The sequence below is a fragment of the Ptychodera flava genome, chromosome 7 (genome assembly GCF_041260155.1).
Source record: "Ptychodera flava strain L36383 chromosome 7, AS_Pfla_20210202, whole genome shotgun sequence".
In the NCBI taxonomy this organism is placed as follows: domain Eukaryota; kingdom Metazoa; phylum Hemichordata; class Enteropneusta; family Ptychoderidae; genus Ptychodera; species Ptychodera flava.
In genome coordinates, this window is record NC_091934.1 from 24,225,381 (window position 1) to 24,297,469 (window position 72,089).

The 72,089-nt window shown below is 38.1% G+C and overlaps 1 protein-coding gene across 1 annotated transcript; it reads right to left on the reverse strand.

Annotated features, from left to right (window-relative positions):
- Positions 1-5,890: 5,890 nt before the first annotated feature.
- LOC139137084 (neurexin-3b-beta-like) lies at positions 5,891-25,582 on the reverse strand. Its single transcript, XM_070705049.1, has 3 exons — positions 24,986-25,582; positions 15,050-15,176; positions 5,891-7,741 (listed from the first exon to the last, which is right to left on the reverse strand). The coding sequence occupies exons 1-3, from the start codon at positions 25,265-25,267 to the stop codon at positions 6,765-6,767; spliced, it is 1,386 nt and encodes a 461-aa protein (XP_070561150.1). The 5' UTR covers positions 25,268-25,582; the 3' UTR covers positions 5,891-6,764.
- Between the last annotated feature and the right edge of the window lie 46,507 nt (positions 25,583-72,089).

The window sequence follows — 72,089 nt, forward strand, 5'->3', positions numbered from 1 at the left end:
TGCGTTGCCTTTTTTATTTAAAGTTAATCTTTGCTACCATAACCAGATTTATAGAATTCATATATTACTAATACATATTGATATAAACTTTAACTACATTATTGTCATGCATATGATTTATGCTTATGATTAATGATATACATGCCTATAATTTAAAATGAGAATGCTTAAGCTTATTCCTGTCACCGAAGGGTTGCGGTAACTTATTCATTAACCTATTCACCAATATGGTTCACCTGAAACCTATTGTGATTAATGGTGGTGGTGAACCAGTTTACTAACCTCTAGGGATGGATTTTCAGACTCGGAATGTCATAATTGTCAAACGGGCTATGTACAAGAAATAAATGTATCGGTCTCGTTCCAACATTAACGCGTGAAAGCGTACGTATAGACATATTAATTTATACTGACACCTAATGGCATGATGACAATTTTACCATTGCGATTTTGCTTTTAGAAAATCGAAAATTAATTTTTCTCATACAGATACACACCAATTGGCAGCCATTTTGAACAGTCACCGAAATGCGAAAATTTTCTTGTCTGATACAAAAGTTGTTGCAAGACAATTTTTAAGTCTTTTGTTTTGCTATAAGAGAAGAGTATTAAAATTTCCAACATCAAAGTATGAGCAAAAGATGAAAACTGCCATGTTTGTACCTCATTCATATCATCGAATGTTTCTGAGGCCGGGACAGCAGACGACACCTCCAGCCTCGCCCACGCGCATATCATTCGTTGGCCAATATCCAGTGTTAGCTAGCAAGGTTATGTTTAGCGTGATTATATGTCTGTACGCACGCTTTTATGCCTTAAAAGGACATAAGCTGTAGCTTGTGGCAAGTTTTTCAGTATTTTGCTTCTGTATATCAACTACCGTGGCTGAACCTAATCCGTTTGTCATGATTTTGAGTATTCTTTTTATCAATACAGCTTGTTTCGTGTGTAGTGATCATTGTTTATTGTTGACAAATGAATTTCTAGTCCGGACTTGAATACAATTTTCAACAATAACAATGTAGATTATACTCATATAGGTCGTGCTCATATGCTAAATATTTAGCATTAAATTACAGTTTGGGGATTCAATGCAGAAAGTGTAGGAAAACCACAGAACAAAAGTTCTGAAAAAATAGCCGAAAGATACAGCTTATGTAGCTTTAAAGTCGGAAGGAACCGATACATTTATTTTTTGCGGATAGACGCTACCAAGTGCCTGCTGTTTTAGGCGTGTATTACCCTAATGTTATGGAATTACAGGTTATTGAGTATCAATAAGGCTTTTCAAAGAGTTGCTTTGAATTTAGTATTTTTGCACTGTCCCTCACCAGGCCTTGGCTCGCTTAAAACATATTCTACAAAACAAATCACAAAAAAGATACACCAAGGTAAACGTAATATCTCACAGTATTGTTTAGCTAAGGTCGAAAAACAGCATTTTGCCTCGAGGTAATGTCCCCGTCTTGTACTGGAATAATTACGTATAAATTCGTTTGCTTTCGATGGAGGCGATAGTATCAAATCCTGTGAAATTTTCAATTTCCGATGGCAGGTGATTGAAACAAGCCAGGGATACGACAAGATGAATTCAAAGTGCTATTTTCAATGGAACCGGAAAAGACTTAAGAAGATTATACATGAACTGCAGCTTGATCAGTGTTTCATCTAAACGGGTATGGAAAGATTCCCCAGCTGTCGACATGTTGGCACGTGCCCCTTAGTAAGTTGTCAAAGAGTAACCAGGCCGCCCCTTCCCCAGTGAAATGGTGCCAGTCCATCTTTGAGATACACGTAGAACTCATGAACTGGTAAACCCCCCTAAATTTTCTGGTAAAGGGGGAAAATCCCCCAGTTGATGCCATCCTAGATGAGACACTGCTTTGTTTTGCCATGGTACAGTCGTCCGGAACACGGATAGTTTTCCCCGGTTCTGGTGATAAATCGCTGTCCTGTTGCTCCCGTGGACGACGAGGGCGCTATGCGATTTCAAGATGCAGGATATTATGTGCGCTACAGCAACCCGCCCAAGGCGACTTTTGCTGCAGCCTACATAAATTTAGCTTGTTCTCGGATCCTTAGATATGTGATTTGAAAAGTGTAGATCAAGATATTGGTAGCGACAACGAATTAATTTCATTACTCCAAACCTCTAGCCTGAGGAGTTAAAGTCATCAAAATTTTCAGAAAAATGTATATCTTTGCGTAATGATTATGAAATCTGTTGTGTGTTTTTGTGTATTTTTTTTTTCCGGATAAGTCCTATCACTCTCAAGTACTTGAATATAAAAGAAACTAGAAATAGTCAACGGAGATGTAAATATTAAATATATTATCATAATCACAGCAAGCGACTTGGGAAACAAATATTCTGCCTTCTCTTTTATGTCTAGCATTACACCGTGACCATGTTTGAATGAATCACGCATATGACCCCCCCCCTTCCGAGCTCCCCGCACTGCTTCTTGGGTAATGCTTAGTTGGCGCTCCGTCCTGTGTAGTTGTGATTTCGCCTGTAAGATGAACGCGAAACCAGAAAGGGATAAGACTTATCTTTTATCTCTCAACGTCAATGCCTCTCATCGGTGTCACTTGTAACATGACTAAAACTTGAATCTCCAGCCGTAGGTAATGAATCCTCCCCTGATAATGAAGATTAAAGATGGCGCTACGGTAATCATCCCGGCACGAACCAAGCAAATTTATCCCGAGGCACAAAATTATCGACCTTGCCTTAAATAGGAGGAAAGGAAGAGAAGGCAATGGGGCATCGTTCGCTCGCACGGGTCCGTTACTTGCCACTAACTACCTGGTATCGGGAAGCACGCAGCTGCCCTGACGAGAGACCTTGGCAAGCGAAGATGTCAACAGGTATATTTCTTTTGCTGACTATGTCGCTCGCTGTAACAAAAGTTAGCATTACGATAGCTCCCGCCTCGAAAATAGAAGACTTAAACTTCAGATGAAACAATCCTCAAAGGGACTTTAAGCCATTCTATTTCAAAATCAAGAATAAACATAAGAGGTCACAGTGCAAACAAATCTGATATTAGAAAAACAAATAACCCATTATTTCCCGACAGGCAAAATTAAAAAATGACCGGCACCACTGTTGTGTTACTAATTCTATGGGGATAAATAAAATTTCGCTTTTCACAAATGTAGCCCGTTAAAACTTCACTAAGTTCACAAGCTTCAAGTGAGTCACCCCTAGCCCCATCCCCCAAAGTGGTAGACCAAAAAGGTATTGTACAAGTTGCGGAGTCCGAAAACCTGTCCCTGGGGCGCATTGTACCTTGAAATCGACCGTATCCAACGACAACGTAATCGGCTCGGCTTGCAAAAGACAGTGACTACTAAGCTAAATAACGTGTGAACATATTAGGCTGTAACTCGCATACGTGGCTTTGCGAGAGCTGAATCAAATGTCAAAGTGTCTTGGTGTAAGTCTATTTTTTAGCAGTGTCATGCAATATGCATGACAGGCATTGAAGCTACGTGAAGTGTACTGTCATTACGACAGTGATTCAGGTCACAGTAAAAACATTTTAATGTAGTTAATGATTAAAGAGACTCTGAAATGGGACTGTTATGCGATTTGTAAATGTTGCTTATTTCCTAGAATAGAATTGACACAATGCCTTCATGAACAGGCACCCGAGTGTTGTGACTTTCAGCAAACCGATAAAAATATTAAGTGTAGAACTGAAAGACCCTTCGAGTGAATGAATGAATGATGAATGATTTTATTACCACTACTTTCAAAACATTAACGATTGTTACACTTTATAGAGGCCTAGATTTTTTCTCACGACTGTCAGACCACCAATAATTAAAGGTATACAGTCACCTGTAATCTAAATATGCCCATATATGGTCAAAGGGTCGTTCCGTGGTATTCCAAATGCCCATGTGAGGGCGCTGTTTTTAAAAAGCGGCCACCCGCTTAAAATCTGTAATTGTGAGATTTTCATTCCATGGTAACTGTGGCAAGATCGGGACAGGTGACAGTATAACTTTAAGACTCATCACAAGTTCATCATTTCCAGACTCATCACCACATACGCTAGAGTTGTAAACGGTGGTCTTTTCTCCCAGTCAGCAAAACTATTCCAAATTTATACACCTGTAGCTTCACTTTCTCAGCAATTATTTCAAACGGAAACATAACATACTGGATCACAGCGAGACAGTTTTACAAGCAGTAAAAAAAGTCATTTATTATACAAGCATATCAGTGTCATGACTATAGTTACATTTTCTCGTGTCATTGAGTGTTTAAGGTAGAATGCGCCTCTGGGACAGATATAAATGGATGTTCTTTTGGCCTACCATTTGTCGGGAGGGGGGCTCATTTTGAAGCTAATGAAGTCAGTAAAGTTTTTAACTACTTAGTTTTGTGAAAATCAGGAATTTATTTTCCCCATACAGACCATACAGAGGGATGGCGATGGCGGCCATTTTTCATTTCAAATTAAATATCGGGAAGTATGGGGCCGTTTTTTTTTCTTGTAACAAACTTTGCACGGCAACCCCCGATTTTTATTCTTGATGGCTGAAAGATTCCTTGAGGAAAGTTTGAATAAAAACCCAATAATTCACATAAATTCACATTAATGAGTTGTCTGTATTATAGTATAATACACGTGATTCACATGAATCCACATGAATACAGGCTTGCTGAGTACAAAAAGTGGATTCTTGACTGTATTCATCTGTATATGCACTCTTCAGCTAAAATACAGGTAATAATCCATGTTAATACAGTAAGTATTCTAGGGTTTTTATGCAGTGTAAAGTTTGAGAAAAAGTTTACGCTCCTTTCACTTTCGAGGCGCATACTACCTTAATACGTTGGATTCCAACATACTTCAGGGAAGAGGAAAAATGTGTGGGTTTCTGTAACAAAATGATGAAAATGGCATAGTCCCCTTAATTAAATAATTGGTTTCTTGAATAATGATATTGGAGCCAATGGAATAGTATAATATATCGTACGATGCCAGGCAAGTACAGACGTACACAGAGTGCGAGAAAACTTGGTTTACAACTTGATCGTGGTAGAAATTCTACAAAAGCTAGCAGCTGCACAACTGAACAGGAAAGAGGAGCAAAATATAGTCCTGAGGCGCGCGTCAATTATGGTTTTTGCAATGTTGAAGGTCTCTGTCGTACTCGTGATGTCTGCGCAGCCAGCAAGTAAAGTACAGATCACCTAACAATAGCGAATACGTTTGATATTTCAAAATTATCCGACAATTTGCAGAAGTTGCTGGGAGACATTAGGCAGATAATATGGAACTTGAAGAATGGCGTGATTCACTATTTGATCGCATCACTGAGCATACAGTCGGCTACAGTCTGTGTTACCATTGAAAACTGCACTTCCCTGCAGGTACAGGATCGCTCTTTCACGTTGACCGTCTATGAAGACTGTACCATGGTTCAGTAAAAATGAAGAGAAGCTCTAGATCAAAGAGAGACTAAGCTGAACAATCAAATGCTGGTTCAGGGACAGCCCAGCAGTCTCTGGGGAAGGCGAGAGCCGACATGCATTTTTTGTCCGCGCTCCAAAATGTAACTGAATAAATTATTCTTTTTCGGATGTTGCACAACATATTATATTTGCACTTTCTTCCAAAAATACGAACGGCTACAATGTTTGCTACAGATTCGATTCCCATTTTGGCCATCCTTCCCTATATCTGACGGCCAGTCCCTGAAACAAACTCGACAATTGAAACTGCTCCATGTTACGACGATACAAATTGTTGCAGGAGAAAGATTATAACGAAAAATGACAAAATACATCAACAAATATATACAAGACGATAACAAGTGTAAATTCTCAGATAAGGAAGGTGTCGTTTGTGAAATTGGAGACGATTTGTTATTTATTTATTTATTTATTTATTTATTTATTTATTTATTCGTTTTCTGGTATTACCTTCTTCGCGGTATTGAACTTCGAAACATTGTTATTTTGCACTAAATGAAAACACCCCATCGGTGTATTTGGCAAACTTTCCCAGACTGCGGAAACTGCTTTCAAAGAAAGTTCAAAGTCGGGAATTTTGAATTATATGAAGGTTCGTGGAGTTACTGTTAGTATATATAAATTGTCATAACCTCAGACGTAAGGGGTGGACAATTTGATATCCGGGGCAGCGTTATACTAGTATGACCTTGCTCCATTTTGAATTATTATTTTTAAATCTTGGCCAATTCTGGCAACTTTATATTAATAGGAATCATTTTTCTCCTCTTTCTCCTCGTTTGAATTTTTTCTGCATGAAATAACGAAAGCGAATTTAATTAAAGAGAACAATTATATGGTGCATAAATTCTCATGTAAATGAAGGCATACAGCAAAGACTTCAGTCATACGTTTCGAAACTGCCTAAAATTTAAAATTCGCCTGTGTTTAAATTGCCTTTTACAAAACATCGACCGGAGGACCTCATGTGTCGCAATTGATAGTTTTCGCTAGCCTTCGCGCGGCCAATCCCGCACTGTAAATCCCCTGCGCTACAAGGCGGGCTGAACTAGTTCGCACGATCGATGGGGAAATCACAGGTATTTGACACTTCCTGCAAATCGCTTTGCGTGTAATGCAAACAGGTAAAAAAATCACGTCCTTGCAAAAATGACGTGACAAATGCCTGTGGTGGAGGCAATCACTGCATAAAATGAGAAAGTGAATATTAAATCCAAGGAAAGATAACGACACAGGAATACTTTCAGTTCTGGACTTTTTCGATTATTTAAACAAATAGTTCTCTGTTGGCTTTTCCCTCCACACCATTCTCAGTGATCTTTTTATCGTTTATTGCGGTCATAGTGATCGGCGGACTCCCCGTGTGCTTTCCCTGGCTGGTGTAGTTGCGACTTTCATCAACAGCGTACGAGCCTTCGCTTCTGCGTCTGCATTTGTGGGCGACATACACAGCCAAGATTGTGATGAAGAGAATAAGTACAACCGCGCCTACGACAATCGCTGTCTGCCATTTTGCCAGCGGCGAGTTTGCGCCCTCACCGGGCGCGTCTGTGCTTAGTTGTTCATCAGCCGTTGGTTTCGGAGGCTTATTACTAGCACCGGTTTTTACTGGATTCGTCGTAAAGGTGGTAGATTTAACTTCTTGGCTGACAAAAGTTCCCGTCGTTTTCTCACTTTCTGGGGTTTGTGGCATTGTCGGTTCGGGCGGGGTTATTTCAGAATCTTCCGTCTGAGGTGTCTGGGAGGAGAATGTCGCCCTGGCGATCGACGTGCTATCTTTAAGGTGTGTTGTTGGAAACGGAGATGAGTGTGTGTCCTCTGCAGTTGTTTGTGTTGCCTTAGTGAGGGGAAGAATTGCAGTACTGCCATCTTGCAGGGGTGACGTCGGCTTCGAAGGCGTTGGCAGGGGTGTTGCTCTTTCGCTGGTTGCAATCTCTGGTTCTGCCGTTGTTTTTTCACTGACAGTCAGTTTTTTCGTTGGAGTCGATGACCGGACCGGGGCAACCGTCGTCTCATCCTGTTCACCGGAGCCGAACTCGTATCCCGATCCCGAACCAGACACGCAGTCTTCGTCGTCAGAGTCTGCGCATCCACCTGACGCCGAGCCCTCAGCGGTGGCGTAGTCGGTCATCTGATCGGTAGCTGTGGGAGTTCCAGCACCTGGTAGAGTTCTCAAAGTGTATGGGCCACCGAGCGGGTTGGTACCAACAGTAGAAGCTCTGAGAGATGTAGCAATATCTCCAGCTGTAGATGAAATAAAAATAGAATAATTGCTATCGTATACACACAGTCGCCAGATAGAATTTTATATGGATGCCCGGATGCCCATATGGCAAGAAATATAAAAAATATTATATATTGCACACATATATGAACATACATATATACATACATAGATACATACATAGATACATACGTACAAAGATACATACATACATACATACATACATACATACATACATACATACACACACATATATAAAATAAATATAAAATACACATGATAAAGGACATAAATGAATACACTTACATAAACTGATAAACATATATTCTCTTACACATATATGCAAATACTTGCACATAATTATCATATTTATATTTACAAGTTTGTGTGCACACGTGTTCAGGTGTACATATTGCTTAAGTCAGTAGAGGAAATAATAAACATGAAAACAGAATTACATCAAGAACTAATGAGGACAACTTTGTATTTAACTGCTGTCAACTTTTGCGTCAATTTTTTTACAACCCCTCAAAAAAAACCTAACCAGTTCCCCACCCCGACAAGAAGACACATTGAAGTTTCGCATTGCATATTCGCGATATATATATATATATATATATATATATATATATATATATATATATTTAACTATAATCTGTTACTTAAGTTTCATGCATCCCGCAATATTCAGACAGTCTGAAAGTATTCATAGCTTTACACGAAAATTTCCATCCTAACCCACCATCACAAATGGTTTGACCCAACTTATGTGCGAGCACCTGAAGCAAATTTTAGAGAATAAAATCTACCTATCCGACGATCGCGTGAATGCGTGAAACTCGAGTAATAGGTACCAAACTTATATGTTCTCATTTTTATTGTAAAGTTGCTTTGAAATCCTGCATCGACCACTCTACCTCGGAGAAGATGCAAGGAAGTACACGAGCACATACGAACACACACACACATATACATACGTGTGTGTATATATATATATATATATATATATATATATATATATATATATATATATATATATATATATATATATATATATGGCATAATTGTATGTTATTTCATGACATCTTCCAGCATTACCCGCTTTGTTGACATGATATATATTCGATTAAATTTTTCTCGGTTTATATGTTATTACCATGGCAACTTTCAACATTACCCGCGCTGTTGACCTGACTTATATTCGATCAAATTTTGTCGTTTGTTTTTGCTCACATTCTATCCGCGGTGGAAGGTCGGTTCCTCGGGAACATGTATTTTATCTCAACCCTCAATTATTACAAATTGCAAATATGATTTCGCTCTACCTTCAAGTGAAATTTCTGTAAGAGTCGAATCATTTTTTTTTTTTGCACAACTATGAGGAACATGTTATGTCCATAAATGGAAAATAACACGGGAAGATAGCTCATTACACGCCATCCGTTCGTGTTTTTCACTTTTTTATACTAGTAGCACTCATCTTCTTACTAATACATCATCTGCAACACCTAGCTATTAATTCTTCTCCCGTCAGGCAAAATAACTGTCGACCATGACATTTAACGTACACATGCAGCTGTGTCGATAAAATGATCATTTGATATTTCAAGACAAATCTATTAGAAAGTATATTAAATTTTTCGTAAAGACTAAATATAACAGAAAATTTAGCATTTAGGCACTTGATAATTTGAGGGTGCGTTTATATAGTGTCTTAATCTCGCAATTTCCGGACTTCGTCGATGCGCGGAAAGTTCGCCTCTGGCAATTTGGAACACGAATCAGGCGATGAGCTGGTAGGAGTCCTTTACTCTCAATCGCTGAGCTGGTCCCCTGCCCCATTTCTGCCGCCGGCTGCGCTACTCACGAAAGCAGGGACCCCATTTTCGTGAGCAGCGCAGCCGGCTGTAGAAATGGGGCATGAGACCAGACAAAGGTCTTGAAGGCGAAAATAATGTCTCTCAGCACTGGTTATTTTAATACTTAGGCTGCAACGACAAATACTTGGCCTCGGAGAGCTGGAAGAATTCGGGCTAGGGGAGGTTTCGAAGGAGGATAGTAGACGGTTTCCGCTGGGTAAGGTTTGTTGATAATTCAATAAAACACTGTCATGTCATTCAGTGGCTCTAATGTTAATAATAATCTAACAAATTTCAGAATGATTGTTTAGCATTTTATTACTTTTATTTTGAAAAATCTAACATAGGATAAATGCCATTGAATTTTCATAGAAAAATCGAGAAGGATACCTTGTAACGAGATGCAATTATTGTTGATATCCTCCGTGCTGTGTATAAGCCAGCTTCTTGTCTCATTACTCTATAGCATGCATCGAAACGCCACATTCATTTTCAATATCAGCACAAGCTGAATATTGTAATTTGTAACAACTTAATTACAGTCCAGGCTAGTGCTGTGACTGTATGTAATGATACCAATTCAACTCTTGACAAGCCAAATACTTGTTTCGGGAAATAAAACAAGAAACTACATGGTGACACACAAAAATATGGATATTGAATATTGACCCTTTGAGTGCTGTAATTTTTCCCGCTAAAATTTTAGTGCAACATTTTACCAATTTTTATGAATTTGTCTGTAATTTTTTTGATAATTTTGGACCAAACAGACATCACATTTCATTGGTTACAATTTCTTATCAAAATTTTGGCAAAATTCTGAAAAAAATTTGACTGGGGTACATTTTATGAAGGTGACAAAAATTGACTTTGGCGCTCAAAGGGTTAACAAAAATTGCAGTTGGTGCCCCTTCACCATATGCTGAAATGCCCTTACGTATTCATCTTGTTGAAAACACACCCCGTATAACATATTTTCATTGATGTTTGTGAGTAGAATATTCGTAGAGAACATGTAATTTTTATAGGAGACCAATCAAGATGGATTGTAGCCATGTTCAACTTGATATTTTTTCCACACATTTTTATCCTGTGTATCAACACCATTTTCTTGTACTGAATTTTTTTTAATGTGAAAACTTTCAGCTTGTTAACACAGCTTGAGTATGAATATGCAGCATTGTCATATTGTAATATCGACATTACAATTCATGGCTGGACTGAAATACAACTGCCAGAATAGTGTACATACCACATATGCAGACTGTGTTGATACGCTGGATACTAAATGTTTTGACAATGTAGGGTGTAAAAACGAGAGATTGGAGTTGATACAAAGAGAAAAAAAACACACTAAAAACCAAGGATGTCAAACTTCTAGTTTAATATCGTTGGCTCAATAAATCTTTGGCCATATGATATTGGGGTATTGAATTTTCTGATCATGATACAGTAGGGGGATTTGAAATGTTTTGAGAGTATTGAGGGGAGGGGTGTCGAGTGAATGAAGATTTAAATTGTGATTCTCACATCACTTTAGTATTGGTGAGTGTACCTCTAGTCAGATGTATAATGTGGGATACAGACGTAGAATAACACTCGCTGAAAGGACATGAAAGATTGTGATTGGCTAAATTAGCTGGTCTTATAACTTTTCTTTAATGTTTGGGTAGCCAAAATTTGTAGTTAACAAGTTACAAGAACACGTGACCTGTTTCATAAAATTTCGTTCACGCTCTCGCTGACTGATTCTGTTGGCTGAATGTTGTAGAACAACAGGACAGCCACGTGTTTTAATGTCACGTGTGCGGGCGTTAGTCCCCACAACAGGTGTGAAATCAGCGAGGGCATCGGAGTAAATTTGCCTTTAATCGGAGTGAATTGCTTTTGATGAGTGGTCAGCTAGCTGTGTTTGGCAGACAGCATCAGGAAATTTTCTAACATTTTGATCTGATACCTGTCAATGGTGAATCCATGGTCATTAAACCTCCTTTGTTACTTTTCAAATACTCAATAATGTGTGTATGCGATGGTTATATTCATGCTGAGACCTTAGCCGATAGCTGAAGGCACAGCGTCATTACCAGTATCCCGCTTCGCTTCCACTTCGCTAAATTAGCTGCTCTTGTCAATGAGATCTTAAACGACAGCTGGAGGCACAACATCATGATCAGTATTCCGCTCCGCTTCCTGAGCAAAGTCCAAACAAAAGGCCAATAAGGTCGCCAGGGGCTGTCCGAACAGACTTTCTGCCTTGTATTTGACCTTTTATCAAATACAGTGGAGAGAGAATCGTAGCTCTGAGTGGCAAGGCTGTGTGTTACCGCCCATAGGCTAGAGGTGGGAGGCCTATAGCCGGTAACAGACAGCCCTGCCAGTCAGAGCTAAAGAGAACCCTTTCCTTTCATGAAGACCACGTTGGAAACTTTTCGTAAGCATTGTGTGCGTCAGTGTGAAAAATAAGACTACGAGTTTCGACCCTGCATGTCGGAAATACATTATCGTGCCATGTCAATTTAGTCGCGCGCTCCGCCCCCGCGGAAATGAGACGGACCAAGTTAGGTCTTCATTAAGTACGAAACTTCCTATAATGAGTATTGTTAGAAGTCTTCCTGGGATACCAGGAATTGACCAGCAAATATTGGACGCTGATTGGTCATTTTCTGCATTTTTTTCATCTGTATATATATATATATATATATATATATATATATATATATATATATATATATATATATATATATATATATATATATATATATATATATATATATATATATATATATATATTGACAGGATAGGTCAAGCAGCACCAACTTTAGGACACGGTGTTCTTCATTACAAACTAAATTTTATTGTTCGACGTTTCGTGGGCTTAATCCCACTTCCTCAGGGTAAAAAAAAAACTGAAATAAACGGATAACAGACTGTATGTCTATGTATGTATGTATGTATGTATGTATGTATGTATGTATGTATGTATGTATGTATGTATGTATGTATGTATGTATGTATGTATGTATGTATGTATGTATGTATGTATGTATGTATGTATGTATCTATGTATCTATGTATGTATGTATGTATGTATCTATGTATGTATGTATGTATGTATGTATGTATGTATGTATGTATGTATGTATGTATGTATGTATGTATGTATGTATGTATGTATGTATATATGTACGTATGTATGTATGTATGTATGTATGTATGTATGTATGTATGTATGTATGTGTGTGTGTGTGTGTATTCTTGATAAAGGGACGCCTTGTTGGAGCTTTGATTCAAAACTGTGACCTTTCATTTGTAGCTTCATACCGGAAATTGAGCTCCTCTGTGACATCGTTAAAACTTTCCAAAACCTAGTGTATAATTCTACAATTGAAAGTCTTTCTACCCTAATTTGATCATATTTTCCATTTTCTTTGCTCTGTTTTTACAACTCAGCACGTATTTGCCTTGGCAACTAAACTAATCACGTCAAAATGTTCAGTAAGCCGAGCTTAATTGTTCTGTAAGGGTCTTCAAGTAGCGGTTAAGAATGCAATGCACAATAGAACAAAAGAACTGATGATGTACGAGTCATAACGTGGATGTACAAAAATCGAGTATTTTTGTACATCTGTGGTCATAACGGACAGTTACGCAAATACAGCGTGTTCAAATGGAATGGTTCATTAGATTTCTTCCGCGTTGTGGATGAAAGATATTATGAACGCGCGCAGTCCGATTACATGTTTGTGAAGACATCCTTGGTAGATCCACAGGTAGAAAGTCAACATTCGCTTGTGCAGTTGTGGCCTTTGCTTTGCTGACGCACAGGTGACAGTGAGAAGTCTGTGGAGCTCAAACGTTCCGCTGGGCGCACTCGCAGTCTAGCTTTTCGGCCCTGTTTTACACGGAAAAGAATGCAATTCGTACTTATTCTAAGGAACTTGCCATACTTGCTAAGTTGGTATTTAAAGCAAGGAAGGCGCGGAGGACTTCTTTTCCACAGGCATAAGCATTTTAATGCTGTATATTTTAATAATTTTGATTACTATAACATAAGTCAACTGGCTATTTTCATAATAAGGTAATAGAAAATAAGGGAAATCAGAACGCGCCTCGGGGAGAGACATTTGGACTCTCAAACTTTAACAATTCTTCTCTCCATAGAGTTAACACAGGGATGGCGGCCATTTTGAATCTTAAATATAGGTAAATCTTGAGTTATTTGTTCCTCTAGTACTAAAATTTGCACGGTGACCTCCGATTTTTATTCATGATTTTGAAAGAGAATGGTTGAAAGATTCCTCGTGGAAAGTTTGAGCAAATGTTTACAGAAGTCTTTCTCTTTCGAGGCGCATACTACGTATACATTAAGGGTACCCGTGATCAGCTGGAAAGCAACAGGGCCTAAAACGAAGGACAAGGAAGGTAAAAACGGACTCGCTGTTGTAATCAATCCAGCAAAAAGGGTTTTAAATGGTCAGCACTGTAACTTTTGATGATTATTTAACTATTTTTGTTTTGTACGTCAATTGCAAGTTCTTGGTCTAATTCCCTAAAGCACGCAGAAACAGCCAGTATTCAACTTGTCAAAACAGTGTCTATGCGTGTTAAATGCACTGTTATTGTTTACAGGTGAATGCTGGTACGGACCAGAATTCACTTGCAAAACAATAACATGATTACGGTCTAAACACGTACTGGCGCAGCTGACTGAATACTTTGCATCTCAACATGCTTTGGAGAGTAGAACAAGGAAAGTCTAGTTAGTTAACTTTAACCCTTTGAGTGCTGCAATTTTTTTCACAAAAATTTCAGTGTAACTTCTTACCAAGATTTTTGAATTTTTCTGTAATTTTTTGATAATTTTGGACCAAATGGATATAACATTTCAATGGCTGCAATGTTTGACCAAAATTTTTGGAAAAATCTGATAAAACTTGTCTAGATCTGAAAAAAGTTGCTGGGTATGTCACTTACTATAAAGGCAACAAAAGTTGACTTTGGCACTCGAAGGGTTAATAAAAATATAGATACTGGCCCTTTGAGGCAGTACGTAAATTGAAAGTGTCAAAATTTTTGCTCATGCTTAGCTCAAAGAAACTTAACATTCATCTTTAGGAGTCATTGGATCAACTTCCGATGCCTTCTTGTGCAGTTTTCAATTTTTTGACAAGGTCGTTTATGCTCAAATTCTGTAACGGATACGAATCCAATGTCATAAAAGAATCTTCAATTGAATTGCTAATTTACAGATTGTATAGGTGACCTTGTTAGCAAAAGAGCAACCGTGAAGTGCGAGTCACGTGTTGAAGTTCAACTGATAGAGTCTCATTATTAATTCCGAGATATCACTAAGCCGAGGAATAAGATAACATGATGCGCTGACCACATTGGAAGAGTTCTCTCTCTCTCTCTCTCTCTCTCTCTCTCTCTCTCTCTCTCTCTCTCTCGTGTTTCTATATGTTGACTCACCGGCTCCTTGCGAGGTCCCAACATCCTTCCGTATTCTCATCACGATTGGCCTGTCATGATATTTGTCCTTATTTTTGGCCTGAGCATCGTCCATTCCAACGCCAAAATTACTGCCTCTAGCAATAACCTAGAAGAAAATAAAATGCGATAAAAATAAATTAAACAGAAAAATACTATAGGAATCTTTTTATTTATCTTTTTGTTAAAGGGTAGTTGGCTCGACTATTTTTTGGGTTTTTCGGTCACATGACTAGATCAAGCCACTCGTCAATTCTCGTTTTCGTCGAAAAAAGGACATCATGAGCTACTTGTGTCGAGAGCCGGCAAACAATTATGAGGCGAACGACCGGATATCCGCGATAAAGTTAACGAATTCGTGGATCCCTGCTGCACGTGACAGTCATCTTTCGTTTAACTTTTCAAACGGGAAAATATTCCCATAAATGCAAAAAGGGCGGCTATCACAGAATTTCTTACATGGAGACACGGTCTTTCCACAAACCGTGATGGAGAGACTACGCTTGCACATTGCAGATCACAGACATCAGGCTGCGTCGCTGTGAATAACGCTATTGTGTCTCTTTCAAAATATCAATTTCAAAATTTCAAAATATCTTTTTGTCTATATATATATCTATTTATATATATATATATATATATATATATATATATATATATATATATAATACCACGATACGACTTTGCGTTCAAAGTCCACATTAGAATATTATTTGTCATCTATAACAACGATGGCGGTTTTTACACACATACAGAGTATTTTGCCAAACAGAATATTTTCTATTCTACAATGCTGTAGGTAGTAGAACAAGAAACCACATTTCATACACAGAACAATACGGATTAAAAAATTGGCCACAGGGTACAACTAATGTCCCTTCTTTATACAATTATGTTAATTATGTTCAGTTTAAGTATGAATATATTATGTAATAACACCTACTAGAACTGTGTTGTGTTTGTACTCTAGATCTTCAACCTCGGTCATTGAGTAAAATATTGCTTTTGCTTCAAGTCGATGAAGCTTGCGTTTATATCGAAAGGCTTGGTTTTTTTTGCAATACAAGGCGTATGTCTGTCACCTATAGGCGGCTTTATATCTTAGGCTGCAAGAAGCTGCAGTTTATACAGAGAATAATACGGACGACTGAAAAATCGGCCAAAGAGCACAGCTAATGTCCCTTTTATACAATTATGTAATTGTGTTCAGGTTTCAAAGCCTTTATTACGGAGATCGCTGTTTTCCATATTTACAATATGTTTTCCTGTAAGAGAAAATATTTGAAAACAGATATGTTCTATATTTCCTTCCCCAGAAGAGAAACACACAAACAAAGGAAAAATCTGTCCGGTCTAAAATGAGGTCGATTTTATTTTTGAGGGAAGATTGCAAAATTGGAGCAAGTCAAAAGGGGAGGCTTTGAACGCGTTTTGGGTTTGTTAGGGGAGGCATTTAAAAAATCAGAGAATTTTTTTCGGATTCACCTCCTCCAGAGGCGTCTGTGAATGCAGCGTTAGCTTGTGTGACACCAAATGTATATACCGGTATGCGAAAATGATGAAAACGTGTATGATTTACCTACAAACTAGTCTCAGTTCCATATATTATGCTGTAGCATTCGGCGTACTTTCTAGTGTTTTCATCTGTCCAAAATAGACAATTTATTCCTCTTCTCCGAATGTCGTACTAAAGTCAGTTGTGAAACGTTTCAACAGCGTGTATATCCGTTATGTCCCAATATTATTTTAGTCAACGGTTCCACACAATGTGTTGTCAATCATATTGAAGTGTCCCATGTGAAGTGCGAGTAAAACAGCTTGTATATCAAAATTATATCATACCAGTATATTGATGGCGCAAATACAGCAATCTGATTAGTCGAGACTCGAAAAGAACCATGGTATATTGGCGATATACCACGGCAGGCATACGCGCGAGCTCTCGGCTTGGGCGAAAATCCGTTTTTTGACGTTCCGTGCCAGAATTTCAATATAGTGTTATGATATAATAGCAATAAATCACACCCAGCAACGGTATACCACTCGATTTTGACCAGTTCACTTCATATATGCACTCGCTCGTGCATGTCTGTCGTGAACTGGTCAAAATCTCGTGGTACTGCGTCGCTAGGTGTGCTTTATTGCTTAAATATCCTAAGCCAATGTTGTCAACTGAAGTTTGGTTACGCTAGAATGCATAGTCAACAAAAAGATGTACACATAATGTGTTCTGTTCAGGCTAATATTTTTTTTTTAGTATTTCAACGATAAAATGCATAAATTTTATGAGCGAAAGTAACGAATAATCATATGAAAAGGTGACAGCTTTTATTTCTCCTTGACTATCGGTAGGCAGCATAGTAATCGCAATCGGTAGACAGCAAACATAGTAAACGTCACCGTTCATTGCTAACAGATGTTGCATGTGCTAATATAATTGGCCCCAACTGAGTATACCCTCCTGGATTTGAAAGTTTCAAACTACGGATGAACTGGTGTATCTTACATTAACGATCGAAACTGAGTATTTCCGCCAACATTTGCAAAAATGCCCCACTGCGAATAATCCACAGCTTGTAATTGGCTTCAAGTCAGTATATCCGCTTGCATTTGACAGGGTTTCCCAAGATATCAGTAAGTCAAGGCTGCAGCATCTAAGGGAGCGTTCAGTTATTATGGCCGGAGTCGGGCTGGCAAATTATTCCTGTGTATCAGTCAAAATAAGTGACCCCCTATTCATTGCACCAAAAATCGATGACCCTTTCAAGATGAAAAAAATTTCATGACCCCCTCCCCCGCCATTTGCAAGAGTAAAGCTTCACACGCTAACACCTCGATAGGGGGGGGGGGCGATAGAATTGAAAAAAAGTTCTAAGATTTATTTTTTTAAAAGGCCCCTTTAACAATCTCACAATGCGTTAACGTTCAAATCTCTATACTTGTGCATAGACGTTGGATAATTGACATCATTGTATTTGATACAATAGGGTGGTTACAAGTGCATACGTGTTGACTTTTGAATTTCACCGAAATGTTGATTTACTATACATGGTAGTGTATGAGGAAACTGAATAATTTTTTCCAATACAAAACTAGCCAAATCTGTGTATTTATAGGCGTTTGATAATTCTTTTTAATGTACTTGTTGTGGATGTTTGTGCAAGAAATTTGATTTTGGAATTTCATCGAAATATTGATTCACTACACGTGGTAGTCTACGAGAAAACTACAAATACGTTTTTACAATGCTAACCTAACTAAATCTGCATTTTATAGGCGTTTGATAATTGATACAAATGTACTTGATTTAAATACGGTGTTTGAAAGTTCAAATATGGACAACAATTATGAATTTGAATTTCACGAAAAAGTATGTTTTCACTTTTCATGGTACTATTAGTCTACAGGTAACTGTTAAATATTTTCCCTAAACCTTGCTACATCTCTAATATGTAAGTAACAGAAATTGTTCATTGTCCCCAATGAGTTCGATTTACAAGAAAACAAGCCTCAGAGTTGCCAAGGCAAGATGTTCATATGACAGATAATTATACATTCATTCAGATTCACAGTTAAATGACTTCAGAGAATGAAATCATGCAGCGAATCATTTTTATCTCCCAGAATATTTCTGAACACTGAAACTGCATTTTGACGGGATGGATACTTATGAAAATTAAGTGACCCCCTCTGAGCTGTTTGAAAAATACATGACCCCTCCGCTTTGCAGTTTTCAAATTTAAGGTGACCCCCTGGATTTTGCCGGCCCATCCCCTGCCGTAATAACTGAACGCTCCCTAATTGGCCGAATCTCCAAGATAAAATATATTCATGCTGTTACCTCCACAAATGTAATAATCTCCACAAATGTAATATCAACCACAATTGTAATAAAATGCACCCATAAATGTAATATCGCCCATAAATGTAACAAAAATCAACCATAAATGTAATAAAAACACCAACCACAAATGTAATAAATGGTAACCATAAATGTAATAAAAAAATTCCCATAAATGTGATACTTTTCAACCATAAATGTAATAAATCTATTTTGTCGTCGCAATTGAGGAATTAGCCCTTAAATATTGATCTATGTAATAAGGAAGGCAACTCCACACATTATTCATTTCTTAATTGTTTGCGTTTAGTGTGTTGCATATTTGAAAGTGTATTTTGCGTTTCCCTGTTTTGTGTACAGAACTGATTGCCATGGCTAGACACAGCTGTAATCTGAACGTCAGTGCAGTCTCTACTCCAGAGTGGGGAAGACTGTATAACACTACGATCCTTTAACGCCGGTTTTTCGAAAATTGCCGTACTTTCTTAATCAATCGCCTCAAATTCGTCTTCAGTGGATAAATTGTGTGGAATAATCGATAGATTGTCTTTATTCCTATGTTGTCCCACTTGAAGTTTGTTCCTTCACTAGGGATGCCAGGATGTCTAATTTTGTTCTACTGTGTTCAAGGTAGTGTTTGTATTGTTTTTTACTAGATTGAAATATATGTTCTCGTCAACATGTTTTGTGTCGTAAGTTTCTGCTATAAGGTTTTATATTTCTAGATCTCTGTTATTTGTTCTGAGTCATCTGTAACTTTGTGTGGTATCACCGGTTGACGAGTTATTTTGACGCTTCCTTATTATGTAATTATCAGTGTCTAGAACTGCTGTTCCATTTCCATTATCTAACGGTTTGATCAGTACCTCGCCGTTTTCTGATAGCGTTCTCAAAGTATTCTATTCTGTGTTTCGGAAAGGAAACCTAGTTTCAGGAAAGTATGCAATAACATTACACTAGTCTTAATAAAGTTATTATTTACTCAGGGCATTGATAAACAAATGATCACATATGCAAGTTCAAGTTTATTACATTTATGGTTGAGTTTTATTACATTTATGGTTAATTTGTTTATTACATTTGTGGTTGCGGGTTGTTACATTAATGGTTGACTATTTTATTACATTTGTGGTTGATTTTATTACAATTGTGGTTGATATTACATTTGTAGAGATTATTACATTTGTGGAGGTTATACATGCATTTGCAAGAATTTGACAAAATACGAATACAGTAACTTATTGGTGCAATTAATCCTGGGAAAATCCGATAGTGGTCGACGACCGTTGATGGCCTTCCAGTCTTCCTGTAGAACGTCATCGCCCGATCGGTACCCACTTCATCTGGTGTGAAACACAACGGAATCGACCGAGCCGGCACGGATGAGTGGCAACTAGACCATTCACGTGACCTCTGGCAGCCGAACTCTCGCTAAAATACTCTTGTTGCAAATTTTGAATTTTATTTTTCCCAGATGACCATTTGACCCGTGAACCGATTTAAGTGCAGTGCAGTGCAAAAAAAGGGGAGCATTCGTTTCCTTAGCCATGATACACCACATGCATGTACGTAATCCTAGTAGGTAAAATGGCCTAGCCAGACCGGACATTTGACATCCGTTGACCTTTACGCACAGATTGCTAGAAGTATCACGTACAGTTGAAATCAATTAATGCTAATGCCATACTGTATAGAACGACCACTGAGGGAGCGTGATCAAACGTAGAAACTAAAATATACGTCACTCTGAAATCATGCGTGAAACTTTGCTGACTCGACTTTCCTATGTCAGTGCTGACACAATAGCATATAAAACACCGCGTATATGAAAAACAACACCACGTGATATTCTCTATTGTCCATATTTAAGAGTGCTATATTCGCTTTTATCTAATATTGCACAATCAAGCGTCCTTTCCATATGAAACTCAAATGGCTGTAACATTTGATGTATTCTCAAGTATCTGTACGCCTTTTGTAAATTGCAATTTTGTCTTTGTTCTTGGCGCAAAGTTGTGTTGCAATGCCAAATGACACTGCCCTGTCTATTGTTGATGACTGTATTTAGTTCCTACTAGAATTAATTTGTGAACGATGCATTGTATTCTGTGTACACCGAATTCCGTTCTCATGGCTAACACCTCGTATTTCAACACACAAGAAAATGCATGCTTTGATGTAAATTTATAGACTATGAAAAGCCTATCGAAAGTGTTCGCTGGTGCCCCTTCAATATGCCTCACAATTGTCACACGATCCCTCTCACGTATGACAACTTTCACACTGACTTTTTATTGTTTGTTTGAGCCTGGCAGAATCTGGAAACCTGAGTGTGTTCTCCGTAGCAGGATATCTTTTGCATTTTAAACTCACAAAAGCCTGAGGAAATGCAGTTGAGTCTCGGTTATGCGCGTGCTAGGGTGGGATAGGTATGTGGTCATTATCCACGTTTGCTTGTTCCGCAGGGAGGTCCCGTTGTTAACCACCATACTTATATTCAGACACCTACGATGAATTTGGGTCTGTGGGTATTGGTCTAATAGGACCATCGCAGGGCTAAAACGGCCTTCGAATGCCGACCTCTCTTAAGTTTCTAGGCCAGCGTAATCCGAGGACCATGATAGGGGCAAAGGACCTGGTTATTAAATCAATGACAATACTGAACTGATGAAGATCGATGACAACTTGGTACTTAAAATCACCACAAATTTTTTTGGGGGGTTGCTTATTTAGACTTTGCAATTTTTTGTCCGAGTTTAATTTCTACAAGACTTGAAATTTGATTGTATTTTCTTCCAGTCACTTGCCTGTCCGCTGTTTCCGCGTTTAAGGCAGAACACACCTCAGGGACAGCTATCTTTTATAATACTTTTTGGTCTACCATTTTGGGACAGATTTATAAAGCTCATGGAGTTAATCGTTTTCGCTTTCGATTTTTGAGAAAATTCGAAAATTTAATTTCCCCAAAGAATTAACACAGGGATGTCATTCATTTTGAATAATTACAAAGATTATACCGGCAAGATAATTTTGTTTCTCTGATAACAAAATTAGCACAGTGACCGCTGATTCTTTTCGTGACTTCGAGAGGGAATGGTTTAACTTTGAGTATAAATGTTTAAGTTTTTCAACATGGCGGAGTGTACTAGCTTAATTGCATTATTATGTGTGATCTTGGTACTATTTTGGTGCATGTGATCTTCAAAAGCATGGAGAAAACAGAGCGAGTTTCTTATTTACAAACAATGTATTTCGTGCACGATATCTAGATGTACCTCATCATCATAGCTGCAACATTTAAATTATCCGATGTAGATTATGACAGACATGTTTCAACTTTCATCAATCACCATCGTACCTTGGATACAGTGTTTACATTGGTCGTGTGGGTCCCACACGACCTTTGAGTGCAGTTCCGACGACTGTGTTCCTTTAAACAACATCAGGGACACCACTGAGCTTTCAAAATTTATTTCAACCACTGAATACAAATGTTTGGTTTTGCACTGGGCAATGAAATTTTTAAGGGATAAAGTCGTCGGAACTGCGCTCAAAGATCGTAAGGGACCCATACGACCAATGTAAACACTGTATACAAGGTACGATGGTGATTGATGAAAGTTAAAACACGTTTGTCATAATCTACATCGTATAATCTAAATGTTGCACCTATAATGATGAGGGGCATCTAGATATCGTGCACGAAATACATTGTTTGTAAACAAGAAACTCGCACGGGCGCAGTTCCGGCGACTTTATAAACGTCGCCAAGAGTATTCGTATCTGTCGTCGGTGTTTTCAAATTTGGCAGTGGTATATTCTCGCAAAGCAACGTGTTTACTTTTTGGAGCGAAGATCACAACTCAGGAGGAGAAAAAAAGTTAATGACTCTTGAAACAGCGACTTTAAAGATATGGTTGCATTGGTTACACTGTGTGAATACACGTTGCATGTCCGAACTGGCATACTATTGTATAACAACTGTTTCTTTTGATGGTTCTCGAAGGGTTAATAGGAGAGAGAGAGAGAGAGAGAGAGAGAGAGAGAGAGAGAGAGAGAGAGAGAGAGAGAGAGAGAGAGAGAGAGAGAGAGAGAGAGAGAGAGTGAGTGAGAGAGGCAGACATGACAGATTAAGGCGTGATGTATGAAAGTTCATAATACATTTCCCGAGGGTTAATCGTAAACACTGCGTGTTTCTAGATAGATACGGTTAAAGGAAACTGTACAAAGTTGGAGGAAGTAAATTATAAATATGGCCTTGCAATTAGTCACTCTATATTTTCTTTCCTGTTTAGGTGTAGTCAGGTAAACAACCAAAAATTTCAACGCTGCCACCCTAGCCGTGAAATGCATCGCCCTAAAACTTCTTGGGATAAAAAAACAATAACTTTTTAACGGTATTTGCCTTACGTCATTCGCGTCCATTCTACTATACGGCGTGTAACCGCAGAAAAGGAAAGCCTGAGGGCAATGCCCATCGAGATCAGCGTACCAAAACAGTTGTTCGTTCACTGTTGTCAGAGCATCCACTCGCGTGTTATTCAGCCAAAATAAAACACAATCTTTTGCACATGTACTTAGAAAGTACATTCTAAATGTACCCATTCGTGCCTAAATCAGTCTTCCGTGTCTTGTGTCACTCATTTTTTCCATGATTGAGCTAGGTTATCGGAATATTCCTTTTCATATTCCAAATTCATATCACTTTCATGCGATAGTTGTCGCGTCGTCTGGTATTTGCCCCATGTGCGATCGATCGGACTCTGCATGCGTCGACACTCCAACCTCTATACTGCCTTTCTTTCCATGTCTCGATGTCTACCAACCTCTCACATAGTCACGCCATTGTTGGTTGTTCTGTCATCGACGATATAGTGTTGTCCCCATTTTATCAACGCGTCCATTCCTTGACCTCTTGTGCCCTGAGGTCACTCTGTGAGTTACAATTTCCAACGATAGGGCCTCGCAACGCAATTCTGTTGATGGGTCGTCTATTTATTTCATCCATCATGTACACATATCTCCAGCCTTCCTATAAATGACAAGCTAGCGATGGAAATAATAGCATTTCTCCACTTTAACTCTATCTGTAATTCTTTCAACGACCCTTAACATCATTTCACTTATTCCCGGATGTGCAATATCGGATAAATTATCCGAGGCCAACCTATATCTCTGCTTAGGCACTACACACAATAAATTCAATACCGCAGCATCGCATGTGGCTTGCAATCCAATAGTTTATGTCAAAACTTAACACATCACTCTCGATTTTCGCCAGATCTCGTTCGATGTAACACAGATTTTCCGGTGCTGTATTTTACAATCACGGCCTCTGAGCTGCTCGTGTTTGCTTTCTTTGGCTACGGTTCCTGATGTCGTGATGTCAACGCGTGTGGACATTTTTAACTGTATCCTCTCGACCTCTTAGCGTGTCTCCTGTCCACTTCGACATTTCGATTTAATAAACGCACTTGCACACGTACATTCTCAGGAAAAGTACTTCTTTCCCGTTCCGGATCGAGTCCTAGCCAGTCTTTCTTTCTTTATACAGTCTCCCTTTCTAAGTATCTGTGTACGTCTTTACGAATATTTCAAATGTATCGTATTCAAATATTTGAAAAAAATATATGTATGTATGTATGTATGTATGTATGTATGTATGTATGTATGTATGTATATATATATATATATATATATATATATATATATATATATATATATATACATATATATATAAATAAATAAATAAATAAACAGATTACTTCAAGTAGAAAGTAATGAAATATATTACTTAAGTTTCATGCATCTTGCAATCCTCAGATAGAGTGAAAGGATTTCTAGCTCGACACTCTTACATATATGATTGAGACGAACCATTCTATTTGTTAGGTAGTGTTAAAATTCGATAAATATGTATGTATGTATGTATGTATGTATGTATGTATGTATGTATGTATGTATATATATATATATATATATATATATATATATATATATATATATATATATATATATATATATATTCGATACGATTTTTGAGGACACAAATACGTACAAATACGTATAGTACTTGCCTTGATATTGCTGTTAAGGAATTCTTCTGATTCAAGTTTCATCTCCACATTGTTCTTGATGTATTTTCCCGTTCTTTGGTGACCCCAGCCAACGACCGATGTGACACAAACGGCTAAGAGCAAACACACCATGAGAAAATGAAACGGCATCGACGAGTGTGTCCAACGCCACGTTTTGGGTCTCGTTCTCACCGTCATGGCGGACTGTGTCAACGTATAGGTTTCCGAAGTCGGTGGCGTCACTGGCAAAGTGTAAATGTTGTTCGCGGAGTAAGATTCCATGATCGTCAAGACTAACGGTGCTACAATGATGTGGGATTGAGGAGAAGTGAGGACGAGGAAGGGAATCGGAGGATAGCATGAGTAATGCAGAGCTTATGAATTTGATACGGACGGGATGTTGCGTATAGGATTCAAATTTTGTAGCTGGTAATTGGCTGGGCTGCTCACAAACGTAGTTGGAGCAGTCACTGGAACTGTGTTTATGGGCGTATCTCTTACAAACGGGCGGACGTTCACAGACTATTGAGTTTCATCGAGTTTCCGCGTATAGGGAAAAATAGCCGTCATTGGACCGGGTGGTTGTGCACTGACTGTCCTGATTCCTACCCTTGAAAACCACTTTCACCTCCGCCAGACATGTCCTTGCCTTTCCCAGTATCAACACGTCATACACCGTGTTCGGCGAATCCGCACCGGGTTATAGATCGGGTCACTATGGACGGCAAATAACGGTACGGTCACAGAGCATACCTTGCGATGGACCTGACTGTTGTAAGTTGTCGACATCGAACCCGAAGCACCGGATTCATGCAAGTTACTTGGAAATAAAGGGATGGTTTTTCTGAACTCGTACTTACAGTGGGATACCAGACTCAAAGGGATTATTGTCTCTCTAAATTTCTCCCTAATGACGTTATCAATATCCCCTTCATGTTCGAAGACATTCCGTCGTCAATGTTTCTTAAGAAACAACAGAAACATAGGAAACGTCACCTGTGCGCATATTAAGTGCACTGCACTGTGAACGATTCAGAGTAATTTGTCAAAACAAATTAGTAGAAAATAACCTCTTTTGCTAAATTAAGTAAAACACAAACTTGTTAATAATATTCTTATACCCACGTTGATTGTACGATTGACTTAGTTACCCTTGATGACGCAGTATCTGTGTTTTTTGCCATATTCTATTGTGCCTTATGAAATAAACGACCTCGTACGACTGCATCCATTGTATGTTAATATGGAAAAAGAGTGGATATATTTTAAGCGGAAGTTACGTCACAGAGAGCAGGAACTAATAATCCACCGTTATACATTTGTCACGACTCAAATATGACATGGGGATAGGCTGACCTTACGACCCTGTGATGTCAAATTGATTGTTGTCCTATCATTATTTTATGCGAAAATTATTAAGGAGCTTCTCTCTCCATTTTTTGTCTATCAGCAGAATTATAGATTAACAGAAACAAATAAAATGCTGCAACGACTCAAGGTAACTTGAGTAGCACCATACAACGGGATAAAAGTATTTAAGAACATTAATCTCAGTTTTGTTTCTCTTTTTGGACTCATGGTTTTGTTCTTGTTGGAAGTGTATTAATCGTTGGCTTGTTAAGTATTGACAAAGTAGCACGGGGTACCGGAACTAGTTTGTCAAGATATTTTAAAAACGTGTAACAAATCTGTGCGAACATTTGGGACAGAGTGTTTACTAAACAATGGGTAAAATTACAAGGACTTTAAAATAACAGGAAATTAGAGATTACATTTTTGAAGATGTATTGTGATATACTTTCACAGCTATCAATAACACAATAATCTGTTAAATGCTGAAGCATGTTGAAGTACTTGTATATCAAAGATGCAGATATAATGTCAAAGTTTGTAAAAGTTCATGGTATGTCAAAGTTCAGCTCTCTAGCATAAAAGCAGCATATACATGTAGGCCCCTCTTAATCTACGAAAAGTAATAACATAAGTTTGATAGTGTCGAATGATCCTTAATTGCGTGTAAATTTCCATGAAAGGCCTCCAGATGGGATGGAAGAGTGAGGATTACGTCATCCAGAAGTGTCCCGACCGAGAGGATATGTTTTCGCGAATTTGTGCAATCGAAGCTCCAATTAAACAAACTGCGCCCTGGCAGAGACATGTACTCTATAATCTGAACCATGATGGCTTTTACGACCGTGCATAAACATTAACGATATTGACCCCTGATTCATCCATTGGTGTGACATGAGAAGACATTGGAATGTTGTGGACTCCGTCAGCGACAACGGTAGTGAGTAGGCCCACGCAAGAATACCTAAAGCATGTTGCTAGCGTGAGCAATGAAGGAAAAACATTATGTGGCCATATTTCTGTACGTTGACGGCGTTAAAAATCGTTGAAGATAAGTTTTTGTTTATTTGACAATTTGGGACAAATATGCCAGCATGGATAAACAACCCAACAACTACATTGTTCGACGCTTTATAGTAAAGAACTGATAATGTAGGTCATGGAAATCGAAAGGTCAGTTCCAGGCGATGACGTCGAGAAAGGCCAACGACTGCGTACTTTTCTGGTCTCTGGATGTGGCCAACGTGGTTTGCCGCAGGTCATGGATATAGCCCACAATAAAAGAGTCGTGACGTCAGCTGAAGCGACCGTCCGGGAAATGTGAACAAATACGTCACACGCTCGCCTGAAGGAATTTCATGGATTCGGTAACGATATAGCGTGAACCTTAGCCAGCTAGGAATTTATCGTTTGCAGACAGCATTGTATATAAATCAATTCTCTGTATAATCTTTCCTATGATCATAGTATTATTCGTTTTTTGCTGGTCCATCATAATGGCATAGTTCTTTCGTTTCATATACACTTTGCTAATTTTTGCCATATGCAATATCAAGTTAACATTCTAGCCTAATTTGTAAGATTGTAAAATTACTTCGTTTGCGAAAAATACTCGAATACATTGCACTTGGATGTTGTTCGGAAAGTAGGTTGTTTACTTGTGTATGAGTGAAATTGTTGTCCTGTTTCATCTAAATAACGTTGGCATCAGTATCACGAACGGAGATTTCGTATATACATTCAGGATGCAAATGATTTAATTCACTGCTTTGTATACCGCAAATAACAAGTTACTGTAAATGACACAGTCCCCACCTGTAATTTAGGTGATTTGATTTGATTAGATATAACTTACTGGCTGGTAAGCATACGTATATATAGTCATAGCTACACGTCATAGCATGTCCTATGTTCAGTTTGAATGAAATTTGTCCCTGCGTGTCTTGGTAATGGCGCTGACCTTACTAAAATTAAAACAAACTGGCCTCCCGGCGGCCATGTAGGATCATATCACACAAAAGAATCAACATCTCTCTGTACTTCATGGTACTACACCCTTGTGCCAAATGTTATCGTAATCGAATCTGGGATTTCAGATTAATGGCTCTGGACAGACAGAAATTAAAACAAAATGTCTACTAGATGGCCGTATTACATCATCCTGTGAAACAAACTGACCTGCGTCTGTATATATTCGCACAAGGGTAGAACGAAAATCGATACCTTGAAAGCCATGGTACTGCCGTCTTGTAATAAAGGTCTAATATAAAAAGTGATGCTTACAACGGATAACTTGTGAGTCAGCTTTAGTCACTGAAGAAATTATGAGCCAGCCCCTCAACTCACATTGCCCAAAGTACAAGCGTAACAAACGAATGAAATCTGTCTAGGTATTTCTGGGCACTTGCTAGGAAATAAAAAAATAAAACAAATTTGCCACAAGGCATTCATATTCGATTGCATCACAAAACACATTGACGTGTAGCTATATGTCATAATAATATGTCCTTGAGCAAAGTTTGAATGTTCTCGGACCAGTTATGTCTGAGTAATGGGAGGACAAATAAGAAAAGAAACAAGAAAAAAGAAATGATCGCCAGGCTGCCATCTAGAATTGTATCGCAAAATAAACTAACGAGCATCTGAACGTTACGGGACTTGTACGCTGTTTGATTGAAATCCATATAGCCACGTCTGAATAATGGCTCAAAAAGGACAAATATTAAAAATAAAAATGCACTATTGAATTGAATTGCGAGATAAATTGACGTGCATCTGAACGTCTTGGTACTATATACTTGAGGATGGTTTGGTTGAAATCTGCCCAGTCATGACACTACCGCCTCCTCATGGACAAACAATTAAAAACATAAACGAAACAAACTACTGTTACGCCAAAAGAAAACGGTGAAGTTAGCGATTTTCTTCAAAATAAAATTTATCAAAACTAATCACCAAGTCATGTGATAAAGTACAAACTGTAAGAGCTTACAGGCTACTTATCTTATCTTGCACAGCACTAAGCTTTAAAGTTGAGTCAGACAGACTGATGAGTGAGAAGTCCTTTGGCTTGCAGGGGTTGAGCTCGGTTGATGCAAAGTTCACAGAATAAATCCACTGTTTGAGTGTGCAGGTATAAAATAGTCTTGAAGTAAACACATCAGTGATGCGATCCCATATATCTGCTTGAAATCTATACCACCCCATACTAAAATGTTTATATAAAATATCAGAACAATCTATAATTTCTATTGATATGCTAATCACTGTTCTAGAAATATCTTCACTTGTAGTCAGCATGAACTTCCAGAAAATTCTAAACATGACTAATTGAATTCAAGGTCATGGAGGAATCTTCAAGACTAATTAAACTCAGGTCATTGGTGGGGGAAAATGACCTGTATAACACCACCAATCACCCATACTGGATTGTGTCGCAAAACAAGTTAAAATACATATATAAGTTTTAGTGTACTGTCTTTATGCCAACTTTGATTGGAATTAGTCAAGCGAAATTGTAAATTATAGCTTTTCGCCCAAATGACTACCTGGCAGCCATATTTGATCGGGTGTCAGAATAAATCGGCCCGCCTATGTGTTGTCCTTACACCGAGTTTGAAACAAATCGGTCCAGTCATGTTCAGAAATGCACGAATGTACGGAAGCATGCACGCATGGACCAACTAAATCCATAAGTCCCCATTCTGGAATTTGCCCAGTGAGGACCAATAAAAGCGTTATCAAAAGCTTAACGCACTGGCCCTCTTATGATTGGACTATTAGATCTAGGGAAGGAAAGGATAGAATGCCGCCAAGCTATTGTTGTCACGTCACAAAATGTTTACAAATGATTTTACCCTCTCGTTACACAGCATACGCAGTAATGTCTCGAAAATTTATACCCTTTTATAGTCTGTTTTTATGTCAACCTTTTTCCATAAAAAAGCGTGGGTATAAATTTATTCATTTCATTTATTTTGATGTATAGATTTTCAATAATCACTGTACACCTTGCCACGGTCTAACGTCCACTTCTAAGTTTCGGACACGTTGTCAAGCAAATTACAGGTTCAATGGAATGAAGCTCACCATGACATCTCTCCCTGTTTTATCTCTCCCTTCTCGAAGAGGTAATCTGCAGGATTCGCAAAGCTGCACTAAGCTTTGCTGAGTTAAGGTAGAGTGCGCCTCATGGACAGATATTCTGACTATCAAACATTTTAGACTACCTCTTGAGGAAGTTTATTTGAAGCTCATTGAGTACAGAACAAAATTGACTGGTTTATTTTTATATACCAAAAATACTATTTTCTCATTGAGTAATCGGAATGATGACGGCCATTTTGGATATCGAAGGGTTGGTAAATATGGAGTTAAATTTGTTTCTCGAGTATCATATTTTGCAAGGAAATTCCTGACTTTTGGAGGGTCAAGCTCAGTAGGCGTGCATTCCTATTGATTCATTTGAGTTCTTCCATCTTTTTTATCGGCCTTGATATCCAAACTCACTGCATGTAAGCTTCTGAAACTTTGCACAGGGCTCAGGGGCTATAAGAAATGATGCATACTACCTTGACATTGCGGAAGGTTGTATGACCTGACATTTTTTTTTTTGATATCCGGAAAACCTTAAAATTGCACCTGCTCTAGAACCACATGATCAATCAAATCGAAATTTGGGATGTGTGTAAAGTCAGGCCTGACAGCCATATTATATTTTTTTGAAATTGCTACGCCTTTTTCAGAATTAATTTCAGCTGAAAATTTTGCCCATATCATCGTTAGTGTGAGCATAGACAGTAGAAGCGAGACTGTCTATTGTGTTAGTACTTGCAAGTTTGCAAAAGGTATTTCAATACATCATGTGGTTTGACGGCCATATTGCCATTTACGAAACACCTGCAATAACCCTGAAATAATATCCTCTTCTCAATGACTATCTGATCATGAGCTGATATTTTGCCCTTATCATCATGGTATCAAATTCTTCCATGTTTGCAAACGATCATCAAAGTTGTCATGTCGTTTGGGGCCACATTACCATTTACAGAAAGCCATGCTAACACGAAATGATATTCAAACATCTTCTTAAAACACGACTGGAACTAATTTGGGATAATTGGATTTTCATATTTTTCAAATTTCACAAAAGTGTTAGGTGCCGTACAACTGAATGTTGTAATATTGCAAATTACTCATAAAAACAAGTGTGTAATGTAAAAAGAAACGCAGATGAGATTATATTTGTAGATTAAATCGGCATTACTTCACCACTTCTATTAACCTTGTTGATTATGTAGACGTGTAATAAGAAGCTTAATGCTCGGCTTGATATCTTTTTGTCTTGGATATGCATCAGCAAGAAGAAAAATTTGTTCCGTAATTTCGGAAAATTTGGAATGGCCTTTTGTTGCCTCTGGCCAACTTTCACGCATCATACAGACAAAAAAAACCCCCTGCATTTGGAGCTCATGGATCGCTTTCTCTTTAATATCAAATTCATGATATTAAATATTGAAATTATCATTCTCTACTGGACATTAATTATTGTTGCAATGAAGCTTGGACACGTCAAACCTGCTTGCAATTTAAATTATTCTTGGTTTGAAATTCGAAAGGTTTTAAAGTTTCCTAAGGAAAGTTTTACTGAGGTTTAAGCCTTTTAATTTCGAGGAGCAAACCACTCTAATGAAGAGAGATTTGCACGACAAACATCTTACTATAGAAAACAGAATTCAAACATGAGAAACATGCGTGTTAAACATGCTATTGTATGGTTCAGCGACATTGGCAGCTTACAAATTACAATTGATAAAACTTAGCACATTCAGCTTACATTTATTGCCTTCGAATTGTCTCAGTCTTTAAACATCGAGGTCTCGAATATAAAGACTAATCATTCATTAGTTATCATTGTATAATATGACCATGCCCTTATCACGCAGATGTGATCCCAAAAACAGTGAACATACTAACACTAAGAGAGTAGACTGCAATTTTTTAAAAATATAATTCAAATATCAGTTCTCTGTTAGTGTTAATGTGTCAGCGTAAATTAATAATTAACCGCCAGTGGATTTGCTATCAATATGACATTAAACTGGTCCAATAATCATTTCCATTCAAGGTAATACATTACCAGGTCCATGGGACATTTGAGATTTACAAATTTAGGTAGGACCATCCTGAACCACTGATAGTTAGTGGTTTTGAACAGTTCCAAATGATGTTTACGTAGGGTGTGCAAAAAAATTGTGGGAAGAATGAGTTACCACGACACGAGAAGTCATATTGTTAAAATAAAAATTCGACTGTTTGATTCTACTAACCTGATACATTTACTCTTCATCAATCAAGTCAAAAATTCTCAACAAATTGAACAATTATTATAAATTATAATTCATCTGGAAAATTCTGACAAAGAACAAACGCAGTACTACTACTAAGATTTGTATTATTAAACTGACTTTTAATTAACTTACATCTTAAGTTTACGCAATCATAAGTACAATGTCAAATAGCGAACAGGTGTCAGACAGCATTGACAGTAAGACACCTAATAGTACTTTTCTAATAAAACCGGTGCTTAACATGTTGATAGCTAAGTGACAGTTAGCCGTGCTGATTCAACACTTAAGTATATAATCACTTGGGTCGAGGTGTCACACTGGGATCAAATGTAGTTAAATTTAGCTTGGAAGAAAACAGCCATCTCCATAAGAAGAAGAGGTAGAATTTATAAGGAAGCAAAATTTTTTGACACTTCGTAATTGCATCTTTGTTTCGTTTTCACACCTTTTTTTTCACACCTTGTTTTAACACCAGTATACTTTGCTTTTCTGCTTTCTTATTCATTCCACCTCTGCATCTGATGAAGGAGACTGTTGTCTGTGATAGCTCATGCTAAATTCAAGTACAGTTGATCTCAGTGATTATTATACAACCAACAAAAGCAGCACAAATTAACCAGACAGACATCATCTTTTTTCACAATATGCAAAGAGTTGTACAAATATTTTCTGCATTTGATATTAACCGATAGATATCTTTGCCAACTGTTGTGTGTCTGTGCATTATCGACGATATTTATCAAATGGGTTATAATCGAGGTTCATTACTCCTCTAGCTGTTCTATTTAAATATCAATTTTGACGATCGAGCTTCGGGTAAGAAGAAATATGAAAGAGATATACGATTGAAAAAACGATATAGACAATATCTGAGCGAGAAATATACACAGTAATTATGTGTCACATGGCACTGTATTCTGTTTTCCAGAAATGTACATCTCAAGTACTTGACATAAACTACAAAACAAGATTCCTGAAAGGTCGTCAATATTATCAAATATTTTTCATTTTTTGACGATTTAGTACACTGTACGAATATAATTGTCATATGTTTGTAAAGTGTTACTAAACAATCGTCAGTTTTGGATTTTCTGACAAAATCGATAAGGCAAGAGAAAAAATCTGTTCAACGGGCCCTGCCGGCCGACCCAAATTTGGTGCATTCCACTAATTTCTTTCTCTCTACCTCCCCCTAGCTCCCCCCTCCCTGTTGAATCCCTTTAAGCCGGACTAAATACCGATCTGACTTTATTGATATCCATATTTCATAGCTATTATACATTTTATGTGGATGATAAGTGACTTTTTCGCCCGTGGCACTTAAGAGAAACAATGGTATTTTAAAGTACACTGCTTTATGCATTTCAACGCTTCTTAACAATATCAAAAATGTTACAACAATAGCAATATGAAAACACATTTTTTGAAGAAACCAAAACAAAATACATAAAAGATAGCTACTCGGTACATGTTACTATTGATGTAAGGAAAAGAATTCGTGACAAATATAGTAAAAAATAAGAACAAAGTTGACACGGCCTACCTCCTAAAGTTTTAAACAATCTCGTCCGTTGAACAAAAATTCTTTAGTCGCCTAATGGGCCTAAATCAGCGTTTTCTTCATCTTATAAAGGATGTGTTCATTGAAAATTTAACATTCTAAGTTTCAAGCTCGAAAGTCTCAGTCACAGCTCCAGGAATAATGTCTGTAAGAACAGATACATATTCCGGTGAGGCTTCTGACGGACCTGCACAAGCACTGTCTGCATTCTGAAGATTGGTGGCGCTCTCAATTCGCTCTTGGCACCTTAAGTCGATGACATCCTCCGAAGCTCTGTTTCTGAATGTTTCTTGCAAACTCAAGGAAATATGAGCCCGTCGTTGCTGCTGTTGAATCGGATCGTTTGGTAATCGGCAAAAGTAGTGGATGATTTTTTTCCGATGGGCTCTGTTTAGAGCCATGTAAAGAAACGGGTTCAAAGCACTATTGGACAGGAGTAGTACAGTGCCGACATTATAAGCTATACGCGGAATACCTTTATTAATCAGTGCTTTACTTAAAGAGATAACCACTGTTGGACTATTGCACACTAGGAAAAGGACTAAAACTATGAACATTTCCAATGCAACCCTTTCATTCTTCCGCAGGGCGATGTTCTGGGTATCGATCTCTCCTTGGGAATTTTGGTTTCCATTAACCGTATCTTCTTCCACCCCTATTCGATTCGATTTCCTCCAGAGCATATATATCTTACAATAACAGTATGTTTCGATAGAAAAAGGTGTGAAATAAAAGAGAAATGCTGCGAAAAATCGTAATACAGCATAGCGATAGACATCAGAAGAACACATGAAGACGAAGGAATTGTATTCACCAGTCTTTGAAAGTAATGTCGGCACCAATGAGACAGCCAAAGCTGTCAACCAGACACTTATGAACAAGACGAGAATGTTTCTTCGAGAAACGAGAAGACCATACTTTAGAGGATGGACAACAGAGACGTACCGCTCCACGCTGATGGCGGCCATTGTCAAATTTGATACGCCACGAAATAACGTCAAAAGGCTGAATTGCAGTCGGCAGATCCAGAAGTCCATCCAGCGATGACCTAGAACTGCTGTAACTGCAAGCGGTGGACACACAAGTAAGCCTGTACACATGTCAGCGATGGCCAGGTTTAACAAACAGAAGCCTATCAACAAAAAGATAAGACACATTACACATGCAAGCCTCTTATTCGCTACAAAGAGGGTAGTCTTCATGGTGTGAGTGTATAAGACGAGATTCAGCGAGTAAACTGCTGTTTTGTAATATATATATACAGAAAAGGTGTGTAATAATAAGGTTATTCACAAATTACCGGGATTTATGTCTTTTGGCGTCATTAGTTACAACGCCATCCCAAAATTTGGCACAATATGCTGTCACAGTTACCTACAGTCCATGAAGGGGGCTGAGACTCAAAGCCAGCACACGTTCAGTATGTGAGGTACCACCTATAAACTGTCATCCATTAGAGGACGCTGCTTAAAGGTGCAACTTTCCTTATAAAGATCAGGATTGTAATGCTATGCAGGAACTGGTTGATTTACAATGGTCACTTGCAATGATATTAATTTGGTTTTTCTATCTAATATATGGCTTTGCGTTGGTATATTTTTTTCCTCTTATTTTTTTCAAAGTCGTGTTTGTTGTTCAGATTTATATTTGTTTCAATAAAGCTTCATATTATATGCTGTTATTGCACACTTACTCATGCATTGTGGTCGTTGAGAATGTTATACTATGTTTCGTACACGTACTTCGTGTTTGATATTTGTTGCTGAATATTGTCAGGTTTGCTGCCTTAAGTACAAAAGGTACGTGTTGACTTTGTCATAATATAGCTCATATGAAAGTTGTTCGTTACTCAGTATGTAAATGGAAATGTAAACAGCAATCACATTTAATTCAAGTAATTGTTAAAGTGGATAAATTACAACAGTTCACAAAATCCGCTGTCAATGTCTTATGTAGTGTCTGTATACTGTGACTTCCACTAACGACTCATTTCTTCCTCTAATTTGTGCATTCTCAGTGCCACACATCAGTAGGCGGCGACCTCTCAGCAGCAAACTTTGGCGTCATTAGTTACAATGCCATCTCAAAAATTTGGCACAATATGCTGTCACGGTTAGGTACAGTGCTGAGTCGATAAAGGGGGCTGTTAACTCGTAAGATAAATAGATGAAACGTGTTGCACAAGTGACACCAACGCATCGGTTTTATAACCATAACGCTACCGCCACATGAAGTCATAAAGATCAATCACAGATATATCTGAATATGTAAGCCCCACTCTTCGCTTTGCATGGGTTCACGTACTTTCTACGGTGTTAGTGTGGGCGAAGATATGAGGAGCCACAATACAGAATGAGTAAAAATTATTATTATACACCTGCGTGTGCAATCTATGGAGTTTTGTCATACAGACCGGGGTACAATTAAACTTTTAGATGTCATTGGACGCCATTTGACTTTGACCACATAACGCCTTTACGTCAACATCATGGGGTTAAACAAAAGATTTTACATTTTTCACTAAAACATATACATCTAAATATTCAGTTGTTCACAGAGTGAATAATTATCAATCCAACACCTGTGAATTTGCGTGAATTATGCTGCTGAACGACATACAATTTCTAGCACTTGAACTGCGCTGCGCTGCGCGGGACGGGTTGAAGTTACGTTCTGTGCCGACATTAGTGGATACGCTGAAGGCGTTCACAGTCTGCTAGCCATCGCTCAGTACAGTTCGCAATGAGCAGCCTAAAACGCTTTGAGTTCGACTTTCTCTCGAAAGATTGGACAGAAAATGTGTGTAACGATAAAGTTATTCACAAAGTACCGGGATTTATGTCTGAGTACATGCATCGTACGCTTCGGTATTGTCAGAGACGCGTAGCGTCTAGGACATTACCTCTCAGTCTGCTGCAGTACTTGGACATAAATCCCGGTATTTTGTGAGTAACCATACATTACCACTACTCGACTCGTACCGTACAAGCGGTTTTGATCGCTTGTGACTCCACTAAGGGGCCGTCGATAATAAAAGCTGACGCACAAGAAACGTAATTCCTTCGTTTTACTTGAAACCCCCTCCCTCCCCCTCAAAACGAAAGTTCTTATGCGAAATCAATTTCGTATTATGATGCCGTTTCTGACAAACCCACACGCACCTCTTCGATCCGCACGCCCACGACAAAATACCGGAAGGGCACATTAATTAATAAACCTCCACTTTACGCGTTTTACTTTTTAAGACAGAACATTTTAATGTATTTCGCACGTAGGAAAATGTTTCACATACATGTTTCAAGTTGAAAAAGGATACAAGTTTTTATTTCACATTCATGTCTTTTCGTTGTCTTTTCTGTCTCCGTATTTTGTGGTCATTCTGTTCTCGATGAACGCGAAGGTAGTTTTGTATTCTCGCTGCAAAGTCGCACTTCGAAACAATAGAAAATCCTTATGCGATTTTGACGCACACAAAACGAAATGTGCTTTTACCCCCTCCCCCTAAAGAAAGAATTACGTTTGTCGTGCGTCAGCTTTCATAATTGACGGCCTCCAAGTCAATGGGGTGTGTTGTGAGTCACAATCCGAATGAAAAATTTACTGTAGTGCCGTGGGTAGTTCTGTTGGCGCGCAGAATAGTCCCTGAGGCTCTTGAAAGTCTCTTTAGCTATCTATTTATTGCTTCGATCACAGTCCCTTCGAATTTATCACTGATGTAGAAACGCGGCTGATTTGTAGGCGACAGGGCTTGGTATGGCTAATTACAGGTGTTACGTGCAGAGAAAACGAACAAAAGGGTGAACTCAGCAGTTTCCGTTTAAACAAAATTTATTACGAAAATAAAACTAATTGCTAAGTCAGGGATAGAGTACAAGCTTTAAAACTCCAGTCTCAGGGTTGTAACAGTCTGTCGGATGAATGAACAGTCCTTTGGCTTGCAGGCTTGAAGTTGCACAAAGTCCACAGAGTAAATCCAGCGTTGGCAGTGAAGGTCTTGAGAAGTCTTGCAAATTACTACGGCTGGAGTTTTGAAACACTTGTAGTAACACCCAAGAGACACGATCCCAAAAGTCTTACTGGAAGCTGTGCACGTCCCTTTTATACACATGTGCTTACATAAGGGCATATAAGAACAATCTAGAACTTTTATTGACATGCTAATTACTGTTCTAAAATTATCTCTCTTACACAGCTAACTAAATTTCTAGAACATTCCAAACATGACTAATTGAATTCAAGGTTGTGAGGTCATTAAGGGCAGTGACCTTGAGAATGTTCTAGACTAATTGAACTTAGGTCAGGATGAGTGTGGGGGAAAATGACCTACATAACACACCCCCTCTTCAAAAAAAAGAAAATTTTTCAAAGAAAAATCTTTCTTGCAAATGTAATCTTAAAAGTGTGAACGACAATAAACTCTAAATACGAGAGAGACAGTCTGCAATTAAATTGTCTCTGCCTTTGATATGTCTAATGTCAAGATTAAACTCCTGTAACATTAAACTCCATCTTAGGAATCTCTGATTTTTGCCTTTAAATTTCTGCAAAAACACAAGAGGGTTGTGATCAATATAAATCACTATTGGCTGATTTGAAGAAGTAATATAAACTTCAAAATGCTGTAAAGCTAATATCAAAGATAAACACTCTTTTTCAATTGTAGAGTAGTTTCTCTGGGATTTGTTAAATTTGAGTGAAAAGTAGCAAACTAGATGATCTATCCCATGACTATCCTCTTGCAATTTGGTATTGGAAAACTTGAAACAGGTGCAGCCAACGAACAATGCACTTTAAAGGGGTCCTTACTATGATAAGATATATTGTGTATGGCAAGCAATGTGAACTGACTAATTTTAAGTCAAGAGGGTAATTAATTAGCTGTTCATAATTTGCCCTCCCACTAAAAATTTTTCGACCTACCCTCCCGCACTCAAACTTCATTTTTACCCACTACCCACTTATTTTTGCCGTTTTCCCCTCCCCACTGTGAAGTTTTGAAGCTCCCCTGCCCTGTGGCGAAAAAAACTTGCCGATTTCCCTGCCCTTGAAAAAATTCCCTCAAAATTTTGTCATTTAATTTCCCCTGCAGACATAAAAAGTTATAAGTACTTGCCCTGTGTCCCCATCCCCGGAAACACCATGGCTCAACTTCCCCCGTCCCCGTTTTAAAAGTAGCTTCCCCTCTTCTCGTTTTTCGCCAAGCCCTGTCCCCAGGACAATCAACCGATATCTGCCCTGCCCCACAAAAAAAACTAAAATTTGCTCCCCTGTCACTTAAAAACATGTCCCCTGCCCGAGCAAAAATAAAATTTCCCCTGCCCTCAAAACTTGCTCCTGGAACAGCTTTTTCGATGAATAGCTCCGTTGGCTGCACCTGTTGAAATGGCACTGAATTTGGCATAAAGTATGTATGGCAAAGTCCGGTTATTTTTATTGAGTTCGATAAAAGTCATTGTTCGGCAAATACTTGGCTTCCTCTTGGGGATATTCCGCTTTCGCAGGATTCAGTCTGTCTGGATGTTGTTCCACTGGATTACTGTCGCAGACATCTTCGTTGTGATAGATGACGTTTGTCCTCGTTGGAACATCTTGAAACAGGTGTTTATATTCGTAGAGCAGTTCTTTTACCTGTTGTTGTTGTTCTGGCTGGAGGTGTGCCAACTTTGTAGACTCCAGCTTCTCCAGGATTTCTGAGTTCTGAAGCTTGACCGAGCCAGCTTGGAATTTAGAGTATTTTCACTCAAGTCAGTTTCAGTATCACTATCTTCATAATGGTTTGAACTGACTGCACTGACAGGCTTTGTTTTAGTAGGATTATCCCTATCCAAATATGGCTTAAGCATATTTATGTGACATAGCTGTTTTTGTTTCGCCTGTCTGGTGTTATTATGATGTAATTTAAATCACTCAATTTCTTATCAATTAAATTAGATATGGCCCAAAGTAACGAGCATGGAGTGGTTTGCCAGGAACCGGAAGTAGAACAAGAAATTTTTGACCTGGTTCAAACTATCGTTTTGAGGTGCTTTTATCATATTTGATTTTCATTGACTGCTGAGATGACTCTCAAGATTTTCTCTGGCTAATTCACATGCTTTAGAGAGTTTTGTACGAAAATCTGACACATATTGTAAAATATTCAGACAATCATCATCGTCTGATAGGAATTTCTCCTTAACGAGCTTAAGTGGGCCACGGACTGTATGTCCAAATACAAGCTCAAATGGGCTAAAACCAAGAGACTCCTGAATTGACTCGCTAACAGCAAAGAGCAGAAAATGAATTCCTTCATCCCACTGCTTCTCTGTGTCAAAACAGTAGGTCCTAATCATGTTTTTCAAAGTTTGATGAAATCGCTCAAGAGCACCCTGACTTTCTGGATGATAGGCGGATGACGTATACTGTTTTTATGCCTAGCTGATCATTACTTGTTGAAAAATACCAGACATAAAGTTGGAGCCTTGATCGGACTGGACACATTTAGGGAGGCCGAATGAAGTAAAAAAATTGACTAAAGCTCTCACTAAAGTCTTTGTCTTTATGTTTCTCAGTGGTATGGCTTCTGGGAACCGAGTTGATGTACACATAATTGTCAACATATACTCATTTCCTGATCTTGTTTTTGGTAGGGGCCCAACACAGTCATTAGTATCCTACTAAATGTTCTTGAAATGCAGGTATTGGCTGTAAAGGGCCTTTGAATGGTCTGATTTGGCTTTCCTACCATTTGACATGTGTGACAAGTTTTACAGAAATGTGCTACATCCTGCCTGAGATTAGGCCAATAAAAGTGACTGAGAATTTATGATAAGTTTTCCTGACTCCTAAGGGGGTTCCATGGGCCATGCGCAATATTTCAGCATGGTAGGGCTTTGGAACCACAATATGATGTTTTATAGCCCAATCGTCATCAACCAAAACGTCTGGAGGTCTCCATTTACGCATGAGAATACCAGATTTTGTATAATAGGAAACAGAGCTATTTGAAGTTTCACCTTCATCATCTACCCTGTCAAACAAACACAAAATATCTGGGTCTTTGTGTTGTTCTGCAATGAGATTTGATCTAGAAAATGTCTGACTTTTGTCAGCAGAAGTTTTACTGGAAGTTTCAAATCCACGAGGGATAACAGAATGATCCGTGTCAAACACCTGACTGAGAAAGGTATCATTTAAGTCAACATCTGTGACATTATTTTTGAGAGTATTTTGATTCTCAGAAGTTTTCTTTGACATGGCTCGAGTAATAGCACATGAAGGGAAAAGCCGGGAATTTCTTCCTCTATTGGCTCTGGATTCTGATCTAAACTAGGATTATCAGTCACAAGTGGATTAGTAATGACTTTGTCCCCGGCAAGGTCGTTTCCAAGAAGAAGGTGAATCCCTTCAAAAGGCAAAAAAGGCCTAATACCTAAAGTCACAGGTCCAGAAACAAAGTCCGAAGACAAATAGACATTATGGAGAGGAACAGGAATAAAGTCATTGCAATCTACCCCCTTAATAAGAACTTTAGAACCTGAAAATGACTTTTCAGAAAACGGCAGGGTATCTGCAAACAAAAGAGACTGGGAAGCCCCGGTATCTCTTTAAATTTTGACAGGGGTAGCGGAAGAAAAATCACTAGAAAGTGATATAAAACCATCATGAATAAATGGTTCGAAAATACCCATAATACTACATTGAGAAGAATTGACATTGACCTCGTTAATTGGGGATGAGAGGGATTTAACCTCAGAAAATGTGTTACACACATTATTAGACTCTAATTGAGTTGATGAAGAAATAAAGCCGGTGGGCTTAGATCCACTTTGACCACTTTGACCTTCACGTTTTCTTTTCAATTTGAAACAATCTGACACTAAATGGCCATCTTTCTTACAATAATTACAAGAAAGTCTACCAAACTGGTTGTCAGAAGGAGATTGAGACTTGGGATCTGATGATGTGGGAGTGTTACTTGAACTCTGTGAACTATTGTCATTTGATTTCCTACTCTCCTTTGAAAAATTCTTGGATGAAAAGGAGGAGTTAAATTTACCTGCATTGTTTCTGTATGAAAAGGACTGGGATGGTTTGCTGAGAAATGAAGATTTGTGGGTCAATGAATAATCATCGGCCAAACGTGCAGCAACCTCCAATGTATCTGCCTTTTGTTCATTGATAAACGTCTTGATGTCACTTCTGATGCACCTTTTAAATTCCTCAATCAAAACAAGCTGTCGTAATTTTTCATAATTCTGACTGACCTTTTCAGAAGAACACCTACGATCAAACAGTTGTTCTTTTGTTCGAGCAAATTCAACATAGGTTTGATCCTTCGCCTTCTCACAATCCCTAAATTTCTGACGGTAAGCTTCAGGCACCAATTCATAGCCTTGAGAATTAATTCATTCACAGAATCATAATCTGAAGCCTGCTCTACTGACAACTGAATGTAAATTTCTCTGGCTTTACCCACCAAAGCACTCTGCAAAAGCATGGACCAGGACTCCTTAGGCAAATTCAGACTCTGAGCAATTTTCTCAAAATGAAGGAAATATTATCAACATCCTTTTCTTGGTAAGGGGAAACTAACCTCAAATGCTTAGTGATGTCAAAATTGTCTGAAGGGAAGAATTTTCCTGATTTTCCAAGCTCTAAACGTCTCATTTCTAACTGCAGTCGGTGTTCTGCTAATTCTCTTTCTTTTTCTTTTCCTCTCTTTCTTTCTCCCTTTGTCTTTCTTCCAAAAGCAATTCTTTTTCTTTCATTTCCAATTCCCTCTCTTTCTGTCTTTCTTCCATTTCTAATCTTTCCTGCCTATCTTTCTCTCTCTGTCTTTCTTCCATTTGTAATTCTTTCTTTCTCATTTGTAATTCTAGTTTCTTGATCTCCAAATTTGTCTGCCTTTCTAATTCTAATTTTCTGAGTTCAGAGGTAGACTCGGGCTTATAATCTTTTCAGGCAGACTCCTCAAAATGGCCTAATTTAACTAAATGTTTTGCAATCTTGAACTGTATTTCTCGCTTGCGCATAGATCGTTTAACTTCTACTTTAAGGAAATTGGCCAGTGTTATGAGGTCGTCTTTTCTCAGGGAATCAAATGCGTCCTGATCAAGGTCATCCATAAATTCGTCTGGTTTAATATCCGGCATGATTAAATTTTGCTGAGTTCACAGTATACAGTAGTTTTGAAAAGGCTAGCAAAATGTTGTCAAACGGCTCAAAATATCCCGGACGAGCCCCAATTTTGTTACATGCAGAGAAAACGAACAAAAGGGTGAACTCAGCAGTTTCCGTTTAAACAAAATTTATTACGAAAATAAAACTAATTGCTAAGTCAGGGATAGAGTACAAACTTTAAAGTGTACAGACTACTTTTCTCAGCTGGGACGGCAAAGCTCCAGTCTCAGAGTTGTAACAGTCTGTCGGATGAATGAACAGTCCTTTGGCTTGCAGGCTTGAAGTTGCACAAAGTCCACAGAGTAAATCCAGCGTTGGCAGTGAAGGTCTTGAGAAGTCTTGCAAATTACTACGGCTGGAGTTTTGAAACACTTGTAGTAACACCCAAGAGACACGATCCCAAAAGTCTGACTGGAAGCTGTGCACGTCCCTTTTATACACATGTGCTTACATAAGGGCATATAAGAACAATCTAGAACTTTTATTGACATGCTAATTACTGTTCTAAAATTATCTCTCTTACACAGCTAACTAAATTTCTAGAACATTCCAAACATGACTAATTGAATTCAAGGTTGTGAGGTCATTAAGGGCAGTGACCTTGAGAATGTTCTAGACTAATTGAACTCAGGTCAGGATGAGTGTGGGGGAAAATGACCTACATAACACAGGTTATTACCCAATATCGCCTGTTCCTGTGTCGTATCAGCATGAGTGTCATATGTGCTGCGTCAGACACGAGGCGAACTGACGCAGCACAAATGATACGAATGCTGATACGACACAAGGAACAGGCGATATTGGGTAATAACCGATTTATCATATACCCATGCCCATAATTTTACTAATAGAACGAAAAACCTTAAATTTTTAGGCTTTACTTTATTACGCCTTGCGCATAAATATCAGAATGTTTATGTGAACAGGCTTCATTCATAAAGTATAAGCTTACGACTAAGCTGTCAACATAACGCTCGACATAGCTGTAAGTCGTCCATATCTCAATGAAACCCAAGAAGAAAGACACCGGGATACAAAAAATCGTCATACAGAAGGAACTTTTCAAGGTGCAATATGCTATTACAATTGTAACCGATCAAAAACTGTGCTCAGCTTTAAATCTATCCTGATTTCGATCGTCGTACGGCACGGAGCTCGCGCGGAGAGGGGACACCATTTTGTTAGTTTACCCTAAGAGTTGCCATGTCAACAGTCGTCGCGCGCGCGACATCGCTGTCACGCCACGCGCTCACTACCTGTTCGGCGGAGACCGTGCACAGTGCCGGCGTCGTGCGAACGGCAGAATGTTTGCTAGAACTTGACCAAAATAAAATGCCATGGGAAAACATTTCAAAACTCAACATGTTATTTCCGTATTTTGCAACCAGAAATACCCGTGTTCCTCGAAGCCCTTCAAGTTTTTACATCGGCGACATCGCTTCGCAGGCGGGTAGCGGCAGCCATTTTGTTGTTTACGTTGTTTACCAACAAACTGCTAATGTAGTTCGGGAAAACTCTAAAACTGATGACGTTCATCGTGCATATCTCAACGTTTACCGTGAAATATCACGGCTGATATTTTACGGTGAACGTCACTAGGATGTAGCAATATGGGCATGGGTATATAATAAACAACAATAACATTTCAGTCAGTACTATGCATGTTACATTCAGGCCGTGTCATATGTGCTGCATGAGATGCTCCACTTCTACGTCTCGTGCCAGACGTATTGGTACTCGTGCTAATGCGATATAGAAACAGGCGATATTCGCCAATAATAGATCTGAGAATTAAATACGGACGCTTTGTCGTTGAAATTATGTGATATTTTTGATGAGGTGTCTGTGATCCCTATTCAAACGCAATTGAAATAATGACAAAGTGAAACAATAACAAAGGTGATAAACAATGATAGAATTACCATGCAAACTAAATTTGTCAGTGTCTCTTGTTATCCATTTTCAAAGTGTTGAGGTGTCTCGCCTCTACCTTCAATTTAATTGCAACCAATGCCATCGTCGAATTAATATGATACGTTTGATTTAACATTAAACCTTTGAAAAAAAGCACGGCATACAAGTTATTGACATGTTGTTAAAAATCAAGGACATACTACTACTACTACTACTACTACTACTACTACTACTACTATTACTAATAATAATAATTTTAATTCAGAATAAAAGCACGATAAGTATTAAAAATACAATTTGTTGCATCCAATATAATTAAAAAGGAATTAAAAAGGAACATACAAACGAATCAAAAAGTTACTATATTGGTTAAAAGGTACATCGACTTACCAGTGTTTTTGTTTTGTTGAGATTTTGCGAGAACGAAAGCCGACAAGCAGTTTCCTAACACGTTTGTCACAGAGAGACATGATACCAGCACGGTGACAGCTACATTTTCGTGCGAAACCGTGACAGTTGCATTAAAAGATCCGTTGAACATGGTAGATGAAGTTGTCGTTGTTAAACGTGATAACGTCCGTGTCCCTGTCGGAAGTCTTACCAGTAGGGAAAAGAGCAAGTAGATTCTAACTGGCCGACGCTCAGGGTACAATTCACATTACAATGCCAGTTTTCGTTGTGTAGAGCTTACTTCGGTAGGTAAGACAGTTAATCGGAGAAGATCCTCGCCAACGTTTTAATTGGGCTGCATAATGACATGCTAATGACCCTTACACATTCAAACATTTACGCGTCCGGCAGCTCAGAAACTACCGGCCATTCTTGGCACGAAAGGAAAGCTAAATGACGAATATCTTTTTTTCCTTTGGATTCATTATGTACCCATCTCGCTCTCCTGTTGCCATGACAATGTGATGATCTGCCTCTGTGCTAGGCGGCCACGTTTCTCTTTGCTGTTAACGTTGTCACGAGTCGGAGACAATAGCGGTTCCACGGACACCTTGATTAGTTTGGATGACATCCATCTGTCGTGGTTATTACAGATTAGATGTCAATGAGTCACTAGGTAAAATTCGATGAGAAATATAAATTGTGATATAAATTTAAAGATGTTATGTTTTTCAGACCATTTCCAAAATTTAAACTAAGCGTGTACGTCAGGACAAATTGTGCCTGTGAATTGGCAGTCTCATCCAGCCCTAGAGAATTCTGAACCTGGAAGAAATGGTTAAGAAAGGAAAGAGGATTACGTTTTTTGTTGATAAACATACTCTAAACCTCCTCCCTAGAATGGCATGTTTGTCGAGTAGCGTTCTGTTTCCCAAAAGGAAGAATGATTTCCTTACAATACGAAAGGTCAATAGTCATTTATCATGTACTAATTTTTGAAAAATCGTGTTCTATTTAGTTATAATTTCTGCGACTTTTCCAAGGCTCGGAGAATTTCTCTTTTTCATCGAATGTACTGTGAAAACGATTGGAACTAATTTGGGATGATTGGAGCTTTATATTTTTAAAATTTCTCAAAAGTTTTAGATGCCCTATCGCTGAATATTACAAATAACTCATAAAAACAAGTGCGTAACCTGAAAAGAAAAGAAGAAGAGGTTATATTTGCAGACTGAATAGACATTACTTCACCATCCAATTATCCCAAATTAGTTCCAATCTTGTTCGTGCTTCTTTTGCTAGTCGGAACCTTTGTTTCCAAGTCCTACGCGCACTAGCACTGTTTTTGCTTCCCTATTTCCTTGCTGGTATAATATTTTAAAAGTCTACTCTCTCATAACTTGTTACTGAACCATATATCGGATTAATTTGGTGAAATAATGATAATTTCGACTGTAAGGAATCTTACCTTAAGGAGCTTATTTGCATATGAGTGTTTTCGTCGCCTTTCTATAAATACTAATTTTAAACAATCAGTGAACCTTAGAGAGCAAGTTCAGACTGACGGAAAAGAGAAGACTGTGAAATGTGTGGAAACGACACGTGCATATTATGTAGGTTTAACCCTTTCACCCCCAGTTCCCTGTGTACAGGTCCAACTTTACCATAGAAAACAATGGATTTGGGACAAACCATGGTGGTGAAAGGGTTAAGCAGATGAAATTCTCTTTGTACTCACGCGATTCAATGTTTGTATTTTAAATATAGTTGCTCCACACTTGGGGCAAAGATTACTCTAACCTTGCCTATAACTTTGACAAAATTTAACGACCTTAATTTTGCAGGTTGCCATCGTTACAATGCTTGACTTCCCAGTAGTGACCCAACTCCGATTTAAGCCAAACATATATGCCCTCCAAACTAATGCCGTAAAAGAGAGATGTGAAGGACAGGATCTGACATTTTCCATATCGATGGACTATCAGGGTACTTGTTTTTTCATCCGAGGGTCTTGACATCCGTAGCTATGACATCAAACATACGCACGCGCATGCCACTTTATTAAGCAAAGCCAAACAACACTGTTAGTGAAATAGTAGTAATTAATTTATCAAGTAACCATACAATTACTCTAACCAGCTTAATGTAATAAATCGCTTGGCTTTTCTGGGGCGCGGTATAGTTACAGGCTGGGCGAACGTGTGTTTTTGTGTGTCTTCATTCTACTGTCAGTCTACCAAAGTTTATTGGTTTAGCTTTTTCATCATCAGTATGCTGAATTTAATTTCATCTGTTCAGTCTATTTTGATTTTTATAAGCCCATAGACATAATACAAATCTAACATCGACAATAACTGACTAATGACCGTTTCTCGTTCAATTAAAACTTGAACTCTATTGGACATTTTTGCCACGATACCGAAAGAAAGTGACATTGTCTGTTTTGTAGATATTTTTATTCGTGCCAATGATAAATATAATCAAAATCGGCGACGTTGTCCTTTAAGTGTAAGATATCGCAAATGCTGTGATACTGTGATACATCAAATACTTCAGCTCGAAGCATAGTTATGAAACACAACTTCTCACCTTATTCCATGAATTATCAGCATCTCTTGACAGAGGTAAACAGCATGACCTTGCTGTCCTCGACTTCAGTAAGGCCTTCGGGTGGGTTCCTCGCGGACGACTTCACTTTTACAGCATTAGGGGCAATACATTGAAATGAATACGCTTCTTTTTAACTGACAGAACCCAACAAGTGATCGTGGAAGGGGAAAAATTCTGATTCAGTACCTGTTGTGAGTGTTGGTCCTCAGGGCAGTGTACTTGATCCTATACTGTTTTTACTGTTTATCAATGATATTCCTCAGTGTGGTCAACCTAAATCGCGCCTCTTTGCTGACGACTGCGTAGTGTATAGACGGGTCAAATCAGACCGAGATTGTGAGGCACTGCAAAATGGCCTCCGTCGATTAGAGATCTAGGAAAGCACCTGGAATATCTCGTTCCATCCAGAAAAATGTAGCATCATTGAGATCACGCGATCAAGATCGCCAATAGTTTCAATAATCATTTAAAATGTCATTATCTCAAAATGAGACGCATGTAAAATACTTGGGGGTTGTTTTAGCCTCAAATCTTTTAAGGAATACACACCTTGACAAGATAGTTAAAAAGGCAAAACTACTCTTGGTTTTTTAAGGAGAACCTTTCGAGTTACTAACTCTGCTATCAAGACATTGACTTTTTTTCTGCCTGGTTCGGTCAAATTTAGAACGAACCGTTCATAATTGTGGAATCTCCACGCGTAAAGTCTCACCAATAAAATCGAGATGGTGCAATGAAGGGCAGCCCGATTTGTTACAAACAGATATAGAAATACAATTAGTGTTACATCTATGCTGGAAGAGTTACAGTGGAAATCACTGCAGTCCAGCAGACTAAAGAGTCAGCTTACGATGCTGTATGACATAATCAATAATCTGGAAGACATTTCAGCTTCCGACCGTTGTTCATTAGCACCAAGGCGTACGCGAGCCAAGCACCGTTACAAGCTCCGGGGGCTCTTTATGATTGGTTGGTTGATCGAAGCGTTGCGCCACCGAGTAATAGTCAAAGGTGACTGCACTGGTGTATTTTGTAAATGTAAATGTAAACTGTGATAAGCTATTTTAATCGTATTCTAAGAGCGGAGAAAGTTATCCACTTAGGTTCGTTGACACCTGAAAGAAGAGGTTGCACACCCAACATGTGGCACTTTAATTGTCAGTTCGGTAATCGAAGAGTTCAAAAGTGTGTTAGTTTTTTTTCCAAAAAAAACTGTGCGCATACGGTTGTTTTACTCAAATACGCGTGTATAAAGTTTGTTTAAAAAGTGTAAGTACCAATTTTTAATCGACCTTTGTGAATTGTTTACGGCAATCGACAGCTGGGTATACAATGCAAAAACAGTGACTTAGAATTTTGAAATCGCTTTCGCTTCCCACAATGAGACTTCAAAGTGTCAACCTGATTATTTTGGGACAAATTATCGGCCCTTGTCCAGTTTGTCAAGATAATTTCTCTCTGCGACTGGTCGCCGGGTCGTGGGTGTAAAGTGTTGTATTTTCCCGGTGTTTTTCTCCACTGCTGGTCGTCAGAATGTGGCTTTCAGAAATTTGACTCTTTTTCAATATTTTCTTTCCATGACCGATAGAAAGGTTGTGGATCTAAAGTGTCGAACATTTTCCGACATTTTTTCTCAACGACTGGTAGTGAGGTCGTGGCTTTCAGATTTTGATCTTTTTCAAAAATTTTCGCCAGGACTGCACCAAGTTGACAGCAAATAAAAGGCTACGCGAATCCACGGTCTCTTTCTACCCATATGGCAGTTTCTAATTACCGGTAGCTCACAACCAGTTGAGTTGTGAGTAGAGGAAAATTTTAGTTTAAGTTTTATGAATGTGCGTTGAAAGGATAAATTGAAATGTCATTTTGTGGCCCGAGAAAATAAGTGTGTTTGATGTTTGAGTTAGTGCCCTGGAGAACATGAAAGTGTGTATAGTATCTATTGTTTGTTAGAGGAGAGACACTCCATTTATAGAGTCCGCAGATGAGCCATTTCCGGTGGTCCGCTTGGTCTCTCCTCCTTCCCTAAGGGGAACGGTCTTTGAAATGATCTCGTCATTTGTTTACTTCTTTTCTATGTTATAATTTTATATTAACTGAAAAACCAGCACTTTGAATTAGCATTTTCAATAAACATTAATTTTAGAGGTTATAAACGGCAGGCAAGGGTATTTTGTTATGGATATCAGACCTGTAGGGTTAAAATTAACATATTTGGTAGGAATTAAGAGTGAGGCGATGTGATTATTTCACCAAAATATACTAATTTTCACCCCAGAGGTCGTATAGCCGCAACCAAATATCCGAGTGCACTGTTTATAACCTAATTATAATATTCTAAAGTCAAACACAAGTGGACAATGTTGTTATTTATGACCGAAGTTGAATCGAGGGTTCTGGAGCGCCCGGCCTCACACAAACTCTAAAAAGAATGTTTCAGAACACCCGAGCGTGCACATTTGATTCCATACAATACTATAACGCAACGCATCGATATCGTGATTACACATCAAACTTGATGAATTATACTTTATAAACGGTTAAAAGACCTAAAAAATTATGTTGTGTTACATTGCCTTCCCTACTCATACAAACTCTTCATTTATTGGTTCATGAAGCTGCACCAGACTAAAATATAACAATCAAAATCAATCTCGAGCCCGAAGACTTGTTGGACATTATGGCGTGTTGAGCTATCAAGCTTGAGTCCGAAATTCGCGCGAGCTCAAAAATGTTACGCAGCGCGCAGGTCTTCTTGTTGTACATATAATCCCAGACAATCAGATTGCCGGATCCCACCTAGAAATTTTATAATCTTTGTTATAAAAAATAGTTGTCAATATTTTTACACTAGGGTTGCAATGGCTAAACAGGTTGAGCAATTTCGCCATCCAATTCTCTTCCGGCGATTGAAATCCAACATCGTTTGTTGTCAAGTCACAATACTAGCTTACAATGCTGATCGGAATGCATTGCAGCTCAAAAGTACACTAATATGGGGTAACCGAACCAGGCGATATCGGAGATGTATTCAGCTCCGTGTAATAGAAAGCATGCCCTCCAGTTGTAACTTGTGTACAGCTTTCTACGTGAACTTGTGGGCCACGTTACCTTATTTTACTTCCGATTCTATCGACGCGTCCATGTATTCGTCGAAAACACCTGGTTCGAAATCCTGGAGTTCGGAATCGTTGAATTCTGGATTCAAAGATATAAGGTTGAAGGCCTGGTGTATCCGTAGCGCAGTAGTTAAAAAAGACGTAAGGTAGTTCCAAGCCCCTAACGATACCCTCTACCTTAGGCAAACACGAAAACTTTGCGCCATTTAAGCTAAAGCGTCTTTGAGGAATTCCGACAGGTGGCACTTCCATACCGCGACAATGGCGTCATACACAACATTTAATAAAACATTACTTTCTAGGCGAATAAACAGCACATTTCTCATCTTATCATCATCAACCCTACAAATTAATCTTCTTCAACGTTTAAAGGCAGGTGATACTTGTGTGGACAGTCCCTTTAAAGATGTTATTGTATAGCTCAGTGAAATAGACAACTTAACACATTCCGCTTACATTTTTTTCAAATCAACCTTATCTTTAGATATTGAGGTCTTGAATGGAAATATATTACTCATAAATTAGTTATAATCTTATAGTATGACCATGCCCTGATCTTGTTGATGTGATTGCAAAAAGAAGTCAACATATACTGGTAATATATTAAAAACATATAAGGCCTATTTGGTGTTTATGTGTCAGTCTTTATTCATAAACACATTGGGAATTGTTATCGCCGTCAGAAAAAGTGTATAGAGGAAGCAATAAGTTACTACGTGACTGGAGATCGTATTTGTAAATTCACTTGTCGAGTGCTAGAGTCTATTGATATGAACATTCATGCTTTATTCACCAAGCACAAACACTTCTATCTCTACAGAAATTGAACAACAATTGTTAATGGAAATTTCTAACAAAAGAGAAACGTAGAACTACTACAAGCATTTGTTTAACTGAATGCCTTGACTTACTTTAGGTTTACACCTATCATAAATAAAGTGTCAAGCGACAATCATGTGTCAGACAATGAGACAATCAATCATGAAACAGGCAAACAAACTGACAAAACAAAATCAAATAACTTAAAAGCAAAAGATCTTTGTTAACAAAATGCAAAGAGTAGTAAATACGTTTTGGCATGCATTCAATTAATCCCATAGAAATATTTACCAACTATATATTGTGAATTAGTGTATCATCGACGCCATTTATTGAATTGATTATAATCAAGCTTCATTGCTTGTGTATCTGTTCTATTAAAAATATATTCTGAAGACCATGCCTGGGTAAGACGAAATATTAGAGATGAAAAAAACAATACATAATACCCGTGTAAGAAATATACACTGCGTAGTCATGTTCATGTGTTACATAGCACCAAAACGAAGACGGTGTCTGCTATCTACAATGTTTATAAAAATATTACACACAATAAAGAAAACCTTATACCTTAAAGATCGTCAATATTCCCGAAAAAAAACCCAATTGATATAAAGTAAAAATGTAAGAAATAAAGTTGACCCAGGCCTACCTCCAAAAGTTTTAAACAGTCTCGCCAGTTAAAATGATTTTGTTTCGTCACATAATGTGCATAAATCAGCCTATTCTCAACCTTTAAAGAATGTGTTTCATGTTTGCTGTCAACTTTGAAGTAATCAATGGCTTTAAAAGAGCTCGATATTCTCAGTTACAGGTCCAGGAATAGCATCTGTAGCTTCAGGTACATATCCTGGTAATGCCTCTGACGGACCTGCACAAGCACTGTCTGCATTTTGAAGGCATTCAGACTTCTCAATGCGCTCAAGGCCTGTCAAGTTTATGTCGATTATATTTTCAGAATCTCTATTCTGAATGTTTCTTGCAAACTCAACGAGGCACGATCCCGGTGTTGCTGCTGCTGAATCGGACCCTTTCGTAATCGGCAAAAGTAGTAGATGACTTTTTCCCTATAGGCTCTGTTTAGAGCCATGTAAATGAACGGATTCAAAGCACTATTAGACAAGAGCAGTACAGTGCGGCATGGTAAGCAGAGCGAGGAAAATTTCATCAACCATTCCATTACTTAAAGTGATAATCACTGACCGACCCATGCACACTAGGAAAACGACTAAAATTATGAACATTTCAAATGCAACCCTGGTATTCTTCCGCAGGGCGATGGTCTGGAAATCAGTCGCTCCTTGCGCATTTTGGTTTCCATCAGTTGTTGCTTCTTGTAACCCTATGCGACTCGCTTTCCTCGAGAGCATATATATCTTAAAATAGCAGTATGTTTCGACACAAAAGGGTATAAAATAAAAGATAAATGATGTGAAAAACCTTAATACAGTATAGCGATGGATTCCGGAGTTACACATGAAAATGAAAGGATTGTATTCAGCATTCTTTGAAAGTAATATGGGCAACACTGAATAAGCCAAGGCTATCATCCAGACACTTATGAACACGACGAGAATGTTTCTTCGAGAAACGAGTAGACCATACTTTAGAGGATAGACAACAGAGAAGTACCGCTCCACGCTGATGGCGGCCATTGTCAAATTTGATACCCCGCGAAATAACGTCAAAAGGCTGAAATGCACTCGGCAGATCCAGAAGTCCATCCAACGATGACCTTGAACTGCTGTAACTGCAAGCGGTGGACACACAAGTAAGCCTGTACACATGTCAGCGATGGCAAGGTTTAACAAGCACAAACCTATCAACAAAAAGATAAGACACATTACACATGCAAGCCTCTTATTAGCTACAAAGAGGGTAGTCTTCATGGTGTGAGTGTATAAGACGAGATTCAGCGAGTAAACTGCTGTTTTGTGATATATATATATATATATATATATATATATATATATATATATATATATATATATATATATATATAATATAATATACATACATACACATATATATATATAATATTATATATATATATATATATATATTATATATATATATATATATATATATATATATATATATATATATATATGGGAAAAAACTGAGAGATAGGAGAGAAAAGTTGAGTAATAATAAGGTTATTCACAAATTACCGAGATTTATGTCTCAGCAGCAAACTTTGGCGTCATTAGTTACAACGCCATCCCAAAATTTGGCACAATATGCTGTCACGGTTAACTACACTGTTGGGTCGATGAAAGGGGCTGAGACTCGAAGCCAGCACACGTTCAGCATGTGAGGTACCACCTATAAACTGTGCTTCATGCGAGGACGCAGCTTAAAGGTGCAACGTTCCTTTTAAAGGTCAGGATTATAATGCTATGCAGGAACTGGTTGATTTACAATGGTCACTTGCAATGATATTAATTTTGTTTTTCAATTTCATATATGGCTTTGCGTTGGTATATTTTTTCCCTTATCGTGTTTGTTGTTCAGATTTATATTTGTTTCAATAAATTTTTATATTATATGCTGTAATTGCACAGTTACTCATGCATTGTGGTCGTTGAGAATGTTATACAATGTTGCGTACACGTACTTCGTGTTTGATATTTGTTGCTGAATATTGTCAGGTTTGCTGCCTTAAGTACAAAAGGTACGTGTTGACTTTGTCATAATACAGCTCATATGAAAGTTGTTCGTTACTCAGTATGTAAATGGAAATGTAAACACTAGTTAAAGATGTCCTGATAATCACATTTAATTCAAGTAATTGTCAAAGTGGATAAATTACAACAGTGCACAAAATCCGCTGTCAATGTCTTATGTAGGGTCTCCATACTGTCACTACCACTAACGACTCATTTCTGTCTCTAGTTTGTACATTCTCAGTGTCACACATCAGTGGGCGGCGGCCTCTTAGCGGCAAACTTTGGCGTCATCAGTTACAACGCCATCTCAAAATTTGGCACAATATGCTGTCACGGTTAAGTACAGTGTTGGGTCGATGAAGCGGGCTGTTAACTAATAGGATAAAGAACTGAAACGTGTTGCACAAGTGACACCCACGCATCGGTTTTTATAACCATAACGCTACCGCCACATGAAGTCATAAAGATAATTCACAAATATACCTGAATATGTAAACCCAACCTCCGATTTACATGGATTCACGTACCTTCAACGTGTTGGTGTGGGCGAAGATTTGAGGATCAACAATACAGTATTAGTAGAAATTATTATTATACACCTGCGTGTGTAACCTATGCGTGTTGTCATACAGTAAGCTTCGGTACAGAAGACCAGTGGTAAAATTAAATTTTAGATGTCATTGGACGCTATTTAGCCTTTGACCTCATAACACCTTAACGTCAACATTATGGGGTTAAACAAAAGATTTTACATTTTTCACTAAATATTCACTTGTTCACAGAGTGAATAATTATCAGTCCAACACCTGTGAATTTGCGTGAATTATTCTGCTGAACGACAATTTCTAGCACCTGAACTGCGCTGCGTGGGACGGGTTGAAGTACGTTTTGTGCCGACATTAGTGGATGCGCTAAAGTCAGTATGCTTGCCATCGCTCAGTACAGTACGCAATGAGCAGCCTAAAATGCTTTGAGTTCGACCTTCTCTCGAAAGATTGGACAGAAAAGGTGGGTAATGATAAGGTTATTCACAAAGGATCGGGATTTATCTCTGAGTACATGCATCGTACTCTTCGGTATTGTCAGAGACGCGTAGCGTCTAGGACATTACCTCTCAGTCTGCTGCAGTACTTGGACATAAATCCCGGTATTTGTAAATAATCGTACATTACCACTACTCGACTCGTACCGTGCAAGCGGTTTTGATCGCTTGTGACTCCACTAAATCAATGGGGTGTGTTATGAGTCACAATCCGAACAAAAAATTTACTGCAGTGCTGTGGGTAGTTCTGTTTGCGCGCAGAATAGTCCCTGAGGCTCTTGAAAGTCTCTTTAGCTATGCATTTATGCTTTGATCACAGTCCCTTCGAATTTATCACTGGTGTAGAAACGCTGCTGATTTGTGCGCGACAGGGCTTGGTGTGGCTAACCAAAAATAACACTTCAGTCAATGCTATGCATGTTACATACACGCCGTGTCATATCTGTTGCGTGAGACGCTCTACTACTACGTCTCGTGCCAGACGTATTGACACTCGTGCTGATGCGATATAGAAACAGGCGATATTTGGCAATAATAGATGTGAGAATTAAATACTGTACGCTTTGTCGTTGAAATTATGTGATATTTTTGATGAGGTGTCTGTGATCCCTATTCAAACGCAATTGAAATAATGACAAAGTGAAACAATAATAAAGTTGATAAACAATGATAGAATTACCATTCAAACTAAATTTGACAGTGTCTCTTTTAATCCATTTTTAAAGGTTGAGGTGTCTCGCCTCTACCTTCAATTTAATCGCAACCAATGCCATCGTCGAACGTTTGATTTAACATTAAACCTTTGAAAAAAAGCACGGCATACAAGTTATTGACATGTTGTTAAAAAATCAAGGACATACTACTACTACTACTACTACTACTACTACTACTACTACTACTACTACTACTACTACTATTACTACTACTACTACTACTACTACTACTACTACTACTACTAATAATAATAGTAATAATAACAATTTTAATTCAGAATAAAAGCACAAAAGTATTAAAAATACAATTTGTTGCTTCCCATATAAAAAGAATAAACAATTAAAAAGGAACATACAAACTAATCAAAAAGGTACTAGATTAAAAGGCTCATCGACTTACCAGTGTTTTTGTTTTGTTGAGATTTCGAGAGAACGAAAGCCGACAAGCAGTTTCCCAACACGATCGTCACAGAAAGACATGATACCAGCACGGTTACAGCTACATTTTCGTGCGAAACCGTGAGAGTTGCATTAAAAGATCCGTTAAACATGGTAGATGAAGTTGCCGTTGTTAAATGTGATAACGTCCGTGCTCCTGTCGGAAGCCTTACCAGTAGGGAAAACAGCCAGTAGATTCTGACTGGCCGACACTCAGGGTACGATTAACATTACAATGCCAGTTTTCGTTGTGTAGGGATTGTCTTCGGAGGTAAGACAGTTAATTTGAGAAGATCCTCGCCAACGTTTTAATTGGTCTGCATGATGACATGCTAATGACCCTTACATATTCTAACCTGTACGCATCCGGCAGCTCAGAAACTACTGGCAACTCTTGGCACGAAAGGAAAAGTTAAATGGCGAGTATCTTTTTTTCCCTTTGGATTCATTATGTACCCATCTCGCTCTCCTGTTGCCATGACAATGTGATGATCTGCCTCTGTGCTATAGGCGACCACGTTTCTCTTTGCTGTTAACGTTGTCACAAGTCGGGGACAATAGCGGTTCCATGGACACCTTGATCAGTTTGGATGACATCCATCTGTCGTGGATATTGCAGATTAGATATCAGTGAGTCACAAGGTTAAATTCGATGAGAAATATGAATCGTGCAATAAATTTAAAGATGTAATGCTTTTCAAACCATTTCCAAAATTTGAACCAAGCTTGTAAGTCAGGGGAATTCGTGCTTGTAAATCGGCAGTCTCATCCTCCTTTGAGAATGCTTTAAGTCAGAGGAATTTGCGCTGTCTCCTATAACTGGAAGAAATGGTTGAAAGGAAGGAAAGAGGATTACATTTTTTGCTGATAAACATACTCTACACCTCCTGCCTAGACTGGCATTTTTGGTGAGTAGCATTCTGTTTCCCAAAAGGAAGAATGATATCCTTACATATACGAAAGGTCAATAATTATGTATCATGTACTTATTTTTGAAAAAAATCGTGTTCTATTTAGTTATAATTTCTGCGACTTTTCCAAGGTTCGGAGAATTTCTCTTTTTCATCGAAAGTACTGTCACAGTGCTTCTTTTGCTAGTCGGTACCTTTGTTTAAGAAGCCTGGGCGTATGCACTGTTTTTGCTTCCCTATTTCCTTGGTGATATATTATTTTGAAAGTCTACTCTCTCAAAACTTGTTACTTAACCATATATCCGATAAGTTTGGTGAAATAATGATAATTTCAACTGTAAGGAATCTTTCCTTAAGGAGTCTATTTGCATATTGGTGTTTTCGTCACCTTTCTATAAATGCTCATTTTAAACAATCAATGAACATTAGAGAGCAAAGCCGATGAATTGTACTCATGCGATTCAATGTTTGTACTTTAAATATAGTTGCTTCACACTTGGGGCAAGGATTACTCTAACCTTGCCTATGACTTTGAAAAAATTTAACGACCTTGCAATAAGTATCTTCAACAAAAAACCTTGTTCATGTTTGCAGGTTGCCATCGTTACAATGCTTGACTTCTTAGTAGTGACCGAACTCGGATTTAAGCCAAACATATATGCCCTCCAAACTAATGCCGTAAAAAGAGATGTGAAGGACAAGATCTGACATTTTCCATATCGATAGACTATTAGGGTACTTGTTGTTTCATCCGAGGGTCTTGACATCCGTAGCCATGAAATCAAGCATACGCATGCGCATGCCACTTTATTAAGCAAAAGCCAAATAACACTAACACTATTAGTGAAATAGTGGTAATTAATTAATCAAGTAACCATACATTGCTCTAACCAGCTCAATGTAGTAAATTGCTTGGCTTTTCTGGGGCGCGGTAGTTACAGGCTGGGCAAAGATTTGTTTTTTGTGTGTCTTAATTCATCTCACTGTCTCTCTGCCAAAATATATTGGTTTAGCTTTTTCATCATTAGTATGCTGAATTTAATTTCATCAGTTTAGTCTATTTTGATTTTTATAAGCCCTCAGACTTTTTTTTATTTTTTTTTTATTTCACACACACACAAAAAAAACAAACAAGAAAGGGAAAACCTAAAGAAGCAAAAAAAGCCACAGGACAAAAAGAAAGGACAAACAAAAAGGAAAAACAAAATGTACGAGTTCATATAACATTATGGGAGTAAAAAAATATCCCACTTTTCTTTGAAGGTCTTTTCGTTAAATATTCTTTTTTCTACACACATTACTTCTTTTGCTTTACAGATCAGCGAATTTACAGACACCTTTGTTTTGGTATAATGAAATGAATAAAGTTGAAATTTGCCAATTAAGATGAGATGATTTTAAAGAATAGGTTGATCTTTCATACCAAAAATCACCTCACTACATGTTAAGTCAATTCTATCACTGTTCACGTTTTCATTCCAAAATACTTCAAAAGCTTTCCAAAATATCTGTCCATTATTACATGACGAGAGAAGGTGTTCAAGGGATTCATTTTGCCCACAGTTATTACAGTTACTATCTAATTTAATTTTATTTTGGTAGAGAAATTCGTTAGTTGGCAAAATACGGTGCAAAATTTTAAACTGAAAGGTTCTCAGCTTTTCTTCAATTGTGATTTTATAGGGGAGATTCCATACTCCATTCCAATCAATACCTTCATTGTTAACATAATCTAAAGATGAAAACTTAAACTGAGATGTAGGCAGTTCAAATTTCTTTTTAACAAAAAGCATGTAGAAATCTCTTGATTCACCCTTTACAACATTTACTTTGTTTCTTTTAATAATACTTGCTCCCAGAACATTATTTTCTTTAGTATACTAATTAAATTTCTCCACTGCTCTGGAATTGAGTCTATAACACCATAATAAGTTACAAAATCAGTACGAATATTATATTTTTCAACAAATGTCATAAAGGCACCCTAATCGTCAATCAAATCTGCAATATATTGAACACCTTTGTTAAGCCATTCTTTATAACAAATATTTTACCTTGAACAACAATATTTTCATTATTCCACAGAATTTCAGAAATCACATCTTGACAATTTTTTGGTAGTTCATAATTGCACACTTCTTTCCAAAAGGAGAGAATGTCTTGGTAAAAGGGTGGGATTTTTATATCCATTTTATCAATACTATAGTTACAACGTAACAAAAGTTTAGGGCCTCCAACTTTATTAAAATAGCTATTCCCAATGATTCCCTAAGGTAGCTCAGTTTTAATAATACGCATTGCCGTTGTTAATTTAAAAGCTTTATTCTGCAATTCCAAGTCGACCATACGTAAACCACTCTCGTCCAAATTACCTATTAGTGTGTTACTTTTAATATGATGTTTTTGCCTCTCCAAAGGAAGGAAAACAAATGTGCCCGTGCATTCAGTGGGGATTGACACAGAATTCATTACATAAAGTAAATTGGAGGCCCCAAACACTTTTGCTAGTGTGACCTTGCCCTTTATTGTCAAATCACGTGATTTCCAAACTTCCAATTTTTAGCACATTTTCCTTAATTTTGAAAAAAAAATTGAAAGTCAAGTTTTTCTTCGCATCTTGGCCAAAATAGATTCCTAAATAACGTATTGGCTCCCAACTTGGTGTAATCTCCATTTTTTCCCAGTTGGTTTTTAGAGAACCTAACAATAGTAATTCAGTTTTTTCTAAATTGACCTCAAGCCCTGAAAATATACAAAAGTGATCTAATAAACAAAGAGCATGTCTTACAGAACTTTGATTACGTAATGTTAATGTAGTGTCATCAGTGAATCCACATATGGTCTGGACATGACCATTTGGTAAAGAAATTCCCTGTATTTTGTCATTTGATCGTACTGCTATTGCCAAAAGTTCAATAGCCATTACAACAGTGCTGTCGAGAGAGGGCATCCTTGTCTAATACCTCTCCCTAATTTAAACCACCCAGTGGAATAACAATTATTCAGTACAGAACTCTCTATATTATTATAAAATACAGCAACCCAGTTTTTAAATGAATCACCAAAACTATAGAGGTCCAACGATTTAAAGACAAAATCCCATTTTAGAGTATCAAACGCTTTGGTAAAATCAATGAAGACCATTGCTCCTGGTCGCCCACTACTTTCACAGGGATCAGCCATGTCTAGAATTAGACGAATATTATCATTAATTTTTTTACAGATATAAATGCAGATTGGTCTGGATGTATTATATCTAGAAGAATATTTTCTAGTCTTTTAGCAATACACCTGCTGGCAACTTTGTAGTCTGAATTAAGGAGCGAAACTGGTCTCCAATTATTAAGCTGATGGTGGTTTTTATCTGGTTTGGGCAACAAGGATTTAATGGCTTGTTTTGAATATTTGATGAAGTCCCTTTCTCATAACCATAGTTTAATGAACAACACAAGGCATCACTAATTTCGTTCCAGAAAAATATATAGAACTCTTGGGGGAGACCATCGCTTCCTGGAGATTTATTTTTGGGTAAATTTTTAAGGAAAGCCCTCAGACTGAATAAAAATCTAACATCGACAATGACCGACTAACTACCGTTCCTCGTTCAATTAAAACTTGAACTCTATTCATACATTTTTGCCATAATACCAAAAGGAAGTGACATTGTCTGTTTTGTAGATATTTTTATTCGTGCCAATGATAAATGTAATCAAAAAGATATCAGAAATGCTGTGATACTGTGATATATCAAATACTTACTGATTGCCAACATAGCTTCAGAGCAAAACATAGTTGTGAAACACAACTTCTCAACTTATTCCATGAATTACCAGCATCTCTTGACAGAGGTAAAGACCTTGCTGTCCTCGACTTCAGTAAGGCCTTTGGGTGGGTTCCTAACGAACTTCTTTGCAAGTTAGAATTTTACAGCATTAAGGGCAAAAGATTGAAATGGAGACGCTTCTTTTTCACTGACAGAACCCAACGAGTGATCGTGGATGGGGAAAAATTCTGATTCAGTACCTGTAGTGAGTGGTGTTCCTAAGGGCAGTGGACTTGATCCTATGTTGTTTCTACTGTTTATCAATGATCCCCCTCAATGTGGTCAGCCTAAATCGCGTCTCTTTGCTGACGACTGCATAGTGTATAGACGGGTCAAATCAGACCGAGATTGTGAGGCACTACAAAATGGCCTCCGTCAATTAGAGATCTAGGAAAGCACCAGGGATGTGCCATTTCATCCAGAAAAATATAGCATCATTGAGATCACACGATCAACATCGCTAAGAGTGTTTTAATATCACTTAAAAGGCCATAATCTCAAAATGAGACGTCTGTAAAATACTTTGGTTTTCTTTTAGCCTCAAATCTTTCACGAAATACACACATTGACAAGATATTAAAAAGGCCAAAACTTCCATCGGCTTTTTAAGGAGAAACATTCGAATTACTAGCTTTGCTATCAAGACATTGACTTATTTCTCCCTAGTTCGGTCAAATTTTAGAAAGAACTGTTTATAAATGTGGCATATCCACACGTAAAGTCTCCATAATAAAATAGAGATGGTGCAATGAAAGGCAGCCCGATTTGTTACAAACAGGTATAGAAATTCAATTAGCGTTACATCTATGCTGGAAGAGTTACAGTTGGAATAACTGCAGTCTAGCAGACTAAATTGTCAGCTTACGATGCTGTATGACATAATCAATAATCTGAAAGACATTTCAGCTTCCGAATATCTTTCATTAGCACCAAGACGTACGAGAGCCAAGCACCGTCACAAGCTCCGGCAAAATATTTTTCCCCAATACTGTTTGTCTCTTGAATACCTTGCAGGCTATAGTTGCCGACTAGTTTGGTATCTTTCAAAACAGAGTTTATCAATAGTGGAAATCTAATTTCGGGGGTTGGTTGTTGAGTGTTTGGGCCACCACCATGAGAGAAAATGCCGAGAGAGTTTGACCGGTTGACCTCGCTGTTGATTTTATGCAGGAAATTACAATAACAATGCTTGGTCGAATGACGCAGTGCCTTCAGGGTGGGATCGCCAGTGGTACAGGGGGAGGAGTACCTTCCCGATGGTGATAAGTGGTGCGGATTACCGTCGCCTAGGTGACTGGCGTTGCAAATACCTGGACTGAACCCACGCGTGGACTGAACCATTTGGGTTTTTTTTGGGTGTCGATGGTACTTTGACAATAAAAGTAAAGATGCACAGATATCGAGTTTATTGTCTTGTTTATGAGCGGCCAGTATTTCCAACAGCATGAATTACGTGCATTTGCCCTAGAAGAAATAAATAATTTCGAATAAAACATCGCGAATATACCATATTCCTTAAGCTCGACGTACCCCAAAGAACCATGAAATCGCCCGACTTTCGATTGAAGAGATGAGTTTTGCCAAACCGCGTATACAGAAAAAGTGGCAGATGACTTATTTTTAGAATCATAGACAGTATAGCGAGATGTAAAAAATGTGAAAGAGGCTCCCCATCTAACTATCCTAAATGTTTTTGTGTCGAGTTTGTGTTTGATTCGTTTCGAAAATGTGTTCCTACATTCTTATCCGATTGTGTGTGTTAATAAAAATGTTTGTTTCGCTTTGGATATTGTAGAGAAGTTTGGATTAGTGTGTACGGTAATGTTTTTGTTTGTGTGGGGAAAGCTTATGGCGAGACGCAGCCGGACCTATGTTGTTACAAAAGTTGATAGAGTCGCCCTTTGACGCTTGCGTTTCGAAACCCAGTTGTGGTTTCTCATCAGTCGCGGTGTAGATTCTTTCCTTAGTTTGTGTTTGTGAAAATTTATTTTAATGCATTTTAGTGGTCTTGCTTTTCGATTAGCGAGGCAAGTATATTAATTTTTGGTCACGTTGTGAGTCCGTTTGGTGGTTCGGTTTGTTTGTTCTATGTTTCTTTACTTCGGTAAATTTGTTTTGACTGGTGTGTCTTTCAGATTTTTGCGGAGGTTTGTGAATTTTTAGGCAATAAGTACCACTGGGGGTACGGATTTTATGTTTATTGGATCAAGATACTCACAAGTATCCTGGTTGATGTGCTTGTTCTCGTACATTTTGATTCATAGTTCGTTTACTTTGTTTACTGTTTGTTCTGGCTTGTTGTGTATAATACTGAGTGTTGCGTAATTGCCTTTCGCATTCGAGTACGTAATCGTTTGTGTTGACAATGACGAAAACCCGACCCTTGTCGAGGGGTTTTTTCCCGAAATTTGTCTATTGTTTGCAAGCTGGTTTATCGCGATTCTTTTGGCACGCGACATGTTTTGTTTCCTTGTTGAAAGGATAGAAGTGCGAGTTTAGCAGCTTCAGATAGCTTTCAAGTTTTTGGTGTTTGTTGTTTGTGGAGCCAATTTGACTTTTCTTTGAATTTGTGTTGTTGCGATTGTTTGTGTCTCACGATGTAGCGTAGTCACATTTTACGACTTTATTTGTTGAAATCCTGAGGTGGTTTTATTCTGTTTGGTTTTGTTGGCGTCCGAATTAATTTTAAGGCCTTTGCCTAGTACTATTTTTCGGAGTTTCATAGTTTGAGCGATGATAGGTTGTTGTTGAATTTCATGTTGTTGTCGGCTTTTCTTTGGAAATAGCTGATTTATTTCCACGGCCATTTTTTCTGTCACGTTATTTTATGTGTACGATTTTGTTATTTCTTTTAAGTGTTGTGTGTTCTATGTCATTTTATGGGTTTCTTTTGGATAGTTCTCTTTTTGGAGTGTTTGGTGGCCCTGAAAAGGGCCGCTGGGTATGGGTTTTTGTTAGCGCTTGGCGCGTTTGTTTTGGCGATGAGCCTATAGCTTTTTTATGCTTCTTTTCGCCGATTCGATGTGCTTGGTAAGTAGGTGTTTGCCGCCTTCTTGTCACTGTGTGTGCGTACATGGACAGTCTGCATAGCCCTTGAATGTGGTCTCGATTTTGATCAAACCATGGAGGTACCTCCATGATCAAACTTACAATTTAGGAGTATATATCAAAACTGATAAATGATTTATGTTTTCACATGGGTTCACAAAAAGTTTCGCCCCGGTGTTCAGTTTTGGCGCAGGAATTCCATCTACCCACCCTTTACAGAGTAGTAAGCTTATGGGGCAAGTAAATATGGATGCGCCGGTGCGATTCAACGATCATCCTCTATATCGCATCGAAAGTCAACAATTTTACGGCACGGACTATGATTTTATAAGTTTATACACAGTCCCTCGTGGATAGAGAGACTGTGGTTTATATAAAAATTATAAGGCGCGGGGTATTATATATTGACTGATTACTGTAGCTATAGACAGGCTACATTCAGGACGGGCAGCGAGTAGGCAAAACCACGGTCCCTCCACAGAGGGACCGTGGCAAAACAGGTGGTTTTCACCGTGGGCAGAACTCGGTGCAATGATACTGAACATTAATAGTTAGCCTGTCACCTTGAAGGTAATGTTGTAGGTGAAACAAGTAAGCTTACTTCAGCACGATGGTACAAACATTCCTACCTCCATGGTACAAACAACACCACAAGTGAAACGTACACATAGAAATACACGCGTTCCTACGTTGTGCCCACCCGGGCCACGCGATTAAAATATGACTGATACTGCTGGATAGTGTTAATTGGGTCGGTAAACAGTCAACTAATAGTTTAATTGACTACCTTGGTGATTGGCAGGTCGTGTCCAACGACGCATATGCAAAGCAGGCCAAAAGACAAAAGCCCCCAAAGTTATTGACAGCTGGCCAGGGGTCACCATGAATACGTAATGAAGCTTCACTACGCAGAAACTGCGTAGTCAAGCCCTTCTTAACCGGTCTAACTCTCTCGGCATTTTCCGGCATGCTGCAAGTACACTTTGAAGCTCTGCCGCTTGGGGTACATCTAAAATAAATCCGTGGCCGCCACGGTATAGGCGGCTTGGTTCAAAGCGGAAAGGTCGAAGGAAAACGGGGGCTCTTTATGATTGGTTGGTTGATCGAAGAGTTGCGCAACCGAGTAATAGTCCAAGGAGATTGCTCGGGTGTATTTTGTAAATGTAAATGTAAACTATGATAAGCTATTTTACTCCTACTCTAAGAGCGGAGAAAGTTATCCACTAAGGTACGTTGACACATATTTCAATCAGTCTGCATTTTCAAATGGAAGAGAGGTCGCACACCCAACATGTGGTACTGTTTTATCAGTTGGGTAATCGAAGAGTTCAAAAATGTGTTAGTTTTTTTTCAAAAAAAACCCAGACTGTGTGCATACGGTTGTTTTACTCAAATACGCGTGTTTTTAATTAAATTTGTTTACTCAAAGAAGTGTAAGTACCTTGGTGATCTGTTTACGGCTATCGACATCCGGGTATACAATGCAAAAAACAGTTGCTTAGATTTTTAAAAATCGCTTTCGTTTCGCACAATCAGACTTCAAAGTGTCAACTTGACGAGTTTTGAACAAATTATTGGCCCCTGATCAGTTTATCAAGATATCTTCTCTCTGCGACTGGTCGCCGGGTCGTGGGTGTAAAGTATTGCATTTTTTTCCAAGACTTTTATAAATTTTTCTCCACTACTGGTCATGAAGAAGTGGCTTTCAGGTTTTTTGCTGTTTTTCTCAGGCCGTATTTTCTCTCCACGACCGTTGCCATGTCATAGCTGCAAAGTGCCATTGAATTTTTCCCCGACCTCTTTATCAACGACCGGTCGACTGGTCGTGGCTATAAATTTCCCGGTATTTTTCTTCACTGCTGGTCGTCAGAATGTGGCATTCAATTATTTGATTCTTTTTCAGTATTTTCCTTCCATGGTCGAGAGAAAGGTCGTGGCTGTAAAGTGTTGATTTTTTTCCGACATTTTCTCTCAACGACTGGTAGTGAGATCGTAGCTTTCAGATTTTGACCTTTTTGAAAGGTTTTCGCCAGGACTGCACCAAGTTGACAGCAAACAAACGGCTACGCGAATCCGCGGTTTCTTTCTACCACTATCCAGTTGAGTTGTGAGTACAGGAAATTTTAGTGTATGTTTTATGACTGTGCGCTGAAAAGATAATTGAAATGTCATTTTTGGCTCGATTTATTATTGTGTTTGACGTTTTAGTTAGTGCCCCGGATAATATGAAAGTGTGTACAATATCCGTTGTTTGTTAGATGAGAGGCACTCCATTTAGAGTCGACAGATGAACCATTTCCGATCGTCCGCTTTGTCTCTCCTCCTTCCCCCATGAGGAAAGGTGCTTGAAATTATCTCGTCATTTGTTCTTTCCTTTTCTATGTTATAGATTTATATTAACTGAAAAACCGGCACTTGGAATTATCATTTTGCGATAAACATTTAGAGGTTATAAATGGCAAGCGAGGGTATTTGTTTGCGGATATAAGACCTCTGGGGTGAAAGTTAGCATATTTGGCAGGAACTAATTACCGAGCGAAGCGATGTGATTATTTCACCCAAATATACTAATTTTAACCCTAGAGGACTTATATTCGCAACCAAATATACGAGCGCACCATTAAGAACCTCATTATAATATGCTAAACTTAAACATAAGTGGAAAATGTCGTTATTTATGACAGAAGTTGGATCGAGGGTTCTGGAGCGCCCGGCCTCACACATACAATACGGTTACGCAACGCATCGAGATCGTGATTACACATCAAACTTGATGAATTTTACCTAAAAAAAACCGGTCAAAAGACCTAAAATGATGTTGTTGTTACATTGCCGTCCCTACTCATATACAAACTTTTCATTTATTGGTTCATCAAGCTGCACCAGACTAAAATATAACAATCAAAGTCAATCTCAAGCCACTTACAGACTGGAAACGCTGCACGCCTTTTGTTCCATGGTCTTCTTGGTGGACTATTCGCTTTTCATATTAAAATGAGCTTCAAAGGTGTTAAACCTTTTGGAGGCTTTGTTTGTGGTTGATAATTGCACGTGATTATGTGAAAAATATACGAGATGGCATCGTACTGCCAGTCGCGTAGCAACCATAGTTACTTTGTGAGCTCTCAGGCCAGAAACACTGCTTGACGCCAATCAAAACATAACACGCTAGCAGTTTCATAAAAATGTACTTCCTTGACGCACGTGGGGTATAACTGACCGTAACCATTGAGTAAAACCAGACAGTATTGATAAAAGACTTTCAAATTTGGTTCAAACACACTTATTTTATATTCATAAAAACATTAGAGGAAATTTAAAACGGTAAAACTCACTTTCCTGAAGCTCAAAACACTCCCGTCAATTCCGCTCAGCACCATATGACAACTACAACACAAATTTGCCGAACATACTTTCGCACTCGTTGAGCACGATTTTCGCACTCGTGAGCACTCGTTGGAAAAGAGAGGCGGAGAGCAACCTGAGGCGAGGCGAACATCGATGGGTTACGAACCGTTTCACGCCTTAAACAGTACCCGTTGCGAGTCTGTCTGTTTGTTTGTGCTCAAGCTGAAGACTTGTTCGACATGGCGCGTTGAGCTCTCAAGCTGGAGTCCGAAATTTGCACGAGCTCAAAAATGAAATGCAGCACGCAGGTCTTCTTGTTGAGCATATCAGATTGCCGGATTCCACATAAGAATTTTATAATCTTTGTTATAAAAATAATTGTCCATACTTTTACACCAGGGTTGCAATGGCTTAATAGGCGGAGAAATTTCGTCATCCAATTCTCTTCCGGCGTTTGAAATCCAAGATCGTTTGTTGCCAAGTGATAATACTAGCTTGCAATGCTGATCGGAATGTATTGCATCTCAAACGTACACTAACATGGGGTAACGTCACCAGGCGAAATCGGAGATGTGTTCAGCTCCATGTACTAGAAAGCACGCCCTCCCATAGTAACTTGTGTACAGCTTTCTACAGTAACTGGTGGACCACATTACCTTATTTTACTTCCGATTCTATCGACGCGTCCATGTATTCGTCGAAAACACCAGGTTCGAAATCCTGGAGTTCGGAATCGCTGACTTCGGGTTCAAAGATATAACGTTGAAGGCCTGGTGTATCCGTAGCACTGTAGTTCAAAACAAACGTATCGTAGTTCCGAATCCCTAGCGATCCCTCTACCTTCCTCAGGCAAATACGCAAACTTTGCGCTATTAAAGCTAAAGCGTCTTTTTAGGAATTCTGACAGGTGCCACTTCAATTCCGCGACAATGGCGTAATACACAACATTTAATAAAACGTTACTTTCTAGGAGAATAAACAGCACATTTCTCATCTAATCATCATCAGCCTTACAAATTAATCTTCTTCAATGTTTAAAGGCAGGTTGATATTTGGGTGGACAGTCCCTTTAAAGATGTTATTGTATAGCTCAGTGAAATAGACAACTTAACACATTCCGCCTACAATGCTTTCAAATCAGCCTTATCTTTAGACATTGAGGTCTTGAATGGAAATATATTACTTATTAATTAGTTGTAGTCTTACAGTATGTCCATGCCCTGCTCTTGTTGATGTGTTTGCAGAAAGAAGTTAACATATACTGGTTATATATTACAAACATATTAGGCCTCTTTGTTGTTAATGTGTCAGACTCTATTCATAATTAAACACATTGGGAATCGTTATCACCGCCAGAAAAAGTGTATAGAGGAAGCAACAAGCTACTACGTGACTGGAGATCGTATTTGTAAATACAATTGTCGAGTGCTAGAGTCTATTGATATGAATATTCATGATTTATTCACCAAGCACAAACACTTCTATCTCTACAGAAATTGAACAACAATTGTTACTGGAAATTTCTGATAATTGAAAAGAGAAACGTAGAACTACTACAAGCATTTGTTTAATTGAATGGTTTTTTATTTACTTACTTTAGGTTTACACTTATCAGAAATAAAATATCAAGCGGCCATCATGTGTCAGACAATGAGACACTTAATCATAAAACAGGCAAACAAATTGACAGAACAAAATCAAATAACTTGAAAGCAAAAGATCCTTGTTCACAAAATGCAAAGAGTTGTAAATACGTATTGGCATGCACTGGACATAACCGATAGAACTATTACCAAATTTTGAATTGATTTATCGTCGACGCAATTTATCGAATTGATTATAATCAAGATTCATTCCTTGTGTATCTGTTCTATTGAAAATACATTCTGAAGATCATGCTGTGTAACAAATATACACTGCGCAGTCACGTTCATGTCTTACATAGCACCAAAACGAAGACGGTGTCTGCTATCTAAAATGTATAATATAAAAAATTATACAAAATAAACAAAACCTGATACCCGAAAGGTATACTGTCACATGTTCGAATTTTGCTACAGTTACCATGGAAAGAGAAAATCTAACCAATCACATACTTTAAGCGGGTGGCCTGGTCCCTCACATGGGCATTTTGAATACCAACGAATTAATGCCCCTTTGACCATATACGGGCATATGTAGATTACAGGTGACTGTATACCTTTAAAGGTCACCAGTATTCCCGAATGTGGTAGATTATAACAGTCTTTGTTAAACAGCACGAATATAAAAAAATTGCAGTTTTTTCTTTCTGATAAAAAGAGGATAAAGCAAGAGAAAAAATCTGTTAAAAAGGCCCGACAGACCCAGATTTTGTCAATTTACAATTTTCGTTTGTTTTTCTCCTTCGAAAACTTCACTCATGCAATACAAACTATATTTAGCCTTAAAGATAAAAGCACTGCACCGTGAATTGATTCTTCTACAATAGATCAATACTAATACTCAACATGTCTTATGTAACACTTCAATTGCACTTAATGTTACGAATATTTAAAATTGTTGAAGACTGTTGATTCCTCTTTAAATCTTATAACCTTGCATACATTAAAATACAATCGGTGAGGTATTTGTGACTTTTTATATTAACAAAATCTTTGCTCTCATTTTAGTCATGTATTTTTTTCTTCAGCCATGTACAGCACGCTGAGATGCATGTGTAGTGCGCTTTAAAGAAGTTTAATAATAATAATAATTAATATATTAAGTATTATATAGAAATAATAACGAGAATAATAATAGGTTCAATTTCCATGTAAATTTCACCATAAGGGTATTTTGGGTCGAAAAGACCAAATATGATATCGATTTCACTGCCCCATGTTTCCATGGTAACCATTTTAGGGATTGAAAATTTCAGTTTTTCTAATATCCCATGAAAAGTTACTTTGATTGATATGAAAATTACCTAGTGGGGGAGTTCGGGTCAGAGAACACAAAAAACCAGACTTGTCTTAATGTTTCGAGTTGCCATGGTAACTATTCTGGGATTGAAAATGTTACTCTTTCCCTAATTCCTATTAAAGAACTATTGATTGATGTAAAAAAAATGATAATAAGGGTTTTTCTTGTTAGCACACCAAAACAATCACACTCATTTTAATGTGAGATGTTTCCATGGTAACCCTTCAGGAGTAAAAATTACCAGTTTTTCAAAGATTCCACCTAAAATCCAGTAACCAACAGAATATGTTATATCAAAGGGATATTTTGGATTAGAAAGTCCCATTATCCAGTGTAAAAACCCAGTAATCAACAGAAATATTATACCAAAGGGTTATTTTGGGTTAGAAAGACAAAACATGATATCAATTTTTACTGCCCTGTGTTTCCATAGTAACGTATTTGCATTCTAAAATTTCAAAGTTTTCCAAATTCCATTAAAAGTAATCCCAGTTACTATGCAAATGCTCTTCTAAGTGTATTTATCACAGCATGAACTCCATGTTCATTTTTGTTTCATGTTGCAATGGTAACCATTTAGGTAACCAGGGTTTTTTATTTAAAACCATGCATATTTTAGATCAGGGGTATCTTTTTCGTTAACCAGACAAGAAAAGGCTATTTTACGAGATTCTGCCCATGAAGTGAATTTTCTAGTCTTTTGATGTGTATACTTGCACCCCTTTAATACCCAAGGAAACAGGTATAATGGACGACAGTGGGACTCAAAAGTTTTGTGACCTATAACATCCCGTTTCACTCTCAGAGTTGTATGCAAATTTTAAAAGTCGGCCTGACAACCTGGCAACAACATTGCCTTTTCAGCACTGAGACATACTGTAGCAGGGCTAAAAA

Bases quoted from the DNA above. Each gene is read 5' to 3' on its own strand.
- LOC139137084 (XM_070705049.1), bottom strand. From the start codon at position 25,267: ATGGAATCTTACTCCGCGAACAACATTTACACTTTGCCAGTGACGCCA. The intron at 15,177-24,985 runs GCAAGTACTATA...ATTTTCTTCTAG, and splicing joins TCCTTAACAGCAATATCAAG to GTTATTGCTAGAGGCAGTAA. The intron at 7,742-15,049 runs GTGAGTCAACAT...TTTCATCTACAG, and splicing joins TGGGACCTCGCAAGGAGCCG to CTGGAGATATTGCTACATCT.